Raw genomic sequence first — 71,316 nt, 5'->3', positions numbered from 1 at the left:
TTACAAGCTGGGAGGCCAGATTCTCCATCTTAATCTTCCATCACTGCGATTGACCGCTTGGATCTAAATTCTTTCAATATGGCCATCTGAAGCTACCACAAGACTGTTTGTACATTTGGAGAGAGTCAGAGCGACCTTCCACAAGAAAATCTTATGCTTCAAAATGAAAGCGATGTTAACAAAAGAGATTTTTTTTTCAGTGTGTATTTATTTATTCCAGATGACCTTCTTTTAACCAACATGTCCTTTGTCATTAAGCGTAAAATGTCCCACCTACTTCTTCAGGGCTGGTCTATCATGAAAATTCGTCTGGCAGACCTCTCAATTGTGTAAATCAGCAATGAAGGTCGGCAATTTCAAAAATTATAAAACATCAATGTCCCAAATCGGAATGCCACACTATCCTGTGAGATCCCGGGAGGTGTTTCCTCTTCATGTGGCTGTTACAGCGCTAAGATTTGTGTGCACGGTAGAAGAGGTATGATCTGCCCTTTGTTCCGGCCTCGGACAGCAAATTAGTTCCTGAAGCTGCGAGTACGCTGCCCTAACTCTGCCAGAGTGCTTGACACCTCATAAACACCTAGCTCTGTTATTCAGTTTAATTGTCATGTTGAAGTATTCTTACCATACCTGCTTCATCTAGGAAAGTCTAATTTACAATACATGTCTATGAAGGTACACCTCACTGCCATACTCACCTTCATGAAACCCCCTTCACAAACCTCATTTTTTAAAATTCCTGTAGTTAAGGGTTACTTAGAGGTTATTAACGAGGTTTTCCTTCCAGTTAGAACTCCCTCCATGGGAGTTTAACATTGTTTTATGTAAATTAATGGGGCCTCCTTTCGAACCTATTCACAAGACGTCTACACAATACCATACATGGAAAACAGATTTCTTAATCACAATTATTTCAGCGCGCAGAGGAAGCGAAGTCCAGGCTCTGTGAGCAAGCAAACCATATACTGATTTGAATCTTAACTCATCCTAGTTTTCTCCCTAAAGTAGTCTCTGATTTTCACATTTTTCAAACAATTTATTTGCCCAATTTCTTTCCAAATCCTTCAACTCAAGCAGCAAATTCTCTCCAATCTCTTGATGTATCAAGAATGTTGAAATTCTATTTGGACAAAACTAGAGGCACAAGAAAATTAGATAGGCTTTTCATAAATTATGGACCAATAAGAACTGGTTTACCTTCTACACAACAATCTTTATCAAGATGGGTAGTTTCTTGTATCGTTCTTGCATATTAATTGGCGAAGAAACCCTTACCTGGTAGGCCAAAAGCTAATTCTACGCGAGGTAAAGTGCCTACTACAGCCCTTCTTAGGAATGTCTCCATTGCAGATATTTGCACTTCTTCGACCTGGAAGTCGTTCCATACTTTCACTGGGCATTATTGTCTAGATTCAGTCTCCAGTGAAGTTACATAAGTAGGGAGGCATCATTGAGAACTCTTTTGGGGTAATTATTAGATTTGACTTTATATCTTGTCCGCTCTCTGGGGTATTGGTTTGCTATTCTATTCAGTGCTTATGACTATTGATAAGGATACCCTGGAAGAGAGTGAAGGAAAAGTTACTTTCCTGTAATCCTAGTTGTCTTCCAGGGGTATCCTCAACAAAGTCATAAGCACCCCTCCCTCCTCCCCTAACAAGAAATACTACAGTCTTCATAAAAATATTCCCAGGTTTCTATATTGTCCCGTAAAAATGACCTGACCTGTCACCCTTGGGCATGATGGGATACTGTCTTATTAATTGCAGGCTATTGGCTAATTCTGTTCTTCATTTATTTCCTTTTAAAGAAAGTTTGTGAAAGGATTGCTGTGTTCACCTATACTCTATAGTGACTTAGATGAAAGTAAATATTTTTTTCCCAAATGAAAATAAAATTTGGACTCCTTAGCCTGTTTATAGGATGCAATTGTGAGTGTAAATCATTTTTTAGATTGATGTATTTATACATACATGTATTTTATAAATGCTCCGCTGTCCCCACACGTTGACAGGACTATTCATTGCTTATGACTTTGATGAGGATAATTCTGGAAGACAACTAGGTTAACAGATAAGTAACTTTTCCTTGTTTATTTTGTCAGTTTCAAAGATGGAGCAGACGTGTTACTCAAAGCAGTTGGCACTGCTTTCTTTATTTTTTGAGGTGCATTTCTGAAGTGACCTCGCAGGCTGTTGCTTTCCCGGAAGGCTTCCCGGTTGATAATTGTTCCATCAAGACAGAGATTTTCTACATGTTATTTTGTTGTTTGTTATTTTACGTGAATGCGTTCGTGGGGAGGGGGGGCAGAATTTTGGTGTGCCTGTTTACTTGTTGCTTTGTTTTACCCTTGAAGGGTTTCAAGTGTGGCACAAAAGGGGGTGGTGATGGACGGAGCATCTGAACAAATCAAACACTCACACCCAGTCAACAGATCTGGGTTTAATCCATCACCGTTCTTTAGCCCAGTCTGCCACCCCAGTTCAGACCTGGCCATATGCAAATCAGTCTGACCCTGTGCCTCATGGGAACAGCCCAGCCCGAACTGTCAAGCCATGCCTTCCTGGACCGGAAACAAGCTTACTAGGACTGGTTTCTGGCATTTCAGCCGTCTTCAGCCAGGCTTGCTTGAATCCAGTGGCAAAGTGAGCAAGGGACTCACGTCTGAGCATACCCTGCCATCTTATGGCGAACGAAGTGGTACAAAAGGGGGTGGTGATGGACGGAGCATCCAAACCAATCAAACGCTCACACCCAGTCAACAGATCTGGATTTAATCCATCACCGTTCTTTAGCCCACTCTGCCACCCCAGTTCAGACATGGCCATATGCAAATCAGTCTGACCCTGTGCCTCATGGGAACAGTCCAGCCCAAACTGTCAAGCCTTCCCTGGACCGGAAACAAGCTTACTAGGACTGGTTTCTGGCATTTCAGCTGTCTTCAGCCAGGCTTGCTTGAATCCAGTGGCAAAGTGAGCAAGGGACTCACATCTGAGCATACCCTGCCATCTTATGGCGAACAAAGTGGTACAAAAGGGGGTGTGATAGACGGAGCATCCGAACCAATCAAACGCTCACACCCAGTCAACAGATCTGGGTTTAATCCATCACCGTTCTTTAGCCCAGTCTGCCACCCCAGTTCAGACATGGCCATATGCAAATCAGTCTGAACCTGTGCCTCATGGGAACAGTCCAGCCTGAACTGCCAAGTCATGCCTTCCCTGGACCAGAAACAAGCTTCCTAGGACCGGTTTCTGGCATTTCAGCCGTCTTCAGCCAGGCTTGCTTGAATCCAGTGGCAGAGTGAGCAAGGGACTCACGTCTGAGCATACCCTGCCATCTTATGGCGAACAAAGCGGTACAAAAGGAGGTGGTGATGGACGGAGCATCCAAACCAATCCAACAATCACACCCAGTCAACAGATCTGGGTTTAATCCTTCACAGTTCTTTAGCCCACTCTGACACCCCAGTTCAGACATGGCCATATGAAAATCAGTCTGACCCTGTGCCTCATGGGAACAGTGCAGCCCGAACTGTCAAGCCATGCCTTCCCTGGACCGGAAACAAGCTTACTAGGACTGGTTTCTGGCATTTCAGCTGTCTTCAGCCAGTCTTGCTTGAATCCAGTGGCAAAGTGAGCAAGGGACTCACATCTGAGCATACCCTGCCATCTTATGGCGAACAAAGTGGTACAAAAGGGGCTGGTGATGGACGGAGCATCCGAACCAATCAAACGCTCACACCCAGTCAACAGATGAAAACAAGTTACTTACCTGTAACTTTGGTTCCCCAGTATTGGTAACTTTCATAGATTCCCATGCTTTTGTATCATTCCCCGTCGTCGGAATGGGAGTCTCGGTAACAAAAAATAACATAGCAGTAGGCATAAAAGAGAAAGAAAAAGGCCTAGGCCTCATTCCCTTTTGTAGCCTATCACCCTCTTTTTGTAAAAGAGACCAAACTCTAGGCGTCAGCCAATCAGACGTGCCTCACCCCTTAGAACCCTCCAGAAGGAACCTCAGAGCCTCAGATTTTCGTAGCCGTTGTATATCCGACACCATATCTGCTAAAGGCTGAGCTTTCCTTGGGGAGGTGGGTGGGCGCATGGGAATCTATGAAAGTTACCAATACTGGGGAACCAAAGTTACAGGTAAGTAACTTGTTTTCTTGCCCCAGTATTGGAACTTTCATAGATTCCCATGCTTTTGTATCAGAATAGCAAGCAGTTAGACCCACAAATACATTTTGTATAATATTAATAATACATTGCCACAGTCAATACGATACAAGAAATACAACTGTGCAATCAACGGAAGGTGGGAAGAAGGGAAAGCTCACCAATCACTGGAAGAGGTTCCTTAGGACAGCCTGGCCCACAGCCGCATCGTCTTGCTGTAAAGACTCCAAGCAGTAATGCTTAGTAAAGGTGTGCACGCTGCTCCAGGTAGCAGCCCAGCAAATGTCTTTAATTTGCACCCCCGCAAAGAGGGCCGTTGAAGATGCCACTGATCTCGTCGAATGAGCACGAATCCTGCATGCCAGAGGTTTCCCTGCTGCAGCGTGGCAATGAAGAATGGCACCTGTAATCCATCTTGCAATTCCCTGTTTAGACAGTGGAAGACCCTTGCCTAGACCACCAAATGCAACCAACAACTTTGAAGATCTCCTAAACCCCTTGGTGCGATCCAAGTAAAATTTTAAGCACCGTTGCACATCCAGAGTGTGAAGTGTTTTCTCCGCCGGAGTAGCTGGGTTAGGAAAAAACGTTTTCAGAATCACCGGCTCGTTTAAGTGAAAGTCCGATGGTACTTTGGGAATGAATTTTGGGTTCATTCTCAAGATTACGGTGTTTCTCTTGAATTGTAAGAATGGCTCCTGGATGGTGAGGGCCTGTAACTCTCCAACTCTCCAACTCTCCTAGCTGATGTAAGGGCCAAGAGGAGAGCCAACTTCCAAGATAGGAATTTCAAGTCAGAACGATGAATCGGCTCAAATGGAGCTTTCATGAGCTGAGAAAGGACTAAATTTAAATGCCAAGTTGGTGGCGGAGTCCTCACTGGTGGGTAGATTCTGAACAAGCCTTTAAGAAATTGTTTGACTATCCTGGACGACCATAATGAAGGTCCAGATCCAGACCTCCTGTACCTCGAAATGGCTGCTAAATGAACTTTAATTGATGAATGAGCCAGATTTGATTTAGCCAGTGACAACAGATAAGGCAGAAGTTGATGAGGCTTTGAAGTAAAAGGATCTATCTTTTCATTCCTACACCAAACACAAAACCTTTTCCATTTCAATCTGTAAGTTTTGTTTGTAGAAGGGGCTCTTGCTTGGGAGAGAACGTCTTTGATCTCACTGGAAAGGGGAAGATTCATGAACTCTCGCTGCTCAGGAGCCATGCTGTCAGGTGTAACAACTGTGGATCTGGATGCCAAACTTGTCCTTCGGACATTGTGAGAAGATCCGGAATATCCTCCAGCGGCAAAGGAGGAACTAGCGACATTAGATGAAGTTCTGTGTACCAGAATTATCTCGGCCAAGCCGGGGCTACCAAGATCATTCTGCATGGCTCGATCTTCATCTTCCTGATGAGGCGCGGGATCAGAGGAATGGGAGGAAAAGCGTAAACAAATGTCCTCGACCAGGTTATCGAAAGGGCATTCCCTAACGACCCTTGGTGGTGACATCTGCTGGCGTAAGACCGGCATTTCTTGTTGGTCGGTGTGGCAAAGAGATCCACTTCCGGTCTGCCCCATTTGCGGAAGAGCTGTTCCAAAACCTGCTGGTTTAACTCCCACTCGTGGCTTACTGAAGATGACCTGCTCAGTTTGTCTGCGTGTTCGTTCAGCACTCCTGGTAAGTGCTCTGCTTTTAGTGAGATTTTGTGATGAATTGCCCATTCCCAGATCTGCTGCGCTTCCTGCGATAATAGAAGAGATCTGGTTCCTCCCTCCTTGTTCACATAATGCATGGCCGTGGTGTTGTCCGTCCTGACCAGCACTCGTGAACCTTGAAGTCGCGGAAGGAAGGCTTGTAGAGCTAGCCTGATTGCTCTCAACTCCAAAAGGTTGATATGGAGCTTCTGCTCGCGAGGAGACCAATGGCCGCTGACATGCAGATCTTGCATCACTGCTCCCCAACCCTCCAATGAGGCATCCGTCGTTACCATTTGAGGGGATGGAACGTCTGCGAAGGATAGACCTTGGGACAAGTTGCTTTGATGTGTCCACCATGATGCTGCTTCTCTCATCCTTGGAGTGACGGTCACTTTGTCCTCGAAGGATCCGTGAACTTGCTTCCATTGGAGGTCTAGCTGCTCCTGCAGAGGACGCATCCGGAGCCTGCAGTGAGGAATTAGGGGAATACAAGATGACATTACCCCCAGCAGAGATTTGTAGTGGCGTACTGAAAGACACCTTTTTCCTTGAAAGTTTCGAGCTAGTCTTTCCAGTTTCTCCCTCCTTTCCCGGGTCGGAAAAGCTTTTGAGAGCTTTGAATCCAAAACAGCCCCTAGGAACTGAGCCCTTTTTGAGGGAACCAGGGAGGACTTTTCTCCGTTCAGAGTGAGCCCCAGATTCAGAAACAAATTGGTGCAAGCCCGAACAGCGTCCTGCGCCGCTCCTCTGGACGGGGCCTTCAGTAACCAGTCGTCCAGGTAGGGGAAAACTTGGTAATGGTGTCTTCGCAGAAATGCTGCCACCGGTGCCAGCTCCTTTGTGAAAATTCTTGGCGCAGAGCGAAGACCAAAGGGTAGAACCCTGAATTGAAAATGGCTCTTGGCTACTGTGAATCGTAGAAACCTTCTGTGTGCTGGGTGGATTGGGACATGAAAGTACGCGTCCTCCAGATCGAGCGTGGCCATAAAATCCCCCGGGCTGATCATCCGTAATATGTCTTGGAGGGTTACCATCCGGAAGGACAGGGAGATGAGATAGGTGTTTAGCTCCCTGAGGTCTAAAATGGGTCGCCATGTTTCCTGCGTCTTCTTCACCAGGAAAAACCTGGAATAAAATCCTTGTCCCCTTTGATTGGTGGGGACCGGCTCTATTGCTCCCTTCCGGAGCATCTGTTGAACTTCGAGCCTCAGGAGACGCAGGTTTTTTGATGGAATGGCTGCCAGGGGCCTGGGTGGTGGGACTTCCGTAAACTCCTCGCTTTATGATGTTGATCACCCAACGGTCCGATGTAATTTTGGACCAATTTTGAAGGTATTTGGTTACCCTGCCTCCAACTGATGATTTCCTGGAGGAGGGAACAGTAGGCAGAGCTAGGAGGCCGCTATTGGCGTTTGGACATATCCCGTCCTCGTTGAGCCTGTTTGCCCCTGTTGTAGGGCCTAGAGTAATTTGAAGACTGGCCTTGTCTTTGTTGGTATGACTGGCGGTTCTGCTGATAACCAGATCCATTAGAGGAATAGCGTTGCTGCTGGTAAGAACCCCTGTAACTATTTCCTCTGCCTCTTGAGCCCCAAAATGGGAACTTGCGGTACTGGAGAGTGCCCAAGGACTTGGCTGTCTCCGTGTCCTTCTTAATCTCTTGGAGAGTGTCATCTATTAATTTGCCAAATAACGCCTCTCCATCGAAGGGAAGATCCAGGACCTTGTTCTGTATTTCTGGTCGAAACCAGGCAGCCTTCAAACACCCCTGGCGACGGAAGACTGCCGCTCCAGCCAAAGTACGAAAAGCCATTGTCGCGATGTCCATGGCGCAGTCTATTATCTCCATGGAAGTTGCCTCCCCTTCCTGCAAACTTTTCTTTGCCTCCACTGTGGATTCCGGAGGAAGCTGTTCCAGGAACGGGGCTAGATCACACCAGAGCTGGCGGTCGTATCTCCCCAATATTGCCAGAGCATTGGCAGCTCGCACTAAAAGGCTAGCCATTGACAAGAACCGTTTGCCAGCGTTATCCAGCCTCCGTCCTTCCTTATCCGGAGGAGCCGTCAATGGAGCAGAAGGATTTCGTGATTTCCTCTGCGCCGCCTGCGAAATGACCGAATCTGGCTTAGGGTGACCCGTTAAGGCAGCTGGTCCGTCATCCGGTGCCTTGTACTTTTTATCCAGACGCGGTAGCACAGGGACCACCGTCGCTGGATTCTTCATCACCTTAACGCCTTCCTCCCATAAATGGTCCACAATTGGTATAGACCTTGTCGTTTTTCGGTGTGTTTCTTTAAAATCATAAAGAAAACAATCTGTTGTCTGCGCAGGCATTGCCAACTTGAATCTTCCTGCTGCCCTCTCCATCAACTGATGAAAAACCCCTATGTCTGTAGGAGGGGAGTCCACCGGGTCCGCAACTGGAGATGCCGAGTCCGGGATGACGTAGTCATTATATTCATCAGTGTAATGGTCTGATTCTTGATCCTCATCCGAGGATTCGTCCACATCCTGGTTATCTGCCGGCCTTGCAGGAGCTTGTGGAACTGAAGGCTGCGGTTGAGGAGATGCCGGAACCGGTATCACCGGAATAGCCGTAGAAGTAGGAACCGTAGGTGTCGCTGGACATTGAACTGGCCCAGCTGCCTTGGATTTGTAGTCCTGCAACATCTTATGGAGGTCCTGCAGGAATGAAGTTGGTACTGAAACCATCTCCTGCTCTGTAAACCCCTGTTAGTGGGCCCCTTGACGATGTTCTTCTTCGCCTTGGTCATATGCCTCCTCTGAATCTGTGTCCTGACACTTGACCATAAGTTGAGATGGACTATTCGCATATTCAAAAAAGTCCTGGCCATCCTCATCTGACTCCCCCTGTTCAAACAGTAAAGTTGGAGGTAAAGAAGTCACTCTCCCTGGAGACGTAATCTCTGGCGTTATCCTAGTAAGTGAGACTGTCACTCTTCTCTCCGTAGCAATCACCGTCGACGGCTCCGTCGACGATGGTATTACTCTCATCGACGAGATTGGCGTAGTTGACGTCGTCGACGATGAAACCGTAGTCCAACCTGCCGTCGACGTCGTCAAAGTCGTCGTCGTCGACGCGCTCGTCGACGAGACTACCGTCTTCGAAATCGTCGACGTCGTCGTCGTCGTCACCATCGTCGACGGTGATGTCTTCGTCGTCGACGATGTCATTGTACCCGTCGACGAAGCCTTCGTCGAGGATGTCGTCGGCATACCTCCCGTCGACGTTGAAGAGTGTTCCGTCGACGCTTTCGTCTTCGACGACGATGTCTTCGTCGACGACTTTCCAGTCGAGGAGCCCGTCGACGGGACCAATTTCAATTCCGGCTTCATTTTCTTCGTCGTAGAGGATTTAGAACTCCTCTCTGAAGATTGTGAAGAGGGTTTTTTGAAGGCTGGGTCTGTCTTCTCACCCTTAAAAGCTGCAGCTTGTCCTGCCTTCTCCTGTACACCGAGGTGAGGAGATTTTTCTGGACTTAGGCTCTTAGACTCTCTGGGGGTCTTTTTAGAAGCCTTAGAGGGGTGTTCCACAGAGGAAGATGGAGAACCTCTACCCCTTTTCACTGACCTTTTTGAGGAAACAGCTCCTCACTGTCACTGGAAACTCCATGCTTCCTTTCCTTTTGCCTCTGCAGCCAGGTTAACAGCCTACCAGCACGATCTCGTAGTGTCTTGGTAGAAAGCGTGCGGCAAATCTTGCAGTCTTCTGCCTTATGATCTGGGTACAAACAGTAGATGCAGTCCTTGTGTTTGTCTTCAACAAGCAACCTTTTCCTGCCACAGGTCGAACAGGGTTTTAAAAGTGGCTTCTTCTCCTTGTCCTCCATCCTGAAGTCAAATTCAAGAGATCCTGAAGAAATTCTGAAGAAAAAAAACTGTAGAAATCCTTTTTAAAGAGTTGAATAGAGCAGAGCTCAATGGAGACTCCCTAGCACAACGTGCGGTAGAAAATCTTAGGCTCTGAGGTTCCTTCTGGAGGGTTCTAAGGGGTGAGGCACGTCTGATTGGCTGACGCCTAGAGTTTGGTCTCTTTTACAAAAAGAGGGTGATAGGCTACAAAAGGGAATGAGGACTAGGCCTTTTTCTTTCTCTTTTATGCCTAATGCTATGTTATTTTTTGTTACAGAGACTCCCATTCCGACGACGGGGAATGATACAAAAGCATGGGAATCTATGAAAGTTCCAATACTGGGGCAACTGGGTTTAATCCATCACCGTTCTTTAGCCCACTCTGCCACCCCAGTTCAGACATGGCCATATGCAAATCAGTCTGACCCTGTGCCTCATGGGAACAGTCCAGCCTGAACTGCCAAGTCATGCCTTCCCTGGACCGGAAACAAGCTTCCTAGGACCGGTTTCTGGCATTTCAGCCGTCTTCAGCCAGGCTTGCTTGAATCCAGTGGCAAAGTGAGCAAGGGACTCACGTCTGAGCATACCCTGCCAACTTATGGCGAACAAAGTGGTTTCAAGTGTGAGCAGCAATAAAAGAATAAATTTATTTTCATTTCAATGTACAAAGTGTTGCACGGTGCATGTTTAAATTGGTGAACGCATTAATGTTTTACTGAAAAACCTTCCTAATTATGGACAAGTAGATATGTCAGAAATTTCTTTTATTTGTTTACTTCTAATAACTTAGTATCTAAAGACTCACTGTTTGGGGATTTTATTAAAATTTAAATAAGAAAGCAAGAGAAAGAGCAGTTAATATACCACTGCTTTTGTTGGTGGAGTTCAATTCCAGAGGTTGTTTGACGTATTTCAAGATGAAGGATAATGGCAATCAAGCCTGCGCAGAAAGTATGGAGGAATCTGAGGAGACATGTTTAGGACTCGGCCTGCGTAGGCTGCGCTTGCGCAGTCTCGCTGGCGAGATTTTATGTTTTCCAGAGTGGGGCTTGAACCCGCTTCCTAAACGGAGGCCAGCCATTGGAGAAGAGGGGCGTCTGTCCATTTAAGCCCCGTCTTTTTGGGATTGAGGGGTGTGTTTTTTAGTTTCTTTCTCTCTTCTTCCCATTGGCTGGAATTTTACATTCCAGCCAATGGGAAGAGGAGAGAAAGAAAAACACGCCCCCCAGTCGGAAAATGACGGGGTGTTTCTCCGAGGCATTTCTGCTTGACCTCGGAGAAACATGGTGGTGTGCATGGTGTGGTCGAGGTTCATATGTGGAACAGACTGTTGCAGGGTTTATGGATAGGGGCGCCACCCCACTCCTTTAATTATTTAATTTGCGCAGGTGCCTACCCCGTGACATTTACCCAAGTTTTATTTAAATATTTAATTTACGCGGGTGCCTACCCTGCGACTTTTACCCGTGTTTTATTTAAATATTTAATTTGCGCGGGCGCCTACCCCGCGACTGCGGCCGTAGTTACAGCAGGTGCCCACCCCGTTGTTTATTATCGCCACTCACGAGGGAGCCTACCCCTTGTTTTTGGCCCCGAATAGATCACCGCCGGCCTGCGACTCCCCCGCGATGTCATCATCAGCGCCGCGCTGGGATTGGACCCAGCGCCGTGCTGCCATTGGAGAAGCCAGGGAAAACAGGAAGTAGACGGGAGTCCACCCCGTGCTCCTGTGACCGGGAGGAGGCTCGCCCGAGCACAAGGGGCCCATTTGCACCCGGGGCCCGAGAGCAAGGGAGAGCCCCGTGGTGCCCAGTTGAGCGAGACAAGGAGAAACTGTGGCCCGCCTCCCATAGGGGCTCCCATGTGAGGAAGGGGAGCCCCGCCCAGGCAAGACCGTCGGGAGCCTCGAGGGCTCCACCAAGAAGAAACCCGGAGCCCGGGGTGCAGCCCAACAGCTGCCCCCACCGCGAGACCGGAAGAGATCCCTGGGATGAGCGGAGTGCTCCCCGAGAAGGTCCAGTTGAGTGGTTGTGCTCGCTTTTCTTGCCTCTGTTCCCTGGTTGTGCTCGCTTTTCTTGACTCTGTTCCCTGATTGGGTGCACTTTTCTTGCCTCTGTTCCCTGGTTGTGCTCGCTTTTCTTGCCTCTGCCCCCTGGTTGTGCTCACTTTTCTTGCCTCTGTTCCCTGGCTGTGCTCGCTTTTCTTGCCTCTGCCCCCTGGTTGTGCTCACTTTTCTTGCCTCTGTTGCCTGGTTGTGCTTGTTTTTCTTGCCTCTGTTCCCTGGTTGTGCACGCTTTTCTTGTCTCTGCCCCCTGGTTGTGCTCGCTTTTCTTGCCTCTGTTCCCTGGTTGTGCTTGTTTTTCTTGCCTCTGTTCCCTGGTTGTGCACGCTTTTCTTGCCTCTGCCCCCTGGTTGTGCTCGCTTTTCTTGCCTCTGTTCCCTGGTTGTGCATGCTTTTCTTGCCTCTGTTCCCTGGTTGTGCTCCCTTTTCTTGAGTCAGTTCCCTGGTTGTGCACGCTTTTCTTGCCTCTGTTCCCTGGTTGTGCTCGCATTTCTTGCCTCTGTTCCCTGGTTGTGCATGCTTTTCTTGCCTCCGTTCCCTGGTTGTGCTCGCTTTTCTTGCCTCTGTTCCATGGTTGTGCACGCTTTTCTTGCCTCTGTTCCCTGGTTGTGCTCGCTTTTCTTGCCTCTGTTCCCTGGTTGTGTGCGCTTTTCTTGCCCCTGTTCGCTGGTTGTGCTCGCTTTTCTTGCCTCTGTTCTCTGGTTGTGCGTGCTTTTCTTGCCTCTGTTCCCTGGTTGTGCTCGCTTTTCTTGCCTCTGCCCCCTAGTTGTGCTCGCTTTTCTTGCCTCTGTTCCCTGGTTGTGCGTGCTTTTCTTGCCTCTGTTCCCTGGTTGTGCGCGCTTTTCTTGCCTCTGTTCCCTGGTTATGCTCGCTTTTCTTGCCTCTGTTCCCTTGTTGTGCTCGCTTTTCTTGCCTCTGCCCCCTGGTTGTGCTTGCTTTTCTTGCATCTGCCCCCTGGTTGTGCTCACTTTTCTTGCCTCTGTTCCCTGGTTGTGCTCGCTTTTCTTGCCTCTGTTCCCTGGTTGTGCTAATTTTTCTTGCCTCTGTTCCCTGGTTGTGCGCGCTTTTCTTGCCTCTGTTCCCTGGTTGTGCTCGCTTTTCTTGCCTCTGTTCCCTGGTTGTGCTCGCTTTTCTTGCCTCTATTCCCTGGTAGTGCTCATTTTTCTTGTTGTGCTCATTTGTCTTGCCTCTGTTCCCTGGTTGTGCTCGCTTTTCTTGCCTCTCCCCCCTGGTTGTGCTTGCTTTTCTTTCCTCTGTTCCCTGGTTGTGATCGTTTTTTCTTGCCTCTGTTCCCTGGTTGTGAACGTTTTTTCTTGCCTCTGTTCCCTGGTTGTGCTCGTTTTTTCTTGCCTCTATTCCATGGTTGTGCTCATTTTTTTTTCTTGCCTCTGTTCCCTGGTTGTGCTCGTTTTTCTTGCCTCTGTTCCCTGGTTGTGCTAGTATTTCTTGCCTCTGTTTCCTGGTTGTGCTTGCTTTTCTTGCCTCTGTTCACTAGTTGTGCTCGCTTTTCTTGCTTCTGTTCCCTGGTTGTGCTCGCTTTTCTTGCCTCTGTTCCCTGGTTGTGCTCGTTTTTCTTGCTCCTGTTCCCTGGCTGTGCTCGCTTTTCTTGCCTCTGTTCCCTGGTTGTGCTCGCTTTTCTTGCCTCTATTCCCTGGTAGTGCTCATTTTTCTTGTTGTGCTCATTTGTCTTGCCTCTGTTCCCTGGTTGTGCTCGCTTTTCTTGCCTCTCCCCCCTGGTTGTGCTTGCTTTTCTTTCCTCTGTTCCCTGGTTGTGATCGTTTTTTCTTGCCTCTGTTCCCTGGTTGTGAACGTTTTTTCTTGCCTCTGTTCCCTGGTTGTGCTCGTTTTTTCTTGCCTCTATTCCATGGTTGTGCTCATTTTTTTTTCTTGCCTCTGTTCCCTGGTTGTGCTCGTTTTTCTTGCCTCTGTTCCCTGGTTGTGCTAGTATTTCTTGCCTCTGTTTCCTGGTTGTGCTCGCTTTTCTTGCCTCTGTTCACTGGTTGTGCTCGCTTTTCTTGCTTCTGTTCCCTGGTTGTGCTCGCTTTTCTTGCCTCTGTTCCCTGGTTGTGCTCGTTTTTCTTGCCCCTGTTCCCTGGCTGTGCTCGCTTTTCTTGCCTCTGTTCCCTGGTTGTGCTCGCTTTTCTTGCCTCTGCCCCCTGGTTGTGCTCGTTTTTCTTGCCTCTGTTCCCTGGTTGTGCACGCTTTTCTTGCCTCTGCCCCCTGGTTGTGCTTGCTTTTCTTGCCTCTGTTCCCTGGTTGTGCATGCTTTTCTTGCCTCTGTTCCCTGGTTGTGCTCCCTTTTCTTGAGTCAGTTCCCTGGTTGTGCACGCTTTTCTTGCCTCTGTTCCCTGGTTGTGCTCCCTTTTCTTGAGTCAGTTCCCTGGTTGTGCACGCTTTTCTTGCCTCTGTTCCCTGGTTGTGCTCGCATTTCTTGCCTCTGTTCCCTGGTTGTGCATGCTTTTCTTGCCTCCGTTCCCTGGTTGTGCTCGCTTTTCTTGCCTCTGTTCCATGGTTGTGCACGCTTTTCTTGCCTCTGTTCCCTGGTTGTGCTCGCTTTTCTTGCCTCTGTTCCCTGGTTGTGTGCGCTTTTCTTGCCCCTGTTCGCTGGTTGTGCTCGCTTTTCTTGCCTCTGTTCTCTGGTTGTGCGTGCTTTTCTTGCCTCTGTTCCCTGGTTGTGCTCGCTTTTCTTGCCTCTGCCCCCTAGTTGTGCTCGTTTTTCTTGCCCCTGTTCCCTGGCTGTGCTCGCTTTTCTTGCCTCTGTTCCCTGGTTGTGCTCGCTTTTCTTGCCTCTGCCCCCTGGTTGTGCTCGTTTTTCTTGCCTCTGTTCCCTGGTTGTGCTCGCTTTTCTTGCCTCTGCCCCCTGGTTGTGCTCGTTTTTCTTGCCTCTGTTCCCAGGTTGTGCTCGTTTTTCTTGCCTCTGTTCCCTGGTTGTGCTCGTTTTTCTTGTTGTGCTCGTTTTTCTTGCCTCTGCTCCCTGGTTGTGCTTGATTTTCTTGCCACTGTTCCCTGGTTATGCTCGCTTTTCTTGCCTCTGTTCCCTGGTTGTGCTCGCTTTTCTTGCCTCTGTTCCCTGGTTGTGCTCTCTTTTCTTGCCTCTGCCCCCTGGTTGTGCTCGCTTTTCTTCCCTCTGCCCCCTGGTTGTGCTCGTTTTTCTTGCTTCTTTTCCCTGGTTGTGCTCGCTTTTCTTGCCTCTGTTCCCTCGTTGTGCTCGCTTTTCTTGCCTCTGCCCCCTGGTTGTGCTCATTTTTCTTGCCTCTGTTCCCTGGTTGTGATTGCTTTTCTTGCCTCTGTTCCCTGGTTGTGATCGTTTTTTTCTTGCCTCTGTTCCCTGGTTGTGATCGTATTTTCTTGCCTCTGTTCCCTGGTTGTGATTGTTTTTTCTTGCCTCTGTTCCCTGTTTGTGATCGTTTTTTCTTGCCTCTGTTCGCTGGGGCAGGGCTCGTTTTTCTTGCCACTGTTCCCTGGTTGTGCTCGTTTTTCTTGCCTCTGTTACCTGGTTGTGCTCGCTTTTCTTGCCTCTGCCCCCTGGTTGTGGTCGTTTTTCTTGCCTCTGTCCCCCGGTGGTGCTCGTTTTTCTTGCCTCTGTTCCCTGGTTGTGCTCGTTTTTCTTGTTGTGCTCGTTTTTCTTGCCTCTGTTCCCTGGTTGTGCTTGATTTTCTTGCCACTGTTCCCTGGTTGTGCTCGCTTTTCTTGCCTCTGTTCCCTGGTTGTGCTCGCTTTTCTTGCCTCTGTTCCCTGGTTGTGCTCGCTTTTCTTGCCTCTGACCCCTGGTTGTGCTCGCTTTTCTTGCCTCTGCCCCCTGGTTGTGCTAGTTTTTCTTGCTTCTGTTCCCTGGTTGTGCTCGCTTTTCTTGCCTCTGCCCCATGGTTGTGCTCGTTTTTCTTGCCTCTGTTCCCTGGTTGTGATCACTTTTCTTGCCTCTGTTCCCTGGTTGTGATCGTTTTTTCTTGCCTCTGTTCCCTGGTTGTGATTGTATTTTCTTGCCTCTGCCCCCTGGTTGTGATAGTTTTTTCTTGCCTCTGTTCCCTGGTTGTGATAGTTTTTTCTTGCCTCTGTTCCCTATTTGTGATCGTTTTTTCTTGCCTCTGTTCGCTGGGGTATTACTGGGCAGAGGTGGGCGTGTGGTGAGGGGCAGTGGGTGCCCAGGGCATGGACGCCAGCGCACCGGCTGACCTGGACGGAGGGAAGCAACGGGTGAACTCTGGGAGTTGGTGGTGGCCTTAAATAACCCATTTGTAAATAAGGAGAGTCCCCGGGGTGAGGGTGTGTGTGTGCCTCTGTGGCTCTGTGCGTGTGTGTGCCTCTGCGTGTGTGGCTCTGTGTGTGTGGTTATGTGTGTGTGTGGCTCTGTGTGTGTGTGTGACTCTGTGTGTGTGTGTGGCTCTGTGTGTGTGTGTGGCTCTGTGTGTGTGGCTCTCTGTGTGCGTGTGTGGCTCTGTGTGTGTGTGTGTGGCTCTCTGTTTGTGTGTGTGGCTCTGTGTGTGTGTGTGTGGCTCTGTGTGTGTGTGTGTGGCTGTGTGTGTGTGTGTGTGGCTCTGTGGGTGTGTGTGTGGCTCTGTGTGTGTGTGTGGCTCTGTGTGTGTATGTGTGGCTCTGTGTGTGTGTCTCTCTGTGTGTGTGTGTGTGTGGCTGTGTGTGTGTGTGGCTCTGTGTGTGTGTGTGGCTCTGTGTGTGTGGCTCTGTGTGTGTGGCTCTCTGTGTGTGTGGCTCTGTGTGTGTGCGTGTGGCTCTGTGTGTGTGTGTGTGTGTGTGTGGCTCTGTGTGTGTGTGTGTGTGTGGCTGTGTGTGTGTGTGTGTGTGTGTGTGTGGCTCTGTGTGTGTGTGTGTGTGGCTCTGTGTGTGTGTGGCTCTGTGTGGCTCTGTGTGTGTGTGTGTGTGTGTGTGTGTGTGTGTGTTGGGCTCTGTGTGTGTGTGTGTGTGTGTGTTCTGGGCTCTGTGTGTGTGGGGGCTCTGTGTCTGCTAATACCCTCTACTACTCTCTAATGCTCACCTATTGACATTGTAAATGACAATACCATTTATTTATGTTTTAAAAAATGAAAAAATGCCATTTGCAATGCCAATAGCTCTAACTTTAACAAAGACGAGACCATTGCATTGTAAACGCTTGTTTAAAGAAATTTAAGATATATATATCCTGGATGAATCTGTATCCACCTCCATAATTAAAGCAGTTTCATCTTCCTTTAAAAATGTTGCCTCTGACATTGGCATTTCAGTGGCCACCGCCATTAATAAATCTCCAGCAATTTGGTCGAGGGGTAAAAAAGTTTTTGAACGATGCGTGGCTCATTTTTGGGTTCTGAGAGTGGCCGCTTTATAAGACCTTATGATGACTTGGATGAGCTGTGCCTTGATCAAATGACACAGGGTATGATGATTCTGACAATGTTAATATGAATAAAATGAAAGGTAGATAAGCCTCAGGAGGTTATCCTTGACTCTGAAGTTAACCCTATGTTTTACCCTCCTCTTGTTGCAACATCCTCACTCTGCCGAATGGTTCTCTCCTTCGTTTGCGAAGGCATACTCCTATGTTTGACGATCCTCTTGTTGCAACATCCTCACTCTGCCGAATGGTTCTCTCCTTCGTTTGCAATGGCATATATTAAGTTAAATATTAGAAATCAAATAGACAGAACCAGCAGGACCAAAATGAGGGCTACTTTAGTCCAAAAATAGTAACCTTCATAAGCAAAGACCCAAGGAAAGGGGTTGACAAGGCATGAACCTCATGCCATGATAAGGTACTAGATATCTTAGGACCTTTGGCAAGAATTTTGTGTTCGGTTGAACAGGTCAAATCCTCAGGGGAGCATTTGAACTCTGAAATTGTGTGTAGATGGGCCCAGAGGGCATTGTGTTTTCTGGGGAATTCTAATATGGGTCTCTCTTTTGAGAGAAGGAAAGGTTTGCTCTTATGAATAGCTCTGAAATTGGGTGAGTTGGTCAGTTCTGAAACTGCCACAAATATGCAGGGTAGCTTGCTTGAGGATGAGTTTATCAGAGAAATAGTGTGATATGTACAGGCCTTTTCCTCCCTTGACAAGGCACATGTGACCCTAATGAAAGACTTCAGAGGGCTCTCTCCCCAGGCCAGTGGATAGAGGGGTCGGTTTACTGGCTGTCATTCATCTTACAGACCATACTACGGCTGTCAATTCAAGTATACAAGACCTGTGTTCTTCCTTCAGAGGAGACGAAGAAGCAGGTCAGCGCTTGGTTTGAGTCAGTGGTTTCCGGTGCTTGGCCTCAGCACTAATTGTCAGCACCAGCACTTATGACAGTCTGCTACATTATGGCACTATTTGGCTAATTACAAATTAGCACAAATGCAGTTGTTTATTAATACAATATACATTAAAAATGACTAACACCTGCATCCCAAGGAAATTCCTATAGCTAGGGGGACCTGGAATAGTCAGAATTGTCACACTTGTACAAGTGACATGGTTAGTAATTGTGTTGGGACTGTCATGGGCAGCGATGTAAGGGGCAATGGGTGGTGCAAGCAGCAGTGGCCTCCTAATGGGGACCCTGTCAATTATTTTCTAACAAATTAAGCACTGGAGTATGTTTGGCTTCGGATACACTGGAGCCCAGTTAAGGGGAGAGGGAATGCAAGGCAAGCATGTGCTCTCTTCCTTTTGCAAAGATATGTGGGGGATTCGACTTTCTTTGTAAAGGAATGGTAAAATATTTCCAAAGATCCATAGGTCCTGCAGATTGTCCAGGGGTTTTCGCATAGAGTTTGTGGGATCTCCATTTCAGCGAGATATCCGAATCCAAAGTTTTTCTCCTGGAAGGGGAGAATTGCGGTCTTCTTGGAAATCAAGAGGTTTGTTCTAAAGGGGGAGATGGAGCATTGTTCTTTGCATCCAAAAGGGTTTGTCAGCAACATTGTTCTGGTTCAAAAGAAAAACAAAAAGTTCAGACCTCTAATAAACCTGAAGGAGTTGAACTAATTTGTATTCTATTGCCATTTTAAGATGGAAACAGTACTCTGCTTGAGGAACAATACAGACAGGCAATTGGATGGTACACTTCGATCTGAAAGATGCATATTTGACAGTTCCCCTTTTTCCCGGCCACAGACAAGGTCTTCAGTTTCTTTCGCAGGGAATCCTACACAGATCCTAATCCTTCCTTTCAGGCTGACTTTGGCTCTTTGGTGCTTCACCAGTTTTCTAAAGCCAGCCTCATCCGTTCAGCCATGGAAACCTTCCTATATGTTCGCTTGTGCCAAGGGCATAAAGACTGCACTCCTTCATACCCTCATGAACCCCCAACGGTCCCCCCTTTGCATCTCACACTGTGCCCAAGCACCGCCTCTCATTTAGTTTCTATACTCTACCATAATCTATACAACAATGCTGAATCTCTCATATGCGCTGCTCGGGATAATTGGTCAGCAGAGCTTGGGATGGCCACCACAGATCAGTAGTGGAAGTACTCTTGCAAGCAGACAGAGCAGACTTCTTCTAGTATTTGGCTCCACCTCATACATTATAAATTTCTGCACCGCACCTATTATACCAAAGTTAAATTACACACATTTGGGCTGAGACAATAACAGATGTGACAGATGCAGGGCAGAAGGGGCTGATTTTCTACACTTGGCCAGGGAGTGTTGCTCAGTTAATACTTATTGGCAACAGGTGTTTACTGCACTGGGTCTGATGACCACCACGTCAGTACAGTCATCCCCATTACTGGCGTTACTTGGGTATACTGAACAACTGCCCGTAGCCTACTGTAAATTTGCATCATTCAACCTACTACTGATCGTGATGCCTGATCTTTCCCCCAAGCCCTTTGGGAGGGATATGTGATTTGTCTGGTGCCCAGTCCTATACAATGACATGTGTGGAATGGTCCCTGTCACTCCCCCCCCCCCCCGATTATTCTCATTTACTAATTCAAGCCTCTCATCTCGTAAAGTTGTTATATTTCTTGTATCACCGATGTGGAGTACTGTATATTGCGTTTTTTTGCCTATTTTTGAAGTGATAATCCTTTGCCGGTATACAATTGATTTGCTAGAGCTGTGCTGCATGTAACTCTACTTGAAGCTTCGTTGTAATGTAGATTGTCTCTCATGACTGATGTGACTCACTTTGTGCATAAAATCAATAAACAAAGTAAAAAAAAAAACAAGTATCATCCTTTCTCAAATCACAAGGGCTGTGTATGATTGTGTACCTGCATGACATATTATTCTTAAATCAGGAGAAGGGTCTCTTGGTGGATTTGCTGCAGAAGCCAAAGGACCTTATGCAGAACCTAGGGTACATAGTGAATGTGGAGGAGTCAGATATCTCTCCTTCCCGAAGAATGGACATTTTGGGTTACCTAGTAGACTCGAAGAAAGGCATATTGATGACACAGAGGCAAAATTAAAGGGGATCAGGATGGAGTTAAGATCGATTATGGTTTACTCCCATATGTCACTGAGACACTTGGCCATGATAAAAGGTCTTATTGGCCTCCTCCATACAGACTTTCTCAAGATACAGGGACCTCCGAAGGTTAAAAATAAGACATTTGCAGAAAGGGCTAGGATACTCATTGATTATTCCTTTAGACAGAGGGCGAAGAAGAAGTGTCTTGGTGGCACATATGGATGACTGAAATGGGCAGACAATTTTTCCATCATGCCCAGATTTTGCATTAGAATCCGATGCAAGTCTATGGGGATAGGGTGCAAGGTTTGGCACCTTTGGACTCATGGAAGATGGTCCAGGAAGGAGTCATCAGAATACATGATCTGTTTAGAGCTTCTTGCATGCACCTTTGTAGTTCAAAGACTGTTAAAGGCAAAGTAAAGTGTGCAGTGTTCCTCCAGGTGAACAGCGTGACTGAAGTCCATTATTTCAACAGGTTTGGGGGGAAGAAATCGAAACCATTAACAGACCTAGCAAAAACACTTTGGGAAATCTGCCTCAAGCAGGGTATATCTTTGGAGTTCATGCAGGGTTCAGTAAATGGAACTGCAGATTGTTATTCAAGGAATTTGTTGGACAGTACCGATTGGAGTTTGGACTACCAGGAGGACCAATGGGGACCTTTTTCTATAAATGTCGCTGCATCCAGGCTGATGACTCAGTTGGACAGATATTTCAGGTGGAGATGGGATCCAAATGCCCTGGCAATGGATATTTTTCACAAGGAAGTGGTCAGGGGGGCTCACTACGCTTTCCCTTCATTTGTCATGATAGCTAGAAGCCAGGCACAAAGTTTCAGGTAATCAGCAAGGGTGGTGATGGTAACAACCCTATGGAGGACTCTGCCGTGGTAACCAACTCTGTTGTAACTGTCAGAGGAGTGCCCTGCTCTGCTGCCAGTCTTCCAATGGATGTTGAAGAATCATTAAGGGCAGGTACATCTGATGGTTTCCCAGAACAGTTTTTGTGGCACATAAGCTTTCAGGCTGTTTGCAGATTTGCCAGGACTTTTGAATGAGCCTTCAAATTACATTGAGGCATAACCTGTCTGGAAGCATCCCTTGGTATGTAGACCCCTTGAAGGTATTAGATATATGAACCCCCGTAAACCTTCGTACTCAGTCATGTGGGATGTTAATCTGTTGTTACATTTGTTTGAATACTGGGAGGATAATGAGATTTCACCAATTAAATGGTTATCGACAAAGTTGGTGGCTCTATTATGTTTACCTTCTTTTAAAAGAATCTCTGATGTTTGAGCATTAGACATGAATTCTTTGCAGTTCACACCAGCTTGGGTACACTTCCACATTACGAGGAGAACTAAGAATTCTTCCAAGCTTGGAGGTGCATCCTAAGCTTTGTCTGGTATGTTACCTTCAGCAATACATGCATTTGACTAAAGGGGTGTGGATAGCTGCTCCTCAGTTATTGATAGCCTTAGGAAAAACCTGTTTCCGGTGTCTTTTACTACTTTGAGTAGATGGGTCAAGGGCATTATGGTTAAGGCCGGTGTAGAGATGGGTTCTTTTGGTGCCCATTCAGTTAGAGGGGCCATGGTTTTGAAGGCTCTCTGTGAAGGGGCTCGATTGGATGACCTCTTGAAGGCTGCATATTGGTCCATGCTGTCCACATTTAGAACGTCCGACGGTAAACCAGTTGGTCATTCTGTTATGTTTATTAATGCACTTTGAACATGCATAATGTGAAACCTCTTTTGTATGTGATAAATTTGCAGTTTCTCATACCCAGTAGGGAAGGAGAGTCCTAATGTTATTAAGGCAATGGAGGGGAGTATTATCCCACTCCTGCTGCTTTTCTTCACATAGAATGTCTGATTAATAGTCACGCTAATTTTGGTTGTTTTCTGTAGTCCCTGGAATGCTTAATCTACCATCAATCTGAAAACCTGGTCTTGTGTGTGTGGGGGGGGTCTTCTTCCCAGAGGACTAAATGCACTTTATTTCCTGAAGGCTGGATGGAATATGCAGCAGCCAGGGGGGCCTGATGTGGCTGTTGCTGGGTTGCTGTTTTTGATTTTTCGTTTTACTCATGGACTGAAAACTTTCCTTTGGGGACGTTTCGATAAAAGAATCTATGATCTGTAGAGTTCCATTTATGCCATGTGGGGCTGATTGTATTTTTTGTAATTTCCTGTTTTCTTATAGAAAGGGTACTAGTAGCACACTCAGCAGGCTCATGCATCCATCACAAGGGACTCCTGCAGGTATTCTTGCGGACAGGTCATGAGGATATGTTACTAAGATATGTTACTTTTTTTTTTTTAAGACATTTAAAGGGTTGGTTGACGCGTGGGAGCTTTGTCCCAACTCAATACACTTTTATGTGCCTTATTTTCTGCTCGGTTTTTTTGTTTTCTCATCCAGGGAGCATAACTGATTCAAATAACAACCAACTGATTTGTAGGTAGCATTTCAGTTGGGATCGCCTTATCATAACTCCCCCCCCAACAAAAGTATTTGATGTGCAGATGACATACAGAGAGAAGCGAAAAACAGTCAGAGACAATAATGTTGTACAAATAGGTTTATTGTTACAGAGGTAAACAAAAAATTACAGGGCAGTTTTCATTCACATTTTGCAAATTTCGGAGTCCTCCCTGGAGCGTACTCTTGTTCATTCCTCACTTTCGGTTTTCTAGAGAAAGAAATAGGTTGTTTTTAATTCAGAGAGAAGGATAACATTTCATCCCACAACACCCCAGCGAACAGACACCTGGCTATGCGATCTAACAGTGCCTAGGTCGCCACCCATACTGCGTTTACATGCAGACACTAGCTGGCGTGCAAAGTGTACATCCCTAGATTGTGAGCAGGATTCATCGATTTGACCCGCCCGCCTTCTGGGAACATCTCCAGGCTTTTTACACAAGTGGTTCCAACTTATAAAACAGGAACCATTGTTGGAGTTGCCACCTCTATACCTAGTGAAACATTTGTGTGGCACTCATTATCACTCAGTTATTTGGTGCCACTCGTTTTATTGTGGAAATCTTGATCTGGATTAAATGTTAATGAGGAGAAGAGACAAATATGTGGACATGGATGGAAACCACGACCATTTCTAACGGATTTATCTCACCTTGCCTCCAACGTCACGGCTCTTGGTCCTGAGTTTATTCACTTGGGATTCAGCAATGTCGGCCCTTTCTTCGGCTTCCTCGAGCTCGTGCTGCACCTTTCTGAATCGAGTCAGATGCGCGTTTACTTGCTCCTCCTAAAGTTAGTGGGAAAACGTATTAGGAGATTTGAATGAACTGAAATAGCGACTTTTTTTGTTTACATTTTTTATACGTAAAACTTTGAAATGTGAACTGGATATTATTCAGTTTATTACTATTCTAGCATTGGGGCGAATTAAAACAAACTGAGACATCTCCACCCACTGTCCAATAAAGGGTTTAGGAAAGCATGCAGAAAACCCTCCAGACTATTTTTTACTTATTGTTTCAAGTTTGCCATTCAATGCAGCACTTGAAAATGCCAAAGAGAGTCACACTTTCACTGTCCACTTGTGCTGTCTTAAATATATCACTTTGGTCCACAATCTTTGGACGCCATCCAAGGTGAAGTACAGAGGTATAAACATGGCCTGGGTCAGACACTGCGTGTGAAATAACAACCATGGCACTTGAATTAAGGATTCTTTCCGATCAAATCAAATAAATGTAAAGAAGAGGTAAGAGGTCAGACACTGACCTGTGATCACTTGGTAGTCAACATCTGCACCATTACTAGCATCCATCCTCTCCCTCCCCCGGTTTGACATTTGCTGACAATCTCTGGGATCTGGGTTCCCTTTCCCCACTGCATTTACCTCGTCGTGCTACAGGTCTCCTTACTCATCGCCGTGGTGTGGTGATCACTCACGAGGGGCTATCATTGGATTTCTTAATGAATGGAAAACCCTCCAAACTTAAAAGCAAATGAGTTGAATAGTTCTTCCATTTAACGTTTAGGGACTGACGTCTGCATAGGCCAGGGATTTGACTGATTGTGTATCTAAAGTCCTACAGACCATGTGTTTAGCAAAATGACAGCAATAGCTGTGGGCAAACACATGAGCAAATTCTCAGGTAGGTGGTTGGAGGCAGAGAGGGCTTCAAATGCAAACGTCCCTCACAGGAGAGATCATTACAATTTAAATGTGGTGTTGTTTTACGCATGCGTGGTTAGCAATTAGTGACAGGATCTTCTCTTCGAAGTAGATTGATGCCATACACAAGACCGATTGATCTATTACTAATGCCAATAATTTACAACCGAGAATCACCAACCCTTCAGTCAATTGTTGAATGACCAATACCAGAGAACTGTTGTTTTAACTATAACTCAAAATGTGGATAGCGGTGGGTCTTACTCTCCATGCTGTAGCACTCTCTCTGTATCACACTTTTGAGCAAATACACAGACAACACTATGATACTGCTCATTGTGTAAAGCACCCCACCTACAGTTTTTGGTATAATTAAGTAAAGAGAGGATTAACTCTGTCTAGGTCTTATTCTGTTGCGCAATTTTAGAAAATAACTTCCCCAACCTACACAAACGACAATGCAGGCCAACTTACTTGTGAATGCCCTATTTTCTATTTCAATACATCTGTGTAGAAATGTGCTTAGTAATGTTTTGCCTAGGGTGCCTTTTGCAAAGGATGTCCTTGATTCTCTATCCAGTGATGACATTAAGCAGAAACTTCTCTATTTGAAAGATTCTCAGAGGCAGACCTCATGAGTTTCCGCCTGCAGGTACTACATTTTAGGACAGCTGCCAGCTTTGTAAAACACGAGATTCCATTCCCCTGTGTTTCAGACATTAAAGGACCTGTGTTCAATTTGGCTAATTTAAGAGGTTGGAGCCAGGCCATTTCCTGTCAGATTCCAGAGTACTTCAAGATTCACACCTGTGCCCCTTGAATTTTGTTGTATGCCGCCCTTCCTGAAGACATCAAATATTTGCCTATCCTTTAAAGAATAGTAGATGAGCCATGAGCTTTGAGGTCCTGGAGGCTCCAAAACATAAATACTGTAACTCAGCTCTAAAACCACTTGGATGTATTTTGTTTAAAGTCGCTTACATCGAAGGTATAACAGGGTTTTTCTAATTGAATGTCTCTTAAAATTAAAAGAAAGGGTGCAGTAGTTTGGACAGTGTGTCACAAGATGTCCGTCTCATTCCGTTCATTCAAACCTGGGCATAAATTATACAGAATGTTCTCAATATAAAGATACATGTTTAAGGGAAGTATTATGTGCTACTCACAGACTCTTCTGCCTGCCTCTTGTAGGCTTTAACCTTCAATTGCAGTTTGTCAGCCAGATCCTGAAGTCTCAGAACATTTTTCTTATCTTCTTCGGACTAAAAGTAAAAACACAGAAATATGAGAAAATACATTTAAGATGCTATTGACATATTTACAAGCAAGTGTATACAAAATTGAAAAGTATGGAAATATTTAATTTAGTCCACTGTATAACTTACACACACACACTCACACACCTCATTGTTTGCCCCTGTATGCTCCTGGTAATAGCTCAATAATCCATGCATACTATTGAAATTAAACACATACCTGGTATGTTAGTTCCTTAACTCGCCTCTCGTACTTGCGGACGCCCTTAATGGCTTCTACCCCGCGTTTCTGTTCAGCTTCCAGCTCGTTCTCCAGTTCATGGACCTGAGAGTGGGATTGATATAGTTATTTTATTCCCTCACTGACCCCTACCTCCAAACCCTAACAATGTGAGCTCTGCTGTGTAACTCACTCTGCTCTCCAGTTTCTGGAGCTGCTTCTTCCCTCCCTTCATCGCGAGCTGCTCGGCCTCATCCAGGCGATGCTGCAGGTCCTTCACGGTCTGCTCCAGGTTCTTCTTCATTCTCTCAAGATGGGCGCTTGTGTCTTGCTCCTTCTTGAGCTCCTCAGCCATCAGAGCAGCCTACAGGAAAGCATGCATTTTAAAGAATTGTTATCTCAAACGTCATACGCTTACATTAAGTTTTAAAATGGAATAGAAGTTTATACTTAATTTTTATGGATGTCTCTTTTACATTTAATTAAGGGTACTGAAAATGCACTAAATATTTAGACTTCTGCAATTTTAACAAGAGCCTTACATCGGTGATGGCCTTCTTGGCCTTTTCCTCAGCATTCCTGGCTTCCTGGATGGCTTCCTCTACTTCACTCTGAATTTGGGTGTTATCACTCTCAAGCTTCTTCTTGGTGTTGATTAGGCTTGTGTTCTTAAGTAGAGATAGAAACAGATTCTAGAATGTAACAAGTGCATTATCTTGTATTCATATATAATGAATGAATTCCCAACAGATAATAGTACCTGAGAATGCAGAAGCTGCAAACGTTCGCTGGCATCAAGGAGTTCCTGTTCAGCAACTTTGCGAGATCTTTCTGTCTGTTCCAGTGCAGCCCTCATCTCTTCAATTTCCGCCTGCTGTAGGTTGTTTCTACGTTCAGTGACAGCCACCTGTTCTTTCAAGTCGTCCTGTCCTCTAGTAGCATCATCAAGATGAAGCTGGGCATCCTATTGGGCACATAGCATTTTTTGTGATACAATGTAAATGTTTTGTATAAAGAGACATAGAAGTGCAGTGGGGCTTTGGTTAAATATAATACCTTAAGTTGAGCTTGAACATTCCTGAGTTGCTTCTGTGCTTCTGCAGCTTGGCGGTTGGCGTGGCTGAGCTGAATCTCTATTTCATTCAGATCTCCTTCCATTTTCTTCTTCAGCCTCAGAGCATCATTCCTGCTTCTAATCTCAGAGTCTAATGTACCCTGCAGAGAATCTACAGATCTCTGGTTGTTCCTCTTCAGCTGTTCAATCTCCTCATCTTTCTCTGCAATCTTCCTGTCCACCTCACCCTTGACCTGGTTGAGCTCAAGCTGGATGCGCAGGATCTTGGCCTCTTCATGTTCCAGAGATCCCTATTATAGCAGAAGGGTAACATCATAAACATTGTATTAAAACTAACCAAACGTAGTACCTCAGTGGAACATATTTTACATTGGCTTTTTTACATACTTCAGCTTCCTCCAAGGCAGCATGGAATTCACTCTTTTCTTGCTCAACCTGTTTCTTAGCTTTTTCCAACTCATGGACGGCCTTTCCGGTTTCCCCAATCTGTTCAGTAAGATCTGAGATCTCCTCTGTTAGAGATATATAAATGATGGAATCAAGTTTCTAAAATCTAACACTAGATTGTGGCAATCATTCTATGTATCTATTATGCTACATTAATATGGATACTCTTTGCATGAACTACCTTGGACAGATACTTACGTTGCAGGTTCTTGTTTTCACGTTTTAAGGTTTCAAGATGATCCAGAGATTCTTCATAAGCGTTCTTCATCTTGAAGATTTCGGTGCTCATGGAGCGGGCATCCTTTTGAGATGCTTCTAATTCTGCCTGAGCTTCCTCAAACTTCTGTTTCCAGTCTGCCAGGACCTGTCAAAGAGAGTTATATTTTCAACACAAAACATGATTCCAGGAAACACAGGTAGTTTGGTAAGAAGATTTGTGTCAATTTACCTTATCAAAGTTCCTCTGTTTCTTGTCAAGGGATGCAGCAGCACCATTGGCTCTCTCCACATCAACCATGAGGTCCTCCACTTCAGACTGCAGTCTCTGCTTGGTCTTTTCCAGAGATGCACACTTGGAATTCACAGCTTCAACCTGTTCTTCGGCATCCTGCAGTCTCTGAGCCAGCTTCTTCCTGTAATTGGGTAAGAAAGCAGGAGTATTATTAATGAGAAAAATCCATCAATTTCACAACCCCACATACCTCTTGTCTAACACAACATACTTGGCCTCTTCCAGTTCTTCTGTGCGCTGGATGGCATCTGTTTCATACTTGGTCCTCCATTGGGCAACTTCCCCGTTGGCTTTGGACATTGCCCGCTGGAGCTCAGCCTTCGCTTCCTGTTCCTCCTCATATTGTTCACGGAGCAGGTCACAGTCATGTCGAGCAGATTGCAAGGCATGTGCCAGGGCATTCTTGGCCTGTAAACAGATTACTTTTGTCAGTGCCTCATCATTATTTATTTTGTGTTTTATCAATAACTTCACTGAATAGGTACTCTGTAGTCAGACTGTGATTAGGTTAGTTTGTTACCATCCTTTAATGTTCAGTTAGATCAAGAGCCCCATGTGTGTTGTTGAATAAACATGAATGAAACAGTACTATGTTTAATATCCTGTATAACCAATGAGGTAGTTGCTACATAGAAAAGAAAGTGTAAGGCCTGTACTGGGAGTGTATTGAGTTTATTTTTTACAAAATGCTATAAAGAGGGTCGAATAGAAATGTTTTACAAATTTACAAATGAGGAAAAAAATGAGTGGTGTAATAGGTACACGAGTTGGCAAGTTGGGCACTTTAGAATAATTCTTGTTCGGTGTCTCGTTCACCGGTATAGTTTCACAGCAATTGGAAATTTAATTGTACCCTTTCAGTGAAGTAATAATCCGGAGGAAGTGACACAATGTCAAGGACTTTAAGAAAGCTTGAGACAAGTATTAAAGATGTGATAATTAAGATTCAATTAATCCACAAAGTCTTGCATTTGTAGCTCCGAATTTGTGAGGGAAAGCATAGGGTGAAAGAGAGGTGTTTACTGTGACCAAGTGGAAAATAATTCTTTTGATCACTGATTTGTTGAAGAGTGTGACAAATTGACGTATATGTGTATGTAGGATGGACAGAGCTAGACTGAAGAGCAGATACTTTGTTGTAATGTATTCTACTGATCGATGTTGATCAATAAATTGCTTGGTATCTCTGATTTGACTTTGCTCAAGCTCCTGCATAATCGTCTTTCTTTGCAATATTGTCGAGTTACAAGTTAGAATTTTTATGGAACTGAACAATGTGCTGTGGTATAACCTATTTGCATAACAGCTCATCTTGTAGCTGGTCAAGCAGCTTTGGGGAACATATTATGTACTTTGCTTTCAGTCTTTATCTGTTGATAATTCCAGAATGTGGGATGCTACAGACACCGTTGGTGTTCTGATACCACTCTCAGCCTTAGAACGTGATGATTCACTCAGCAAAGTGCAGAGAACATTTCCATGTGAAAACGCAAGATACCTTGGTTTCTTCTTCCAGCTGTCTCTTCAGTTCCTCAGTCTGTTGGGTGAAGGCTTGTTTTCCTCTTGTCAGTTGAGAAATCAAAGACTCTTTTTCTTCCAGCTGACGAGAGAGTTCACCTGATCGGAAACAAAGTGCAATGTTCTGTAACTTTCCTTATTGTTCGTGAACGTAGAATAATAGTGAGCCAAGGCTGTGAAATTATGAAGAATGTGAAGTGCATGTTGACACTGAAAGTGAAAATGCCTTTGAAAGCGATGCATTTATTGTTTCCTTTTTTTAAAACAATAGTGTTAGTATTAGGTTAGTCTTGGTTTAACAGCTATTTGCTATTTATTGTCTGAGCGACAACACCCAATTATGTGAGTTTGATTGAGTTTGGGAAACGCAGGTAGAAGGCTGGCTGAATGGGTCTGGCAGTCTGCAGTGAATTTCTGTATTTCATTGTTAAACAGCTTATTATGCTGTGGCTTTGACTGAAATGTGTATGATATTAAGGTGGACTTTCTGAATATTTTTAAAATGTTGTCATAAATGTAGCTCATCACCATTTCATTGAATTTTCTCAGCATGACAAGAGCATGTTTATTATCTACAATTCTTCATTAAGGGCCATATGTACTAACATTAGTAAAAGCGATGCCAAACAGCAATTTCTTTGCAAATCACTATAACTAAAGTGCTAAAGTTATATCTGGCCCTTATCTCCCAAGTATTGATTCAGAGTGGGTCGCAAATAGACCTACCTCAGGAATATTAATGAGGTAGATCGCAATTAGTGACTCGCTAGGGTTTGCCCCCATCACAGGAATGGTGGCCTGCTTGAGTCAGCAGACCACCATGTATGTGCTTGCTTTTAAATAAAGCAATTTTTTTTATGCAGCCCATTTTCGTTAATGGAAAACAGGATGTGTTTAAAAAAAATGAAACGTTTTAACATTCTCAAAGGGGAAGTACTCACAAGGGGATCCCTTCCCATTTGCGAATCGGTCACCACCAACCAATTAGATTCCCTGTTTGGAAGGGTTGCCCTGAACACGCCCCTTCCAGACAGTGATTCTGTTTCTGGTTGCAAACCCAAACTGCGATTAGCTAGTTTCACAGTTTGGCGTTTGTACATTTGAAGAACCAATTTTTCTGGCGTATACAGCCCTCTTCTGCAAATCAGGCCGTTTGCGACCAAACAAATGCTTTGTACATGTGGCACTTCATCCCTTAATTACTATTTAAAAGTCAATAAAACCATTTTTACCATTTTAAAGGAGTTAAACATGCACTGTGAGTAATTTATGATTACATCATGTGTATTGTCCAGATATTTCGGGTCTCTTTTATTTTCTGATTAATTAACAGTATTGAATGGATAATAAAATTGGATCAATACTTGTGTGAAAGTCTCATTTAAATTAAAAGAGACTTTTAGATTCGAAATATAGGTGTTCATGAAAGTAACATTGTATTATGTAGAATTCTCATTCACATACTGTCTTTCTGTCTTTTTTGAGTGTAAATGTTTCCAGAAATTGCAGCTTCCTCTTTCAAACTTTTCAAATGAAATTCATACCATTTTCTGTCTGGAAGCGTGCCTTCTGGGTAGTGAGGTCATTAATTATGCGCTGATGTTCATCATCTTTTGTTTTAACTTCGCTGAGTTGGTCTTCCAATAGGCGGCTCAACTTTTCAAGGTTGGCCTGTGGACAAAAGATGCAATTAGTGGTAGTGTAGGTAATCAACTTGTTGCACAACATGTTGCTTCTTACTGACTAAAATAGGTTACCTTGGACTTGGAAACATTCTCCATGTTGCTGGCAAGGTCATCGATTTCCATCTTGTATTCACTCTTTTCTTTCTCCAGCTTTTGCTTGACCCGCTGCAGATTGTCGATCTGTTCCCCAAGTTCTGCAACGCTGTCTGCGTGCTTCTTGCGAAGGGCAGCAGCAGTAGCTTCATGCTGAAGAGTGGACTCTTCCAGGTCTCTCCTCACTTTCTGGAACTCTGCTTCGCGCTTCTTGTTCATTTCAATCTGGGCTGAGGTGGCTCCACCAGCTTCTTCCAGTCTTTCACTGATTTCTTCAAGTTCCCTGGAGAGATCGGACCTCTGTTTCTCAACCTTTGCCCGAGCTGCACGCTCTGCTTCAATTTCCTCCTCAAGTTCTTCAATACGTGCCTACAAGTTCATATAGTTTCATTTGTTATTTGACATATTTAAACACAACTGGTCGCTGCAACAGCAAGTCAAATGCTACTTTCAGCAAAGGTGTGTACCTGAAGCTCTTTGATTTTTTTCTGCAGCTGGGCACCCAAAGATTGTTCATCCTCAATCTTACCCAGCAGTTGGCTCAAATCGAAGTCTTTCCTATTGTTTTATAAAAATATGTTTAGTAGAATTTTTAGTGGGGTAATTCCTCTACCAGGTTAACATTAACAGCACATTTGTTGTTCCTTCAGATGTGAATATGCTATATTAACAAAACTAGGCACAGAAACAAATCAGTTGATACACTATCTAAACTGTAGTTTTTTCTTGTAAACTTTTTTACATACACTTAAATATAACTTCTAAAGTATGTTATGGTAACATGGTGAAGACACTATGCCTCTTTCTTTACACCATATTTCGTCAAATAGGTCTCATAAATTCCAACTTCTTTAGTTTTTCTTTGCTTTGCTGTTTTATAAACACGTTTATTAGGATTTCAAGAAGTGCAATTCTCCTCTCATGTTCACACTCATAGCACATGTGATTAGCCTTCAGAGCTGAATATGATCTTTTAACAGAACAGAGCAGAGAAACGAGTGAGCTTATACATTATTTACAGCTGTTTCTTTCCCCTTTAACATTTTCAAATGTACCTAAATATTACTCATAAAAAATATTATAGCTACATGGAGCATACACCATGCCTCCTTCTCTATACATATTTCAGTAAATTGGTCTCCTAAATACCTACTTCTTCAGTTTTTCATCGCTTTGTTGTTTATCATTCTCAAGATCCATCACCGTTTCCTGGGACAGCTTCAGATCACCTTCAAGCTTCCTCTTGGCCCTCTCAAGGTCCATGCGAAGTTTCTTCTCTTGTTCCAAAGATCCTTCAAGCTGAGGATTTTAAAACAAAGGATATATCATACAATTTTGACGCACACTGACTAGTAAAATGTTCTTCAGATTGCACAATCCACAGCAATAAAAAAAATTTGAGTGAGGTTGTTTTACAGGAACCCTTATTCAAATGCATATTTTTAACACTGCCTGTTTGCTGAGTGGATTCCACTTGAAATATGCATTTGTAATAGAAAGTCAGTGTTTTGCCTACGGCTTTGTGAAGCTGTGCCGTTTTAACATAAATCCGTGTCTGTTTCATGTAGCTTAGTCACAGCACACTAAAACTTAAGCTTGATCAGATTCTAACAATTCAGTGTTTTGTAGGATTCCAAGAATTCGGCTTGACCATACTTTTAGTTGCTAAACTAAGTCCATATAGGTGTTTCTATATGACTATTTAAATTGTTTGTGGAAAGCCAATATTTTAACCTTCCAGCGTTAAAAGGTAGAACCTACTCTATGGTTTTGTGAATGAGGTCTCTGTTGTACACTTTCTTTCTTAGTAATTTCACCAGAACCATTCATATAGTTTGGCGTTATGTAGCCAAGGACGGGTTACAATTTCCTCACAGACAAGCTCAATAATGTTTGTTAACACTTACATCATCCACTTGCTGTTCCAGCTTTGTTTTGGATTTGGTCAGTGAGCTGACTTTGTCTTCTTCTGCCTGTAGGTCATCCAGGGTCTGCTGATGGGCCTCCTGGAGCGCTTTCTTCTCCTTGGAAACCTTTGAGATGTTTTCATCAAGAGCTGCCATTTCCTCTGTGAGGTTTTTAACCTGGAAACAAATAGATAAATGGTTGTTATCAATACGAACCTAAAATATTCTTCTGGATCCAGGCACTTGTAACATATATATTTCTTTGAATTGTTACAACGTTACCTTATTCTCTGTGGCATGCTTTTCCTTCTCTACTTTGGCTAGCGTCAGCTCAAGGTCATCAATATCTTTCTTCAGCTCAGAGCATTCATCCTCCAGTTTTCTCTTCTTGGCGGTCAGCTCAGCATTGCTTTCCTCCTCATCTTCAAGTCTTTCTGTCAGCTCTTTCACTTTAGCTTCCAGTTGGATTTTATTTTTAATCAGACCTTCACATCTTTCCTCTGCATCTGCCATGTTTTCGCTTTCCTGAATATTTATGGAAAAGATTTAGTTTCATATATTGTGTTGAAATGTAAGAATTTGTAAGTATTGGATTTTACATACCGACTGAACTTGTAATGCCAGATCGTTCTTCTCCTGCAGAAGGGAAACCATTTTCTCCTCCAGTTCTTTCTTTCTTGCTTCAGATTTGACCAGAGCTTCTTTAGTCTTTTCAAACTCTTCTTTCATGTTTGCCATCTCCTTTTCAGTCTCAGCGCTCTGCAGAAGTGGCTTAATCTTAAAGTACAGCTTCATCCATGGCCAGGTTTTGACATTCATGAATGATCTGACGTTGTATTGGATAATTATTATGGCTTCCCTGTTATAGGCAAATAAATGATATTGTAAGGCACAGTGTATCTCATGAACCTGTCTTTTATTTATTCACAAAGACTATTAATACCTTCTTTCCATCATTTTCTTGAACTCAACTCTCATGAGGTACCCTCTGCAAGCCGCCTGTGTTCGGGTGATGAGGTCGGCCAGCTTTTCATCTCTCATTTCCTCTAGGGTACCCAGGAGGCCGGCTTTGAAGAACACCTTAAAGTAACAAGTATTATTTACAACTGACCAATGGGAGAAAATGTTGTGATTTCTTTTCCCGCTGACTTGTTTAATGGAGATATCTAATCACCTATTGTACGATTTGGAAAGAACCCTTAAAGTTACATGATTATAATAGGAGTAATGACAACCCTGGCAGGTGGTATTTTTTCAGTCATAAATCCCTCACAGAAGGCACATTCCATAAAATAAGAATGTCTTTCCTGTACAGATTCAAATTCTGGTCTTTCCCTCACCTGCAACTTGGGTGCCAGAAGAAATAGTCTCTCCTTGAGAAATGAGACTCTCAATGTACACAACTGAAAAGCAGACCTTCAAAATGCTGTGATAAGTCTGTGTTTTGGGCTCAATCCACCACTAGCTTGATAATACCAAGTTAGTTTGTCTCTTGAAGCTGGAACATTTTGGCTGTTGCCCCACCCAAATACAAAAAGTTCCAGCCAATCTGATGGAGCCAATTTTCATATCTGATAGGTTTTCAGCTGAATAAGATTACTCTTTTCCCCTGAGCACTGAAATGGCTGATGTCTACTGCGTTGTGCTAGTCATGCCTTCTCTCTGACAGCAGCCACCACCTATGTAATAAATATTAGCTCTTAAAGTATTTTGGAGTACGTTTTGCATTTTTATTTAATGAATACATCATTGTGTACCTTAGTGTGTCCAAATCTGTACTGTGTATGGTCAATATCGATGGAACCCAACAGATTCTCACATCCCTTCTTGCTGTCAATAAATGCACCATCGGGAATAGCACTTGCATTGAGGACTTTGTACCTTAGAAAGAAAACAGTGAAGCTCAAGTATTTTGTAGAGCATGCAATACTTCAAAGTAGCATTGAGAAAATAAATACCAATATTGTCTTGAGTAATCATTGGTCAGAATGAGATTCAAAATTCCTTTAGCTAGCCTTGCAGGTTTACATTGCTTGCACTTTCCAATTAGATAAAACCGCAGTTTGTGTACTTATATTTCATGGATGTGTTAACACTTATTGTAACATTCTAATTACCTCTGTTTGAAATCACCATAGAGGATTCTGCTTGGAAATCCCTTTCGGCAAATCCTAATACCTTCCAAGACACCATTACATCTCAGCTGGTGGATTAGGAGATGGTTGTCCATAACACCTAGAGGGAAAGAATAAATACATTAGTTGATCACGTTCTCACTAGATCAACAGATGTTCCTGAGTTCAATAATAATGTTGGAGCTTTGTACCTGGAGTTTTTGTTTCATTTGGAATGAGGCAACGCACAAAGTGTGGGTGAGTGCTTCTTAGGTTGGTCATCAGCTTGCCTAAGTTCTCCTATCGTAGCAAAAATATAAATATCTTTTAAATCATAGTTTACATAGGATTGAATACCTGAAAAAATGGCGAATAACAATAGTGATGATATGGGTTAATATAACATGAACACAATATGTTTATATTTAAGTAGATGCATTATGTTCACTTACTCTGAACAAAGCAGACACTGTCTGGAAAGACCCTCCCTTCTTCTTCTTTCCACCTTTTCCACTAGCAGCAGCAGCTGCCGCTTCTAGGATTTGAAAAAAACCAAAAAGAATCCATGAATCAGAGACACCTTAAGTTTTGTGGCATTGTTTACTATTTGCGTGCATTGAAGCAGGATATTTACCAGCTTCTGCTGCAGTAGCGCTGTAAAGCATGGACAGCACTTTAAGGGCGGACTTCTGGTAAAGCTGGATAACAGATTCATTCAATGGATCCTTGTTCTTCTCCAGCCAGCCAGAGATGTTGTAATCCACAGTACCAGCATAATGCACCAGGGAGAAGTGAGCTTCAGCCTTTCCTTTGCCTGGCTTTGGTTTCTCGAAGTTCTTGCACTTGCCCAGATGCTGGTCATAGAGCTTGTTCTTGAAGGAGGTGTCTGTAGACTTGGGGAACATGCACTCCTCTTCAAGGATGGAGAAGATTCCCATGGGCTGAAAGAAACATATCTATGTGAGACTTGGGAATATGTGTACGTTATTTTAATACAACCATATGCAGTTTGAACAGTCACGCACCTTCTCAATAAGTTCAATGCAGGTAGCCAAATCCATGCCGAAGTCAATGAACTCCCAGTCAATGCCTTCCTTCTTGTATTCCTCTTGTTCCAAGACGAACATGTGGTGGTTGAAGAACTGTTGCAGTTTCTCGTTGGTGAAGTTGATACACAGCTGTTCCAAGGTGTTGAACTAAAAGATAACACATGTGGTTCTTGATTAGATTCTTATAATGAACTCAGTAGCGGGAGGCTTCTCTATATCTGCACTAAAAGATCTGGAACTTACATCAAAAATCTCAAAGCCTGCAATATCCAGGACACCGATGTAGTATTGCCTGGCTTGCTTGGTGTCCAGCTGTTGGTTGATGCGGATCACCATCCATAAGAAGAGCTTCTCATAGACAGACTTGCAGAGTGCACCGATGGAGTTGTACACCTGTTGGATACATAGTTACATTTTTAAACTGAATGCAGCGTGTTTATTTTGTATTCTTTTTTCAATCAGCTGTAGTTTTCTTGAGAAAAGTATGACTAGTGACAACGTAGATTTACCTGGTTAACAGTCTGCCCCTTGGTGACAAATTCATTGCCGACCTTGACTCTTGGGTAGCACAGCGCCTTCAGCAAGTCTGCTGAGTTCAGACCCATCAGGTATGCAATCTTGTCAGCAACTATAAGTAGAAAAGCCGTTTAGGATTGTGCCAACTATACATTTGTAATCTGATTATCAGTGACGGTGTAGTAGACTCAGCTTGTTTTATGTTTTGATAGACATAAAACCTAAAAGATGATATATCTTTATTGCGTATATGTGCATGTATTACTTCTATATCGCTAACCTAGCCAAAAGGCAGTAGAGTGCAGTAGCGTTATCCTCATTTATCCACAGAGATGATAATAGATGGACTAGCGATATGGTGCCGTTCTCTTCTTATTGCCCGTTTATTGTCTGTGTGGGTTATATTTGAATAGCTGATTTCGGTGTCACACACATGGAGCAGTTTGATCAGTATTAACAAAGCCTCTTTAATTCCCTTTGGCAAAGTGTTCTGTCCTACGTTTCTGTTGTTCAGTTGCTATGTATAAGCTGCAACAGATTTTGAAAATGTACTCAACATCTTGTCGTATCATGCCCACATATTTCTCCTATCGCTCGCAGAATTATACCCTGAATCCCACGAGGGTGGTGTGTAATTGCTAGTCTTCCGATGAAAATGTATTGATCATCACTGAATTAGATCTAACAGCTGAATAACACTAACACAGAAGTATCAAACATTTGGTATGTAAAGGCTGAAAACCATGAGTTTGAAAGGGAAATCTTTGGAAGTAAAACCAGCATGTTGGGAAAACTTTGAAAATGTTTACAGTGTGTTTAATTTATTCGGAAAAAGGATAAGCTTTGCGTTAGTGTGTATTTCAGGGATAGGGATAGGATTAGGGTAAGGTTACCTTTAGAATTGAGGCAAATATGAACTTTAGGATAACAAAGGGTAGGAAGATAGTATGCGGTAATAAGGTTTAGGGCTTGTATTAGGGCATGAGAAAAGGTGATGTTTAGGGTTAGAGCTTGTGGTATGTTAGACTTATGGCTAGAGAGTAGTGATGGTGTAAAGGGTGATAAGCTCTGGGGTTGGAACTGCACTGCATAAATGATCGTTAGTTTTAGTGTTAGGTGATGGTGGCGGGGGCCATGGGACTTTATGGGATCAGTACGTATCTTTAACAACCAAACTGTCAATCAATTTGCGACACTTTCAACCTTTTGGCCTTCAGACTAATTGATCCTCTCATAGACTACGTTTATTGGTCATTGCTCTCATCTTTGTACAGTCATGGCAATCCTTCTCTGTCTACAAATTCTCTCCCTTTGAAATCCTATGTTTTGGATTTTGAAGTGAGCTTTTCAGGGACTGCAGTGCACATCAGTCCTTACCATCTGTGCCATCGGGCTCGGCCTGCTCCTCACGCTGTTTCTGCTTGAACTTCATGTTTCCGTGGTGCATGACTGCTCCGGTCAGCTTGTAGATGGCCATCTTCTCATCTTGGTTGAACCCCAGGATATCAATGGCACTCTGTCAAGAGAGGGGAAACGTATTTACATTTAAGCCAAAATGAAAGGTGTTTTTAAAGTAAAGTGTATTCTGACTTTTTCAGGAGAGTTATTGAAGAAAGACTCACATCAGTGGCCAGCAGCTCCTCCACGTCATCAATGCTCTTCACCACAATCTCACCCTGGCTGATGGACGGGAAGTCGTAGGGGTTGGTGGTAATCAGGAGCATTTCTTCGAAACAAAACAGTTCCAGGTTAGAGGGGTCTCAGAGTGTGATTGTAGGAATATGCTGCTGAGATTGGCAGGCAAAGTAGTTTCTATTCATAAAAGGATAAACGACGCGCGCATTCATAATACTTTGTTTTGGGGTGTTTTCCATCGATCTGTTCCATTTCAACATCAAATGGCTAAAATCCTTTGCACTGGCTCTGGACATGAGAGACAGGGCTCAGGCGTTCGTTCTGTAAGAGTTCTGTAATTATAACTATTGATGCATTCCCCCAACTGATCATTTCAGGTCCTTTAATAAAACGGGCCCCTGGACAGCCTTCCTGTCGTGGGCAATGTATGCTCCTTAAGCTCTCCTGCTGCAGTCCTATTAATGTGTGGAAGCCAAGGCAAGTCTCTCGACGGAAGCAGTGCCGTAAGAGAACGGGACAACAAAATGAGTCCCCCTCAGAAGTCTGCAGTGAATTCTGAGATTACATTTATTTGAAGAGTTCTCGGTGTAGTACTCATTTTATTGATAGGTTATGGCAACACTTTCGATCACAACACAATGTTTCTCCAGCCTGCACCCTGATGTCAACAAACAAGGCGCTACAAAGAATAAGCTGCATTAAAGAGAGAATCGAGTTGCTACATTTCAGGTTAATGTACTTGAAGCTAAGGGCCTTATTTATCAAAAGTTGGCGTTGGGCAGCAATGCAAGTCTTTTTGCCATGCTGAGGTGTGCCAATTTGAAAGGGCAGGAATGCACCGTATTTCTGAGATATGGTGCAATCCTGTCCTTTCATCCTGCGCGGCGCACAATTTTGTGCCCAGCATCAACACAGGCACCCTTGCACCATGGTGTAAGGGCGTGCGTTGTTGATGGGATTGTTTTTGTGCAATAAGTGGCACCTTCCTGCACAAAAACAATCAATGGAGGCGTATACTCATTCTATGTGTGCTACATTTTACACACTGAAGGTGGAAAAAACAAGGAGAAATTAAAACATTTCTTCTTCTTACTCTTGCTCTGGGAAGGCATAAGGTTTTTGCCACTGCCGCAGGTTTATGTGATTTTCTAAATCTGGGGCAGCATCAAAGTCCATGGGTGTTGCGTCGGGACACCAACCGCAACGCCCATGAAACGCCTCCTTGATGCAGAGTAAGGCAATGCAGAGCTTTGCGCTGTCTTGCCTTACTCCATATATATGAGGCCACGCATAGCCACGAAGGGTGGCTTTGCGGCGTCTTATAGATATGATTGAGAAGCCTGCACCACCGGAGCATCAAAAGAAGTGTTGCTCCATGGCTCAGGCCTCTTGTAAATAAGCCCCTAAGTATATTGAGATTCTTTCTCAGGCTGGTGCACTCCACTGGAGAATATTCTTCCTCGTTGCAAAGCCCTACAAAACCTGTTTATTTACTCAATCCTCTCTTATGAATTCCTCACTTACAGAATCCAAGTAACAAACATATGATGTCTTCACAGCGACTAGCATAGAGTATGTGACATTCCAAAAGAATGAGAATGTCGGTGAGCTATGGAGTGCCCCAACCTGTACGAAGCCCGCCATTATGGCTCTCTGAGGACTTTTGAAAATCTCACTCACTGAATACCAGTTCCAATAATTATTGCTGTTTTACCTCACTTCCTTCTGCATCTCATGTGCTTAAATCCTTACTCCATACTGTGATGGATGCACATCGACAACCAACAAGCAAATCCTGATCATGTGTAAGGACAATTGAAGTTTCTAGGATCCTAATCACGGCATTCCCACGACTCCTAGCATAAAGTTCCATTCTCATCTCACATCTGGGTCCAGTTTTAAACCAGTTCTGCTCTTCTGAGCAGAGAACTGCAAATTAATAATCAAAACTTACCGACAAGCTCTGGTTTCTTGTTGGTCATGATCTGGTAGAAGATGTGGTAACTCCTCTCAGCTGAGAGCTGGAATGTTACTCTGGACTTTTCCAGCAGGTCTGTAAAAGATACAGAACAAAAATTAGCTTATATGTACAATGTATTGATGTAATTAGATTATTTAGGGCCATATTCATGAATAAGGTAATACATCTAAGAAAGAGTAAATGTGAGCCAGTCTCTCCAAAGCACACCAACATATTCAAAGGGTTTAAAGGCTGGTCTTACATGTTTCAATATCTGCAGACGCCAGTTTTCCTGTAGTTCCGAAATGGATTCTGATAAATTTACCCTAAACAATAAAAAGACAGTTTAGATACTTCAGGCTTTCCCAAGGAAGCAATGGACAAGTGAACTGGAAAAAAGAAACAAACTGTGCTTACAAAGCGAGAGGAGTTGTCATTCCTCACGGTCTTGGCATTACCGAAGGCTTCCAGCAGCGGGTTAGCCTGGATGATTTGATCTTCCAGAGTTCCCTGTAAAAATCAAGGTTTCAATTGGAATAAGCTCCTCTGACACATAATATATGTCACTAACTGCACCTTGCACAGGGTATGCAAAAAATAATTGAATCTACAAACCTGCATTTTATTGGCCATGCCAGGGGCGTCTTTTTTCTTGTCACCACCAGCAACAGCAATTGTCGCAAAGTACTGGATGACACGCTTGGTGTTCACGGTCTTTCCTGCACCAGATTCTCCACTATTGAGGAAATTAGAATGATTATTGTAAGTGTACATCGATCACGCGGAACGTGTTATTTACTTCATGCATAATGATATTCTAGGGATGAGTTTTTACTTACGTAATCAGGACAGACTGGTTTTCACGATCTGTTGGTCGAATGTTTGAAGGAAATAGATAAATAAACATCATTGTACAGCAAAAGAAGATACATCCATGAGCAAGAATAAAAGAATCAAACTTTACCTGTCAACATGAACTGATAGGCGTTATCAGAGATGGAGAAGATGTGGGGTGGGGCTTCCTGGCGCTTCTTGCCTCTGTAGGCATCTACAACCTCAGGGTTGTACACTGGCAGCCACTTGTAGGGGTTCACAGTGGCACAGAAGAGACCAGAGTAGGTCTGAAAGGAAAGGGCATGATTAGCAGACAAACTACCTTGTGTTTAACATTTCCATCATGTGTTGCTCTCTATTGAGTTTTCTTGGGCTTTGTATCCCTGTTTTGTGTTGTTCTAAGGTAAGCACATAATTCTGTGACTATTAATAATGTGCTGTGGAATTGGTCACAGTTTCTTGCACCAGCTTAAAAACTGTAGTCTGCCTTGGAAATGATTTTACTAGTGATCGTACTTGGGGCCTGATTCACAAAGGTAAACTTACACCTTTGTCTTTCCGTTTGTTGTGGAATTCACAAAAACGTATTTTAATTCTAAGTTTATGAGTGCGGAGACACCACTGTGGGGTGGAGAACTCTGCACATAAAAAGATAAAATATGCCAATCTTCTTATGTGCGGAGTTTTCTGCTGCGACTGCGGAGTGTCCGTACTTGTGAACTTGGTATTAAAATGCATTTTTGTAATTTCTAAAACAAACGTAAACATGATGTAAGTTTACCTCTGTGAAACAGACTCTTAGTTTCCATTGATACCTTTTACTAAAATCCAATAAAAGCGACAGAGTTCAAGCTCCAATGTGATCAGTGTCCAAGATGGTAAATTCAAAATTCACTAAAATATGTAGCTATTTACCATTGGAAACAAGTGGCAGATTCCACTTATAATTCCATCACAAGCTTTTCAGATCTCTTGGGGTCCTCTGAAGATATAATTCATAGTGGCAGCGCGGTTATTGTCCTAAGTGACCCTGAACTGAATAATGTCCTTCTGTGAGCCCCAGCACTGAAAAACGTCTTTCTACTATAAAGAAAGTATAATATGTTTTCTGCTCACATGAGTCATGAAACCTTGCATGTTAAGAGCTTGTCTTAAGAGCTGCTGTTCTTAGCTGGTCAGACAACTAATTGCGTAGCATCCATCCAGCCTCAGAGTAGAGCACGTGGACAAAAGCTATGGGCCCCATTTATGGGATTTTGGCGTAGGGCAGCGGAGCAAGGCACCTTGCTGAGCTGCTGTACGCCAAAGTGAAAGGGCAGGAATGCACCGTATTTAAGCAATCTGATGCATTCCTGCCCCTTCTCCCTGCGCTGGCGCCGTTTCGGCAGTCTAGCACAAATGTAGGCACCCTTGCACCATTCTCCAAAGATGCCTCCGTTGAAGGCGAGGTTGTTTTTGTGCAGGAAGGGGCACCTTCCCTCAGAAACAATCCATTGATGCCTTTTACTCTTTCTAGGTGTGCTGTAGACTGCAGCAGACATGGAAACAGGAAAAACGAAGATAAACATATTTCTCCTTGTGTCCCTCACCTCAGGAGGTGTACGGATTTGGTGTTTCTCCAGGTTTACATGACTTTGTAAATCTTGGGCAACGTCAAATTCCATGGGTGTTGCGTAGGAAAACCCACTGCTACGCCCATGGAACCCCTCCCGGGCGCGGAGTATGGTGACGCAGCAACTTGCGCTGCGTGGCATTATGATTTATGAGGGCACTCAAAGCCAAGCCGGGTGGCTTTGCGGGCTTCAAAAATCGGAAGTAGAGGCCTGCATCACTCATGTACCACTTTACATGGTGCAAAAGTGCCACAGGCCTCTCAGAAATGAGCCTCCTTGAGTTCATACGTGATTGCCGTGTGGGAGCCGTGGTAGAATCCAAAAAGATAAGTATCTTCAAAAGGGAGAGTACGTGTCTAATATTAAGTTCAACAATATATGGGGGTTTATTTTCAGGATTTCTGGTAGCCTGGCGCTCTGTGTGTCTGCTAAATTGTTGGCACCAAGCCATATCCACAATTCTCAGGATTCCCTGGTGTGCCTCCCACCCACGTGCCACCCACTAGCCACTTATAATATTCTTTTGACTCTCCAACCTGGTACGCTGAGGAACGTTTGAGGATGCTCTAATAATAAATCGCTTAGAGGACTTTAAGGTTAAATTATAAGATTAGGTGGACCTGCGTAGCTAAAGTGCGCGGAGGAGAAAGGGGTGGAGGTGTGTGTGTGTGTGTGTGCGTGTGGTAGTAGTGTCAAAGAGTTTGCTGTATGAACGAATCTCTATAAAAACATTGGAAACAAAGTGGATGCCTTTTGTGATATTAGCAGAGAGTGTAGCTGCAGAGATGGGTGTGTCTTTAAGAGCTGTGGTCTAGCATGAATCTTGAGAGTGAAAGAAAGCCTCTGTCCTTCGTATCCACTGTGGCCACTAGTGGCATTAGCAGTACATGCCTCAGTACCGTTAGTGATTGCAGAATGGGTGTCCCCAGGCTTGTGAGAGAGGATGCTTATCCCCCAGGGAGGCGGGCCTCCCACATGACTTTAAACAGAGTGCGAGGGAAGGGTATTGTTTCCCTGCTACCAGCTGGTTATGTTCAGGCGTTTGTCAGTTGCATACAGTCCTAGGGTGAACCCTGGGCTCTGACACCCCCGTGTCATGGGGTCTCCTTTCTATGGTACTTACGTAGATCATCCAGGCTGCATACCGCTCGGCGAGGTTATACAGCACGGAGGCTTCGTTCAGATGGGTCATTATGACCATGTCTTCAATCTTGTCGTACTTGGGAGGATTCTGGGGGTAGACTTGAGTGTCTTTGACAGTCACAGTCTGCAGCAAGAGAGAAGGAGGAAGAGTTAATGCAAGAGACTGGCAGAATATGTGTGGTTGTAATCTATTACACTTATTTTTCTTACCCTTCCGTCGTCAGTCTTGACAGTGACTTTGCCATTCTCTCGGGCGGTGATAGTACCTTTGACGTAGAGCTCTTTTTCGTCATCTACAAAGCAGGTGTTCTTGGCATCGAATGGCTTGTTTTGGGCTGCAAGTCTTTCCTTTTCAGACTTCCGCAGGTATTGTGCGGCCTCCCCAAACACGGCCATTTCTGCATCCGAAGCCATGGCTGCAGATGGTTACTAGAAAGATAATGTTCGTAACATTAGGAATATGGCAGAGCGTGATTAAATGCGCGCTGTTATTTATTGATGTGAATTAAATCTATTTCAGCATGTGGCCCTCGCAGGGGTAAGGAATGGCTGCCTTTCCTCGGCCACCTTTCATTGTCTTCCCAACAGAAGCATCCTTGGGGCTCCTGCAGCAGCTGAAACCTTCTGGTGCACAGTAAACACATGGGAGGGAGCAGGGGCTCGAGTGTCATTCGGGGACTGCACTGCTCGGTGCCTCTAAAGTCTGGATCACCGTGGAGGAGAAATCTTCTTTAAAAGTATGGGGTCCCCTGGCTTACCCTGTCCATGCCCTGTGCCACTCACTGCTACAACATCCAAAGGGGAGAAGGAACTCCCTCACTGTGCGCATGCTCCATTCACCGGAGCCAAGACACATCTGCAGGTTCCACATGGTCAGTCCCCAACATCTGTATGACAGCTGCAGAACCAGAGGGGTAACAGACCTGTAGCGCGCCCTCCACTCAGCCAGGACCGGGATCTGTCAACCCTCTATTCGCAAAGTGCAGCTGCACACACTGGGCTCCATGAACCAAAAGACTTTCATTTAAAGCAACAGATTACAGAGCAAAACCTCCTATGTCAGGTGTGCAGAATGAGACGCCGGGTGGATATTAATTGGGCCGCCACTGTTAGTGGCCCTCTGCGCCTGGCTACAGAGAGGCGGATGGTCGCCTCCAGGGAACAGTTAACCAACCTCCTTCCTGTATTTGCTCCCCCAAATTGGATTTCGTTTTTTAAAGCGTTTGTGTTCTTTAAAAAACACAATGGTGCTTTTGTAAACAGTTTTTCTCTTAGGAATACGTCGTGGGGAGCCGGTAGTCGTCCACTTTACCACTACCTGCTGCTACCGCCAGAGGTACACATTTCCCCCTTTGCAAACTATTGACCTCCTCTTTTGAGGAATCTGTAAGTAATCATGCATTTGCAACGCAGTATCCCTGCCTAGCAATGAGGAGGGCATCCCCCATTCGTGCCCCCTCCATATTTGCAATCTGCAATTAATCAGAAAATCTGTTTGTGAGTCAGAAGGGCGTTCCATCTTGCAAAATGCTTTTAGTACATTGTACATAACACTTTTGCGTTTGCAAACCTTGGGATTTTGGGAATCGCAGGCTTGCGAGCGCCAACATGTTTCGGACATAGGCCCATGTCCTTAACGAGGGCACAATTGTTGCTTATACGCGTTGAAAATGTTCCCAGCTGGGCCTGCAGGAGTCCCGCCTAATGCCGCCGGAAGGCGACAGCAGAATGGAGGTACCTGCTGTGTTAGGATAGCGACCTGTGTGTGGTTTCATACCTGCTCCAAGCCGGTAAACATGCTAAGGTTTTAAAACGTCAGCAGTCTAATGTGCTTACGAATGTACAGACTGCGCGTGCATTTTTAAATAAATCCTCTCCGTAGAACGCCCCCCTCCCTCTGTAAAGGGGTATTTAACTCCTACACTGTGTTGACTCATAAAAGTGGGCTCATCCTAACAATTGCAGCTTCCGCCCGCCACTTCAGAACCAACACTGGAGCAGACGCGTCAGTTCTCCAGTCAAAGGACTCTTTAACTGGCTAGTTTTGGACAATGTGACTGGCTACTCTACTCATTCATAGTTTGCTTTGCACTCGCTCCAGACGCCCCCTCTGCCCCCAATCATCATGCTGCAGCCATCACCGGCTCACAACAGGTCAGTCTTGTTAATATGCTCGCCGTCTGGGTTACTACAGGCCCTGTCCTTGTTCTTCTGTCTGTAGCCTCAGGGCCTGGTCGAGTTTTCTTCTGTCCCATGACTGATAAAGAGCCCAATGGCTTGGAGTCCTGGAGTTACTGCGCTGCATGTAATCCGGCCAGGAGTCCCAGGGGTTTGTGCTCCTGGAAACCTGCTGCTGGTTCAGATTTGTAGGAAACCCTGAATGCCAGACATACGTAGCGGACCCACACAGGAGTACATGGCTCTCTTTGTGCCCTTTACTCTTCTGATTCGAGAACATATTAAATAACTTTACCACTTACAGTACCCTGACTGACAAGGGCGCCTGGAGTTCCGATGAGCAAAGCCAGGGAATTTAAGCCCTGGGCAATCTGAAAAGATCTAACACATCTTTATGGAGGATTTATCAGGGCAGGGCTTTAAGCGGGCCGGGTCTCACCGGATCTGAGCACCGGCAGTTTTTTGAAGGGGGCCTCGAAACTGGTCTCTATCGGGCTCCGTTTTGTGCCCTGGCACTTGCGGACTGCAGTGACAGCAGGCACATCGATGTGCCCATGGTGAGCGTTGTAGGGGGAATGGAAATCCTTTAACCGCATGCGCGCTAGCGGTTTTCCCGCTGCGCTCTGCGATACGCAAAAACCCGCGTTACATGACTCGTCATCAGCGAGGGCAGGTTACGCTCATGACGAGCTGAGCGTCATGAGCGCCGAAGGGGTTAAAGAGAGTCATTTTCTCTCTGGATTCCCTTCTCTTTTTGAATCTCAGGAGCAGCAACATTGTCGTGGGCTTTACGTGGAAGTGTTTTCAATATTATATACAAGCCATAGTTGCTGCTTTTTTTTATCTTATACAACTAGCAACCATTGACAAAGCCAATAGTCCTGACTTGTAGGTATGATGTGACTTGTATCATATATCTGGACGCAATGACAGGAACAGCAAAATACAAGTCGGGCGGCACTGTGCTCAACACAGAGTTTTAGTTTATGTGTTTTAAGCCACGCCCTTAATTAGATTGACCACGCCCCTTTTAGAGAACACCCCCCCCAGTGTTTCACCCCACTTAAAGCCCTATATAATCAGGGAATGGGTGACCTGGAGGGTCTGATAGACCTGACAGAAGCTGTATTATATAAATACAAACCTTTTTTCCTCTTCTATCCTTCTGCTATCCTTCCAATCCAAATAACTGACTAACCTATCCTCCTCTTAAAATGTACTCGCATGTTTCACTATACTAATCCAACACTAATCCTCTATGGGTCCCGGAGTAGCGTGCTACTCGCCGAAAAAAGCGCTTTGACGCCTCGCCAGGGGTAGTAAGCGCTATATAAATGCAATTACAATACAATACAGTACTAGGAGAAAGGGCGCTTAATTTCAGAAACATTAGTTGCAGCCAGAGAGCGTCTTGAAGCGTTTGGCTTCAGGGTTTGCCAATATTCCAAAAATAGCTCCACAAATGTCCTTGCTGAGGAAACGTCTTGAATGTGTCCTGCTAGCCTGCCTCAGAGACACCGCCATTTGAATCTGGAAATGGTGTGTGTGTATGAACGAGTCATTTTGACTGCGTCCCTGTGCAGTCTGGTGCCTGCTGTCGCTGCACTCTTCATTGCGGACAGACAGACAGACAGATGCTTCGGTGCGTCACCGGTGATGGCCAGCACCGCAAGGCTGCCACGGTCCTCCCGGAGAGCCGCGGCCAGTCGCCCTCGGATGTCTGCGGGGTTTCTTAGGGTCCCTTATGTTTCTAACCCCTTGAAGCGCCCCCCCCCCCCGGCTGCCCCCTTGCATCGGCATGGATCTCACTCTGTCTGGCTGTGTGAGACTTTAATCCGGAACTGCTTGAAAACTTGGGCTGGGGAGGAGGGAATTTTCAGATCAAACCCTCACTTCCCGTTAACATTTTACTCCCCCCGTCTTCGACTTTCCCCTCCCCAACTCCTGTCGCCTGAATCTATAACCATCTGCTGTTCTTTTTGTATTTAAATACATGGTGTTGTAAGGTACATTGTGCTATCAGCCCCGTATCAGTTCAACGATTACATTAAAAAGGAAGCCTCTGTACTTGAGTTTTCTTCAAGTAGGATTAACGCAGCTAACCAGCTGAGTTTGCAATACTTAAAATATGTAATTATAGATCACCCTAGCTCCTTCTTTCTGACTGCTTCCTAAAGCAGCCAGGCCAGGTCAGGCGCCATGACCTCCTTTCTGCTCTTGGGTGCACTCTCATCTCCCCACTGCATAGGACGGCAGCGCCTCGAGTCAGCACTTCGAGGCGGCCTTCACCTGTTGGGCAGACTGTAGCCTATAGCGGGCAGGCTGTCTCAGGGCCGACCAGCTGGAGCCGTGTTGCCCCCTTCAGTTGTCAGGAATGAAGGTTGTTAATCACGCCTGGGCTCTGCCTTGCTGCGGCCGAGGGGTCGCATCGAGCACTCTAAACGGAGCCCAGGGCCTCTCTCTCCCGGACTCGCGTTCCTCTAAGCCTCTGTCTTTCCAGCACTCCCACACTCTCTTTCAAACTGCTGAGACTGTCAATGAACTGCGCCTCGCGCCTCACTGGCCCGGACAGCCCTCTCTCAAGCGCCTAGAAGGTCGGGATGTATCCACTACTGGGCATTGCATTCATGGGTGTTAAGTTAGCAACACCTCTTTATCCAATCACAAACAAATCTACCAGTGCGTTTCAAAGTAGTGAGTGCCGCCCCCTCCCCCCTCTAACTCCAGAACTTGCTTGGGCTTACAGACAGCTCGCCTAGCGTTGTACCCCACAGCAGGGACCCCCAACCTGTGGTCCGGGGACCCCTGGGGTCATCAAGCCTGCTCAGGGGGTCTGCGGCTACTTAGAAAATTAAATAATATTTAAGATTAATAAAGTGAATATAAAGAAGTTGTGGGACAGATCTACAAGGTAGTGCTGCAGTGTGGCACCGCAAGCCCTTTGGCTCCGCCAGGCTGCGGCATTTCCAAAGCACAGGGATGCAACGTACTTACAAGAATGTCACATTTCTGTGCTTCCCCCTGCGCTAGCGCACAAACTGCAGCCAGGCGCAGGCACCCTGGCATCATGGTGCAAGGATGCCTGCGTCATGGGTAGATTGTTTTTGTGCAGGAAGGGGAACCTTCCTGCGCAAAAGCAATCACTACAGGCATTTTCCTCTTTCAATGCGTGCTGTAGAATGCAGTACGCATTGAAAGAGGAATAAATGAAGATGCATTTTCCTCATTGCGCCTCACTACGCCACCTCTAGGGTGACGTATCATTCAGACGCATCTCCAGATTTACAATTTCTCGAGATGTGTCTTGTTCAATGGGTGTTGTGTGGGAACACCCACAGCAACACCCATGGAACGCCCCTTCAACGAAAAGTGCTGCGTGTGAAGGGGCCGTATTTACAAGGAGAGAAAAAAAGTCACGCTGGGTGGCTTTTCCTCTCCTTGTAAATATGGAGGAGCCCCCTGCGCCACCAGTACGTCACGAAAAGTGACTTATTGGTGGTGCAGGGTGCTTGTAAATCTGCCCTTAAATGTACATCTGAAACATACTGTAAATGTGAAGGAATTTGAAATTGGAGGTTAACAATGACATTAGTGTCCTCAGATTGATTAGTGGGAGCAGTGCAGGTTCCAGTAATCATTAAGTGGGGGGTCCCCAGAAGGTAAAAGGTTGGGAACCACTGCCCCACAACATCTTTACTCATAATTTTTATGTCGAGCATTCGTGGCCTCTTGTATATACTTTAGTATATACTTCTATGTGTATCTACTTTGTGGGTTCTGGAGATCAGCCCTAGGACTTCTCTCCTTCCGCTTAGGGACTTTCTTTCTTTCGGTTCAACAGTCTCTATTTAACTGTCTTGATAAAAAACGACTAGTAGAGGTCAGTAAAATACCAAAATTGTTTTCTGCTTGTTCAACTGCCTCTATTTAACTGTCTTGATAGAAAACGACTAGTAGAGATCAGTAAAATACCAGAATTGCTTTCTGCTGAGGGATTTTTTTAAAAGTTTTCCTGGTAACTGCCTCTATTTAACTTTCTTGATAGAAAACGACCAGCAGAGGTGAGTAAAATACAAGATTCACTTTAGCATTCTCTATATTCCAATCCATTGAAATTGTCTTCCATGAGCACCCGTAGACAATGATATTTTTTTCATATCTTGTCTTTTCAGTAATATGACCACTGGAGGCCCGGATTTTATATTAAATACAGAGCTTTGAACTATACCCTTTCCTGCTGAAAGGCAGTGTTTCTCCCCATGTGTCACCCACTTTGGTGCTTACTTTCCCTCAACGTTAAAGAACAGTAGATGTTTCAGCACCCAGGCTAATGTGCTGCATAGCTGAATTCATATAAGGTCCCGAAGGCGAGACCGATTGCATTGCAAATGCTTGTTTTTGTTGGGTTTCAAACATAGAGGTCAGTGTTGGGGTGTCAGGGGGCTGGGCTGAAGCCTAGCACTGGCACTTAGGAGTTTAGGAATACAAGGGCGGAGACATCATGATTACAACAGGCAGAGCTGGATTTCGGGGACGTACTTAGGGCAGACCAGACTTTGTGGTAGATGCGAGGACCGGAAGAACAGGCCTTGAGAGCGGTAGAGTCGGTGAGAGCAGTGACCATCCAAGAAGGCCTCAGCTGCATGTATAGCATCCGTGCAGGGTGAGAGGTCACGTGCTCTGTGCATTGAAGGCAGAGCTCTAGGCAGACTAGACATGCCTCTGGGGCCCAGGCTTGCTATCCCAGCCTCGTGACTGTGCCTTTAGGCAGCGCCATCCCCTCCCGCACCCGGTCATAGCTCAGGCTAGTGCTGCTGGCAGTGGAAGTCTCACCCGCCCAATTCGTCTCAGTTTACAATGCACATTAGCCGAGCATTTCAAAGCTAATTATTACATAGAACGCACACGCAGATATCTTCCAGATGGAGTAAAAGAAACAATACTAGTATTGCCAGCCAATGCCTTTTTTATGCCAGTTACTATGTTCATTCCTTCCTCCTTGTTTTGATCCTTCTGTTTAAGACAGCAAAAAGAAAGAGCCAGTCCTTACCTTTCGATGTTTATGAAGAATATACGGCAGTCCCCTTGGCCGCTGGAAAGAGAAGAACATGATTTAGATAACTTTACCTTTGTAAGGTTGCTATTAAGACTTGACCTTCCATGCGGCTAATTCTAAGACCCATGCATACCCCGTGCTCTAACAGGAAGAGTCTCAAAATAAAATAACGAGGGTTTCTCGCGTTTAGGAGGAGGCCACATTTTTACATTTAAATAAACAATTATTAATTTTCTACCAAGTGCAAATCTTAAGTCTTTTTAGTGTTATGTGTCCGCTGATGATAAAAAAAACAGAGGACATTTCTTCTACAAGTCATACATGCACATAATGCTCTTAAGACGAGCAACAGAAAGCACCCAACAGATTCCACGTACCACAAACTTGACTGACATCCATGGAACACAAATTCCTGCTTATATACCGAACTCCCTGCTCATTCAGCATTCTCGCCACTCCTCTTATGGTTGGCGGAACAACTACAGAGGACGAGTAGTTGAAACTCAATCCTCCTGTGTGTGTGTGCAGATAACACTAAAAATAACTGACATAGAAAGAGCGAGGCTTGCTTTTCAAACAAGTGCACAAAGTTATATGTACGAAGTTTTAAATGATAGAACACACAGAACGTGAACATTGAACACAGTACTGACATACCTCACTAAATAAAACAGTTAAAAGTAATAGTTAAGTAGACAATTGAAATTCAGATTATCTGTTCACAATTTTGAAAACTCGACAGGCCTGATTCATAGTCACCCAAATCCTCTGACGAATAAATAGTAGCACACATTGAAGCATGTAATACTATTGTGGATATTTCATCCCCACAGAGTGATATATGAGTAATTGTGGAGTATGGACCTTGTAATGCTTTGCATGCTTAAAAGTAGGTGCATAGAATGCTCCGCTTACTCACCGGTAATTTTCATTACTAAGGGTCCTAATCTTCCTTGCTACAATGTATGTCAGCTCCTGAGTTGGAGTCAGACACGATTTTCAGATATCAGTGAATCAGCTAAATATGGTAAAATTCTAATCCTCATACCATGCATAACACCAATCAGGGGAGCCAACACCTTGGTAAACACCCTAGGTGAAGAACACAGACCAAAAGGTAATATCTGGAACTTATAATGGGACCCAGAACACAAAACCATGTAAGCCCCTGTGACGTTGGATGGACAGGCACATGCAGGTATGAATCCTGTAAGTCCCCCTGATTGATGAATGGCAGAATCAGTTGAAGAGATATCATCTTGAACTTGACATTTGAGCTGAACTGGTTCAGACACTTTAGTCTAGTGGAAAAGCACCTGAGTGCTTTTCCACTAGAAAAAGAATAGAATAAACGCTTTGCCCTTCCTGTACCAAAGGCACTGGAATGATGGCTCCCTTTGTCAGGAGGCTCTCAACTCCCTCTATGAGCATGCCCTCCAGCAGACAAGGAGTGACTCAAAACACTTCTGGTGGGTTCTCCATGAAACCAATCCTGAACTCCTAAGTAACCACCTGAAGCACCCAGTGGTCTGTCACAGTCTGTTCATCACCACCCCCTTTTCTGAATCGTTTTTGGCCACTATAGGTGTGGCAGGGTATACTCAGACATGAGTCCCTTGCTCACTGCTCCATCAGGATTCAAGCAAGCCGGGCCGACGAGGCTGAAATGCCAGAAACCGGTCCCCGGTAGCTTGTCTCCTTTCTGGTGAAGAATTGGCTTGGTAGTTTGTTCTGCCCTGTTCCCATGATGCACTGGGCCAGGGACAGACTAATTTGCATATAGCCAGTTTCTGAGCTGGGATGGGGCAGTGAGCTAAATAACGGTGATGGATCAAGCCCTGATCTTTGGACTGGGTAAGAGTGGTCTGCTTAATTCAGACACTCTGTTCATCACCACCCCCTTTTCTGAACAGTCTTTTCTCAGACTTAGGAAAATAGAGACACTTGACCCACCCCCACCTGATCTAGCACCACTGCCATATAGTAATGGCTTAGGCGTGGCTGGTGAGGAGGAAGTAGGTTTCTGGAACCGGGATTTGTAATGGGAAGGGGCACCCCGGCCACGCCCCCCTACCACGAAAGGGCTGATTCGATTTCCCCTGTCGACCCTGACCTGTCACCCTTTTTTCCCGAAGAATTTAGGACAAGCAGGCCTATCAGGAGCCATCAGCTTAGGATCCTCCACAGATTTTTTTATCATGTCTTTCAAAGGAGAACCAAATAGTTTCACCCCAGATAAAGGAATTTTCATCAGCCATTCTTTTTTAAGTGGTTAATGGGGGTATGCGAGGAGCACTCCACTAATCTATCTTTATACACTTGAATCTATCGGTGCTGCGGCTAATTAGGATAGTCAGTCCTAGTGAGAAAATATGTACGTTATGACGGGTTGTGAACCCATCTAGCCGTGCACTGTTCACTCGGTGTGTTGCACCTTATTAGTCTTGAAAGGCTATTATGCAAATCAATACTCCAAAGAACTTTTCTTTATTTTAACGCTCAATTCTCATTTCTATGATTGATCATACACACTTACTTCAGTGCGAATGATTTCATCATGTCAACATATAATACTCCTAATACATTTTCTTGTCTAACTTTACATGTACAATTTGCTTTGTCTTGTCATTTCACAACACTGTTTCTTTATCGTGCCCAATGCATTTCGGTACTGAGGGTACCTTCATCAGGGGCCATCTGTCATAAAAATAAAAAACGAACATATGTAAATGTCATGTGTAATTTATGGACGCCCATGTGTGTGCTTTTGGTAATGATGCGAATCATACCTGTGTCAAGAAATCACCATTCCTCGATGTAGCTGAAAACGATAATAATATATATGTATCATCTGTCTGTTTAGAACTAACTCACTATTTGCTCTTCAAAAATTGTGATCTTAATAAAGTGAGATGCTTACCGCATTCCATGTATTAACATCGGTAGACCACCTGAATGAAAACACCAATAAGCGGACGAGACAAACCACAAAGGTACGAGCACATATAATTTTCAACATCGAGCATTTAAGATTTTGGCTCGCAATCCACGATAACAATCGGCATATATATATATCTTTTCAGGGCAGAGATTTACATCGACGACACAACAGGTATGTCTGGTTTATTCAACAGACGTAATGAGTCAGGAAGAATTTGGTATATTCAGCATCATTATAACAATGAATGCGCTTATTGGTTTTTTCATTCAGGTGGTTTACCGATGTTAATACATGGAATGCGGTAAGCATCTCACTTTATTAAGATCACAATTTTTAAAGAGCAAATAGTGAGTTAGTTCTAAACAGACAGATAAAACATATATATTATTATCGTTTTCAGCTACATCGAGGAATGGTGATTTCTTGACACAGATATGATTCGCATCATTACCAAAAGCACACACATGGGCGTCCATAAATTACACATGACATTTACATATGTTCGTTTTTTATTTTTATGACAGATGGCCCCTGATGAAGGTACCCTCAGTACCGAAATGCATTGGGCACGATAAAGAAACAGTGTTGTGAAATGACAAGACAAAGCAAATTGTACATGTAAAGTTAGACAAGAAAATGTATTAGGAGTATTATATGTTGACATGATGAAATCATTCGCACTGAAGTAAGAGTGTATGATCAATCATAGAAATGAGAATTGAGCGTTAAAATAAAGAAAAGTTCTTTGGAGTATTGATTTGCATAATAGCCTTTCAAGACTAGTAAGGTGCAACACACCGAGTGAACAGTGCACGGCTAGATGGGTTCACAACCCGTCATAACGTACACATTCTTTTTTAAGTGGCATCAGCCTTCCAGGCCCTCAACCATATCTGACGCCTTGCAGCTATGGAAGATCCCACTGTAGATACCGCTGCACCTAAAGAGTCAAAAGAACTCTCCGACTAAAGTCTGACCCATTGCACAATAATAGCCAGAGTGGATGATATGTCTTCCCCCGATCCATAAGCTCCGCCAGGGATTGGAAGTCTTTGAGGAGAGTCTGAATCATATATGACGAATACGCCACAGCCCTAATCGCAAAATTAGATGCGGCAAAAGTGCATTTTGAGGTATTGGGTTTTTCAGAACCGGTACCGAACCGGTAACCCAGTGGTGTCAGGGTACACCCAAAGACCTTGGGTACTTTCCTGTTTAGACCACAGAAACTCAGAGTCTTCTAGGTGAAGTCAAAGGTCGAATTTATTCGCTGCAACCAAGTAACAGGCGTCCTAGAAGTACAACAACACGGGATGTATATTCTCAGGAGACTGCTCAATCTTACAAAGCCAGGCTTCTCTTTTTATACAAAATATTGTGCTTCAGGCAAACATTCTCCACATTTTAGTATACTATTCACATGTTTCCACTACAAAGAAAAAGCAGAGTCATGATGCCAAGCCCACATTACAGTACGTCCAGCCCATAACAAATTACCCGGCAAGGCCCAACATTTTCATCAGATATCGGTGGACCCCCAATAAAAACGGGCACCTCCTCATCATAAAGCAAGTGAGAGAAAAGAGCAGGGACAGGTGTGAGCAAGATTAGGCAGGGTGTGTGTGCGATGAAAAGGGTTTATGGCATGTTGTGCCTTGATGCTATCTCGTTCGGCCACTGGGAGAGGAACTGACCAAACAGGTTTGGCCTGGGGCAATGGTTTCAGCTTGCCCATGTCAGAGAAAAGTCAATTAAGGTGTATGTGTCCTTTGGAATCGAATTTAGCTGTATTATAAGCCTATGTGAGGGCAACCCACAAAATGGCTGCCGTACACAAAATGGAAGCCAAGGGTTCAGGACGAAAAGAACGATTTCGAGGTGAAATCGTTACTGGAATATGACGAAAATGCTTGTACATAGTGTACTAGCCATTCTCGGTCTTTTGATATAAAAATCGTCATGCTATGACGAAGTTTTATTCACAAGTCCAGAATTTTCAGAACTACAATTTTACTGGCACATCCACCCTCTTATCAACAGAGTCTGCTGATAAAGTGTCTTCAGAGATAATAGTACCTTGTGACGCCAACCCAGCCATCAAGGAATCTACCTTTCTGGATGCTGGAACATTGCCTGCAAAGTCCTTCAACGGGTAACATTTTGCCAGAAAACGTGGATAACCATGTTTATCGACATCCTTCCATTCATTCTCCAACACTTTTTTACAGATGAATGTAGTGGCAAGGACTCAGGTTCCTAGCTCTGATACCGAGAGAAGAAATCCTTACTCTCCTCAGGCAAGACTGTATCTGTAAAAACTATATTCTGGCAAATGTGCTGAAGGACCTCCTTCAACTCAGTACCCTGCACATATCGCCCCTTCAACTCAGCATCTTCGTCTGAGTCAGAATCTCCTGCTGCCACAGCCTCAAAACTGGACTTTTTTAGCTTGAGGACCAGCCTCAATCAATCAATCAATCATTTGTAAAGCGCACTACCTACCCGTAAGGGTCTCAAGGCGCTGGGTGGGGGCGTTATTGATTGAACAGCCAGGTCTTTAGTATCCTCCTGAAGGTAAGCAGGTCTTGGGTCTGTCGTAGGCTCGGTGGGAGGATGTTCCATGTCTTGGTGGAGAGGTGGAAGCAGGATCTCCCAACGGTAGTTGCTCTTCGGATGTGCGGGACGGTGGCGAGTGAGAGGTCGGCGGAGCATAGCTGACGGTTGGCGATGTAGAAGGAGAGCCGTCTGTTGAGGTAGGCTAGGCCGGTCTTGTGGAGTGCCTTGTGTGCGTGGGTGAGGAGCTTGAAGGATACCCTCTTGTTGACAGGGAGCCAGTACAGGTTTCTCAGGTGGGGGGGTGATGTGGCCGTGGCGTGGTACGTAGAGGATCAGTCGTGCCGCGGTGTTTTGGATACTTTATAGTCGTTTGATGAGCTTGGTCGGGGCTCCCGCTTAGAGGGTGTTTCCGTAGTCAAGTCTGCTGCTGACGAGGGCCTGGGTGACTGTCTTTCTTGTATCTGTCAGGATCCATCTGTAGATCTTGCGGAGCATACAGAGGGTGTTAAAGCAGGAGGAGGAGACGGTGTTGACTTGCTTGGTCATTGAGAGCTTTGAGTCGAGGATGATTCCCAGGTTGCGTGCGTGGTCGGTGGGTGTCGGGGCTGCCGCCAGTGCCGTCAGCCACCATTTTGCAAAATTGTTCTTTTGACATGAAACGTTGTTTGCCTGTATGAATCATGGATTTTTCCCCACAAGAGTTTGCCTTTCATAAAAAAAGTCATATGAGATACTGGCTGGAGACACAGATGAAGAAAACACAAAATTGCATAATGTGAAGTTTCAGAAATGTTACAAATTTGGCATGCATAATTAAAATTTACAGAATCACAAATCCCTCAATTAGGCCCTCATTTCGAGTTTGGCGGAGTGGAAGCCCCATCATAAATTGGTGGGACTTCTGACTCCCCAGTCCTGTGTAACCTCATATAGTTAGGTCTCAGAGAAGGCATAAAATCTGCTGGTTCTCCATTTGGAAACCTAGGAACTGGTAGCCCATCTACCACTGGGCTGTCTGGTCATGGCACCAGAAGATTAACCATATTTAGGGATGGCCAGCTGATGCATATTTTTCATGCCCAGCAGGGCGATTCACAGATATTTAATTCTGAAGTTAAAAAAAAAACAACTGACACTTTTTGCAAAAGTTCTCCTGCTGGTCATCAGTATTTTCACCAAAATGTTCAGGTCACCTTGCCCAAGCCAAAGGGGCTATCTAGGTACGGCAGTCCATCTCCTCAAGCCATATTAAGTTGGGCACTCTTGGCTCAGCGCTCTAGTCGCGAGTATTTAAACGGCCCTTGGAGAGCAGGCGCGAGATTGCTGCTCATACATCTCCTGAGGCGGAAGCCGGGAGGCATTGTTTCAGATAGCGCTTTTTAAAACTTTTACCTTGTTCTTGCTTGTTGATCCTTTGTGTCCGTTCCCCCGCCCCTGTCACCTAGCGCTTACGGATTTTATCGTGGCGCTCTCCTTATTTCTAAACATACTTTGCTGTGTCACGGACTACTTAGTATTTTGCACACTGCTCTGCTGGTAGTAATTTAATCTCCATACTCACGCACCCTGGGCGGTTCTCGTCCGATCTAAGGGCTGAGGCTCCCGGGCTGCGCAAATCGGCAGCGGCCATATTAAGTTGGGCATTCTTGGCTCGGCGCTCTAGTCGCCAGTATTTAAACAACTAGTTATGGCTCCGTGCAGCAGACGCGATCAGCGGTCACGCCGCAATCGCGCCGAGTCGAACCAGAGTCCAGCCCGTCTGCGCCTGTCAGCGACAAGGAGGCGCCAGGGGCCAGGCATGCTGCTTCCCCGCCCTCCTTTGCCTCAGGTGAACCCCTATATTCCTTTTCTACCCTGCGAGCACTGAAACCCTCTAAGCTGTCCTGCCATTACTCCTTCACTCCTGAAACAATTGCAAACGCTTTTGTTTGCGGATGTAATGACACAGCTACCCTGCATAAAGCCCCGGATACGGCTAATTGTTGCCCTCCCCCACTAAGGCACTTCCGTCGCCTACCGCTGTCCACGCGGGTTTCCTCATTAATTCCCGCTCACTGGTTAAAAATAACATCTCCTTTAGGGATTTCATCTCACAGAGAAAGCCCTCATTGGCTTTTATTACCGAAACATGGACCACGGACTCGTCCGAACCGGACCTGTTAAATGCTATCCCCGAAGGGTACTCGCTGGCTAGAATGGATAGAGTGGGTCAAATGGGAGGAGGCTTGGGGATATTGTACCAGAGCTCTATAAAATGTCGGACTGTCCATCTGTCCTCCCCGCTCGAACGCCTTCAGGCAATGCATCTCACTCTTAATCCCTCTCCCACGATGTCCTTCACCGGAATACTGATCTACAGACCCCCTGGTCTTAGGTCCGTGTTTAGCTTAGAACTCCTCAAGATCATAGAGCCCTATATTGATAGACCTAGTTTAACCATCCTAGGGGACTTTAATTTCCATTTGGAAAATTACAATTCCCCTGACACGGCCCATCTGTTGGACTCCTTATCCTCCTGTGGCTTGCCGCAGTTAGTGACTGGTCCCACCCATTTAGCTGGGCACACCTTGGATGGGGTATTTAGCAACGATTCCCGCCTCCAAACTGGTACCCCCTTTCCCTTGTCGTGGTCGGACCATTTTGCTGTTCCCCTTGATTTCTCCTTCTCTCCCCCTACCAGCCCTCTGTCTGATCACACCAAGTGGGTATTGAGGAGGAACTTTGGGGAGATTAACAACGACTCCCTTACTCCATTTCTGGCCACACTTAAACCCGATCCACCGGGGATGTTAACACTGCGGCTCTTGACCTCTCTAATACCCTGACGGAGGCTGTCGACTCGCTTGCTCCAGCCCGGCAACACTATTCTGCCAGGAAACGACCTTCGGCCCCCTGGTTCTCTGAATCCCTTAGGACTCTCAGACAAGGAGGCAGGAAAGGCTTTGGAGGACACACTTGGACCCCATAGAGAAGGATAAACATAAAACCCTTCTCAAAGGCTATAAAGCTGTGGTGCTGACAGAAAAACAGGCCCACTACTCCAAATTAACGTCCTCGCTCAAATCTCCTAAGGATTTGTTTAAGATAGTTGACAACCTTTCCCTCATTCAGACACCTGACCCCATAACAGCCTCCCAGGTTCTGTGTGACCAGACCTCCACATTCTTCCATGTGAAGATCTTGGATATTTACACAGACCTGGAAATCCTTAATTCCAGTTCCCTACTCTCCAACCCTCCGACCCTTATTTCGGAAATCCAAGCTCCTGTCCCTTCCCACTCCCTCTCCCAGTTTCCCCCCATTACTTTTATACATCTCAGTACGCTGCTGGACAAGCTAAAGTCCGGGTCACCGCTAGACCCCTGCCCCTTAAAGGTCCTTAAAGATTGCAGACAGACTATTCTGCCCCCTTTGATGGAGGTTATGAATCTGGCCATCTCAGAGGGGGTTTATCCCCTCTCCTGGAAATTGGCCAATGTCAAGCCTCTATTGAAAAAATCTACTTTGGACCCTGGGATATTAAAAAACTTTCGTCCCATTTCCCTTCTCCCTGCCCCTGCTAAACTCTTGGAGGCTCATCTTAACCTTCATCTGAGTACCTTCCTTGACAGTACCAACTCCCTGGATCCTTCACAGCACGGCTTCCTAGGACTCACAGCACTGAGTCGGCGCTCACAGTGGTTGTTGATAGCATCCGGTCCAAGGTCGACACCGGCCAGACCACCTTACTGGTGTTACTTGACCTTACGGCGGCTTTCGACACCCTGTCCCCTACCATTCTGGTCAGCCGACTTAGCAAGCTGGGAGTCAAGGGTCCTGCACTCAGCCTCCTAACATCCTTCCTCGACCAACGGAAGCAAAGGGTTAAGCTAGGCGAGTATATGTCACCCATCAAGCCTGTGAAGTGTGGGGTCCCTCAGGGTTCCTCGTTGAGCCCAACGATTTTTAACGTCTACGTTGCCCCACTCGCCAGGCTCATAAGATCCTTTGGGCTAGAAGTTCTTTCCTACGCCGACGACACGCAGATTATGGCCTCCATATCTCAATCTGTGAGCATAACTGCTCTTAATTTTAAAAACTGCATGGAGGCGGTCGCCGGATGGATGGTTAGGAACTTCCTCCAGTTGAATGGGGAGAAAACGGAGGTCCTCCTTTTTGGGGGCAAAAGTGAGATCTGGTCGAAGGACTGGTGGCCTTCTGTCCTTGGCGCCTGCCCCTTGCCGTCCCTTTTCGCCCGCAATCTTGGGGTCATTCTGGACACTACTCTCTCGCTAGACAAGCAGGTCAGCAGCACTGTGTCCACCTGTTGCAATGCTCTGAGGATTTTAAGAAAAAATATTCATTATCTTTCCCCTGATGCACGCAAACAGGTAGTAATGGCGCTCATTGCTTCCAGACTGGACTATTGCAATGCACTATATTTGGGCATTAGCAATGGTCTGGTCCAGCGCCTCCAGACTGCGCAGAATGCGGCTGCCCGGTTTGTTGTGGGTGCCCCAAACGCTCCTCGGGCACGGCCATCAGAAAAAACCTGCACTGGCTCCCCATGCAGGCGAGGATTAATTTTAAGGCTTTTTGCCATATACATCGTGCCCTTAATGAGACCGGGCCTGAAGCCATTCGCGCTCTGGTGGCCTACTATACCCCTGGCAGAGCACTTCACCTGCTGGCTGTTCCTCGAATATCCAAGGCCAGATGGGGTGGAAGGGCCTTTCGCTTCCTTGCACCCAGACTCTGGAATACGCTCCCCAACGACCTGAAGGGGATCTCTTCCCACACTCTGTTCCGTAAAGCACTCAAGACCTGGTTATTTCAAAAAGCCTATCTCTAATTCTTCCCTTGGTGATTTTTGAGCTTTCCGTTTACCATCTTCCAGCGCCTTGACGCCTACTGGTATAGTTGCGCTTTACAAATCTCTATTAATAATAATAATAATAAGGCCACCTATTCAACTTGCGAAACTGCCTTCTCTTTGCCTAGAGAGAGGTTCCACAGAAGGGGGTTGGTTACAGCCCATTTGAACTTCTGTTTGGGCGTCCAGTTAGGGGTCCATTTTGTCTGGTTAAGGAGTGCTAGGAGCAACCTCTGAAACCTCTAAACAGGATATTGTGGACTATGTCCTTGCCTGCGTTCACGTATGGCTGAGTACCTATAGGGCAGTAAAAAGCTTGAGGCCAGCCAGGAGCTTCAGAAAGCTTAGCAGGACAAAAAGGCTGTGCTGACTGCTTACCAGCCAGGACAGACAGTGTGGGTGTTGGAGCCTGTGGCCCAGGCTCTCCAGGACTAATGGAGTGGCCCCTACACCATTCTTGAGAAAAAAGGTGAGGTCACCTACTTGGTTGACCTAGGTACTCATAGATGTCCCCACAGTGTACTTCATGTGTACCGCCTAAAGTTTCTTAGTTGACAGGGCTGACAAGAGCTTGCTCATGGTCACTGATGAGGGACAGGAGGTAGAGAGTGATCCTTTCCCTGATCTCCTTTCTCAGGACCCTGTTGATTGGTCAGCTGATGGAGTAGCCTTGGAAGGCAGCCTCACTGACCAGCAGCAAGCTGATTGTAGGGAAGACCTCATTCAGTTCGGACACATGTTTTCTCGGACTCCTAGTCAAGCCAACTGGTGTACCCATGCAGTGGACACAGGTGACAGCCTGCCTGTGAAGAATAATATTTACAGACAACCTGATTATGCCAGAGACTGCATAGTGAATGAGGTCCAAAATATGCTGGAGTTTGGGGTCATTGAGCTTTTGGATAGCCCCTGAACTAGTCTAGTAGGCCTTGTGCCAAAACCTCACACCAAAGATGGCAAGAGAGAGACGAGGTTTTGTGTGGATCATAGGGGCCTCAATGCAGTCACTAGGACTGATGCCAATCCAATTACAAGGGCAGATTAGCTTATTGATACTTTGGCCTCAAACAAGTATCTGAGTACATTTGACCTGACTGCTGGCTACTGGCAAATCAGCCCCTCTGAGGATGCCAAGTCAAAAACAAAATTTTCAACCCCTAGTGGGCATTATCAATTTATTGTCATGCGCTATAGTCTGAAAAATGCAGCTGCCACATTTCAGAGGCTGGGGAACAAAGTCCTAACAGGTCCTATAGTGCAGCATATCTAGATGAAATTGCTGTCTTTAGTTCCACCTGGGAGGATCACCTTGTCCACCTCAGAAATGTTCTGGAGGCCCTGCAGAAGGCAGGCCTCACTATCAAGGCACAATGTGCCACATAGTGCAGAGTAAGGTTGTGTACTTGGATCACCTGATAGGTGGGGGCCAAGTTCAACCATTGGAGAGAAAAATCCAGACCCTAAATGATTGGGTTGCTCCCACCACCCAGACTCAAGTCAGAGATTTCCTGGGCCTGACTGGGTACCCCAGGAGGTTTGTAAAGGGATGTGGGTCCACTGTGACTCCTCTTAATGATCTCACCTCCATGAAAGTGTCCAAGAAAGTTCAGTGGACAGTTAGCTGTCAAAAGGCATTTGATGACCTGAAGCAGGCCATGTGCACTGCTCCCATTCTGATTACTCCAAACCTTTCATTGTCCAGACAGATGCTTCTGAGAGAGGGGTAGGAGCTGTGTTATCACAACTTAATGCAGAGGGCCAGGACCAACAAGTAGCTTTTATAAGCAGAAGGTTGACCCCCAGGGAGAAACGTTGGTCAGCTATTGAGAGGGAAGCCTTTGCTGTGGTCTGGGCCTTGAAGAAATTGAGGCCACATCTGTTTGGTACTCACTCACTTCATTGTTCAGACAGACCATAAGCCCCTCTTATGGCTTAAACAGATGAAGGGGGAAAATCCCAAACTTTTGAGGTGGTCCATTTCCCTAAAGGGAATGGACTTTTCAGTAGAACATAGACCTGGAAGTAACCCTGCCAACCCTGCAGGTGGACTCTCCAGATATTTCCACTTAGAAAATGAAGACTCAACTAGACAAGGTTAGTCTCATCTCCTTTCCTTTGCGGGGGGGGGGGGTGTAGGAATATAGGATCTGGTTTCATGGTTACCCCCACTTTTTGCTCGTGTCATTCTGTTTACTGACTAGTCTGACTGGGATCCTGCTAATAATGACCCAGTCACTGTGCTCTCTCCCTAAATTGGACTATGGTAAGTACTTTGGTACCATCCTAATTGGCTACTGGTGTTCCCTTCTAAGTCCCTAGTATATAGTACTGTGGTACCCAGGGAAAAGGTACACCAAGAGCCACCAGGGCCCCCCATGGGCTGCAGCATGTATTATGTCACCCATGAGAGACCACTCAAACTGTGACTACAGGCCTGCCATTGCAGCTTGTTGGAGCTGGTGCTAGGACCACTCACCACAGATACAAGTATATCTGAAGTCACTGCACTTAAAACCTATAAGTCACCCCTCGGGTAGGCCTGTCAATCCAGAAGGCAGTGTGCTTGGTTGTAACTGTGAGGGTGCCCAATGTGAGCAAGAACCCTCTTACAAACCCATGAGTCGATTCTACAGGTTTTGTAAGTGCGGTCAGCCATTTTTTACATATAATGGATATCAAGTCAATTATGAGATGTCTAACTATATATTGGCTCCACTGAAACCAGTCATGTTTGGTATCAAACATGTTGGAATCCAGCCCCCTGTATTCCCGGTACCATCCTTTCAGGGTCTAACAGCAAGTTAGTGCTGCTGCTGACCACAGACACAATTCTGACCTCCTGCTGCTGAGCCTGCTCGAGCAGGGGAAGGTAGGACAATAGGTTTCCTGTTACAGGGAGACAGTACTTAGTGTATCATGCTGGGTGCACTTGCCAGTGCCACCAGACTGCTTAGAAGGGTACATTTGGTGCACTCTTTGCATACTCCAATTGAAACCAGTTCAGGGAGCTGTTGGCTCCTACTCTGGACCAAAACTGGACAAAGAACGTGGGAGTATCCTGCCCTATGTCCAAGCCCTCCTCTGGCAGGGACCCCTGAATCGTCCTAACCCTTTCCTTAGGGCACTTAAGGTCTTTCCTGTGGGTGACTCTTCAGATTCGTCGTGGGACAAGATTCATATCCGAAGCCAGTTCATCTTGAACCGCTCTTTGGACTTTGCTGGACTTCGCTTTGGGAACCGAGACTGCATCTGAAAGACTCCTGCTGTTCCTGGTCTCGTCGTCCTGCCAGTCTTCTGCGTCATCTGTGTCTGTGTTACACCCAGGTTCTTCTCCTGGCCTGTGGGCATCAAAGACACCCAAAGTAATCTCCCTTGGAGTGAATTAGTCACTCCCCTGCATCTGCAGGCACCTCAACAAAGCTGACTGCTATGCTGCTCCTGAGCTCCCACAGACTCTGAAATGTTCAGCAACACAAGTCTTGGTTCTACAACTCCCTTGAGGACTGCACTGTCTTCACATCAAGTTTAAAGCCAGTATCCATACCAGAATCTCTGGAGCAGAACCCCAGTGCACTGCGTCGACTTGCCACTGCCAAGGCTTGTTGGTTCTATTCTCCAGAGATCTTCGGGCTCCAAGAAACTCCTGCCTCCAGCATCTCCTGGTACCAAGATCTTCATCCTCACCACATCCGCTGCACCGTGGGCCTGCATTCTTGGTGAGCTGCTCAAGGTACTCTTGTGACTCCTGTGCCTTCGGCCCGTTGGTCCTCCTGAGGGTCTTCTTTAGTTGCATTGGGCTCCCCTGCTTGCTCGGGGCCTGCGCTGACTCTCCTGCACTTGGTTAGTCCCTTGGAGGATGGATAAGGCCGTACAAGGCTGGATCCCAGGTCAGGATCAGTGGGGGGACCTCGCTGTGGTGTTGGGCTGGTATGACTCGGGCTGTGGGCATCAGGTGCAGAGTGGGGCAGACACGCGGTCCCATCTGGATCCGGTATCTGAGTGGCAGTTGGCTATTGGACAGATCAGGTGTCCATAAGAGAGAAGAGTCTTTCCTTGAAGGCTGGGCAGGTTCCCGGGGTTCTTGGAGATAACTGGATGCAGGGCAATCTGGTTACAGCTTACAGGCGTTCCGAATCAGGAGACAGGCTGGTAGGGCTGGAACCAAAGCAGTAGTTGTTGTCCTCTTCTCTGCAGCAAGGCTCTTCAGTCCTTCTTCGTCTTGGCGAATCTAAGGAGCAAGGTTCAGGGGTGGCCCTAAATACTTGATTTAGGGGTGTTACAGAGGCTTGCAGATTAGGACCAATTGGTCCCTTCCCTGGGGAGTCTTCACCCCCTCTGATGCCACCCTCCAGAGGGAGGGGGGAATATACCTTGTCCTGATTGGGAGCCCATCCATGTTCAAGATGGAGGGGACTGAGATGTGTCCTTCACTTTGCTTCCCCCACCTGAGGAGTGGGGTTGGCAAAGGTGGGCACACCTCCCTGTCTCATTAAGTTTTCCTGCCGATTCCCCCACCCGAAGTGGGGGTCAGAACTGGAGGGAGCCAACACCAGTGGAGGAACTCTGGTGTTGACAAGATGTGCTCTTGTCATGCGAGGCTGCACTTTAGTTGAGTAGTATGATTCTCAGCTCTTTTGTAGTTTATTAAGATGAGGATTAGGGAGTTCTTTGTAAATTTCATTGCAGTGGTCCAAGTGACACATGACCATGGTGAAGAATTATGATATTTCCACAAACGTTGGAGGAGGGGAAAGATATCTGAAGGAAAATGTAGGTGGTGGAAGGTTGTTTTACTAGCATTGTTTATTGGGGTGAGAATGAGAGCCACTGTTGAACCACACTCCTCAATGTATGGCTGTATCTACAGGCAGTGATTTAGGTCTAGTCACGGGGAAGGGAGGAGAAGAAAACAAGTTACTTACCTGTAACTACAGTTATCCAGTATTGGTATCTTTCATAGATTCACATGCCTGAATCATTCCCCGTCGTCGAGCGACGGGGAATGCAGTGCCTAAAAATCCTTTGTAGTAGGCTGGAAAAGACTAAAAGGCCTAACTAGGCCCAAAACTTAGTAGCCTATCTACCTCATTATGTAAAAAGACCTGAAAATAGCCTCAGCCAATCAGCTGTCCTCACCCTCTAGAACCTTCCCAGCCCAGGCAGTTCTCCTCAGATTTTCCAGCACAAGTGAGAAGTAAGTATCCATAAAAAGAACTGCCCTGTCGGGGAGGAGGGTGGGTGCATGTGAATCTATGAAAGATACCAATACTGGATAACTGTAGTTACAGGTAAGTAACTTGTTTTCTTATCCAGTATTGGGGTATCTTTCATAGATTCACATGCCTGAATCAGAGTAGCAAGCAGTGACATCATGCCTGTCGTTAGAGGAAGGTGGGAGACAAAATAAAACTTAACTATCCCCACACAACCTGGAAGGTTATAGAGCACAAACATGTTCAAATAACATATGCATTAAAAAATCTTCATATAGTACATTATTGACAAAGACAGCATTTGAAAATATTATAACAGTGCAATGAAATACATATTCAAGAAATCTAACCTTAGAGAAGGAGATGCCGCAGTACCGCCTCTCCAACCGCTGTGTCATCATGAGTTGCTGACTGCAAACAGTAGTGCTTCGTAAAAGTGTGCACACTTTTCCACGTAGCAGCGCGGCAAATGTTCTCCAGCGTCACTCCAGCGAAAAGAGCCGTCGACGCTGACATCGTTCTGGTGGAATGCGCTTTAACCTTTCTTGTCAAAGGTTTGTTAGCTTTTTCGTGACAGAAGAGAATTGTAGATGACAACCATCTAGCTATAGTCGCTTTAGTTACAGCTTGACCCATAGTGGCTTGGCCATAAGCAACAAAAAGCTGGCTAGATTTGCGTATGTCCTTTGTTTTTTGAAGATAAAACTTAAGGCAGCGTGTCACATCTAAGGAATGTAATACCTTTTCTGCCGGAGTTTTCGGATCCCGGAAAAAAGTTCTGAGCTTGACCGGCTGATTGATGTGGAATTGGGTCGGTACCTTAGGGATGAACTTTGGATTAGTTGTAAGCGTCACAAAGTCCTTAGAAAATTGTAAGAAAGGATGTGTAATCGTGAAGGCTTGCATCTCACTGACTCTGCGGGCGGAAGTAAGAGCTAGTAAAATAGCCACTTTCCAAGTTAAGAACTTCAGCTCCGCCCTGTGAATGGGTTCAAAAAGCCTCTTTAACAGTTGAGATAGAACAATATTAAGGTCCCACTCCGGAGGGGGGGCCGAACTGGTGGAAAAGCTCTGAATAATCCTCTAAGGAATTGTTTGAATTTTGAATTTGAATTTAAAAACATTTGTACAGCGCACTTTCACCCAGCGGTTTCATGGCGCTATTTAAGTTGCAGTAGACGGCAGCAGTTGGATGGGATTAGACAGAGTAAGCTTGCGCAAATAAGAGGGTTTTGAGTTCCCTCCGGAACTGAGTGTAAGAGGGCGTTGTGCGGAGGGCAACAGGGAGAGAATTCCAGAATGCTGGGGCCAGGACAGCGAACCTCGCTCCACCAGCCTTCTGTTTTTTAAAACGGGGGGTGACTAAGAGGGCCGTGAGAGGAGCGTAGTTCTCTGCCTGGGAGGTAAGGCACGATGGCAGAACATATAAATTTAGGGGCGGTGCCTGACCTAGCCTGAAAAGCGAAGCAGCCAAGTTTAAAAAGGGCACGCTCTCGCACCGGCAGCCAGTGTAGAGCTTTAAGTAGTGGACTGGCCCGATGATATTTAGGGAGGCCATGAATCAGGCGGGCAGCCTGATTCTGCACCAGCTGCAGACGGTGGATCGCGTAGGCTGGGGCCCCATTGTATATAGCATTACCATAATCAATACGGGACAGTACCATGGCCATGACAATGATTTTCAGAGCCGGGAGGGAAAAGAAGCGAGAGACTTTTCTAATTATTCTTAAGGAGAAGAAACAAGAAGAAATGACTGAACCAATATGTGAATGGATAGAAAGTTGTGAATCTAAGAGAATCCCAAGGGTTTTAACTTTAGAGACAGGGAGTGGAGGGGCACCAAGTGAGGGGGGCCAGAAGGAAGGGGACCATGGACTGCAACCACCTCCGGTCAAGACCAACTCGGTCTTGTCTGGATTGAGTTTGAGGTGGTTGCAGTTCATCCAATCCTGGATGAACGTCATGACTGACTGGACGTTCTGGGCAGATGAAGGGGAGTGGGAAAGGTTGAAGATTAGCTGGAGGTCATCGGCATAGTTAAACACCGTGACCTCCAGCTGCTGTAACATAAAAATGAGGGGGTAGATGTATAGATTAAATAAAAGGGGGGAGAGTGACGATCCCTGAGGAACCCCGCACTCCACCTTGCGGGAGGCCGCGGCGAAGCCGGCCAGATGGACCGCTTGAGTTCTCCCCGCCAAGAAGGACTCAAGCCACGAGAGGGCCAAGCCCTCTATGCCCGCCGCCCTGACACGGCTGAGGAGGATGGAATGGTCCACCGTGTCAAAAGCGGCGGACAGATCTAAAAGTATCAGGGCTTGTGGTACGTTGGTATCAATACCCTCCCGAAGCCTGTCCATCACCGAGATTACCACCTTCTCCGTGGAGTGCAGGGGCCTGAACCCAGCTTGGCAAGGGGAGAGGCAATGATTTGCCTCTACGTGGGCACTCAGGGTAGTCGTGACGTGAGTCTCAAGGACTTTAGCTAGATAGGGCAGAAGGGAAATAGGACGATAGTTGGAGGGGGAAGATGAATCAACACCGGGTTTTTTTAAGATTGGGACGACAACCGCTGATTTATGTAGACTGGGAACGGTGCTGTATATGAGTGAATTATTAAGGAGGGTCAGGGGCGGGGTAGGACAGTTTAGATAAATTTCCCTGAGGATATGGGCCGGGGCGAAATCCAGAGGAGATCCTGATTTGACTCGATCCAACAGCGGAGAGAGAGTATCGGTGGTCAACAAAGGAAAAGAAGACAGTTTGGAAACCGTGAGGGGAGGGGAAGGGTTTATAAATGTAGGGGAAGGAAGGGGAATGTTAAGTTTAATTGTTGCGACTTTGTCGATAAAAAACTCATTGAGTGAGTTGCAGAGGGACTGGGAGGGAGGAATAGAGGCTGTGGCTCTGCCAGATGATGCGAGTTCATGGACAGTCGAGAATATTTCTTTAGAATGAGACTCTGCTGCTATCACTCTACTCGTATAGAACTCTGTTTTAGCATCAAGGATACCCTTTTTATAAGTTTGTAGGGTAGACAGGTAGACTGCCTTTAGCTCGGGACTATAAGTTCTGCGCCAAGCTCGCTCGGCCCTCCGTGCAGCTAGTTTCTTTCCTTTTAGATCCAAGGTGAACCAACGGTTGGCTGCATGGGCTCGCCTGACTGTGAGTCGCCTTAAAGGGGCAAACTCGTCGCCTGCCAAAGTCAACCAGCTGTCGATGGCGGACAGCTGGGAATTGGCTGTAAGGCCAGATAGCTCGGGGCTGGTTTTGGCCAGAGTAGAGCAAAGGGAAGGCATGTCAGTTTTTCCCCATTTCCTGACCCAGGTGTTCTTGGGAAGTAGGGGTTTGGTCAAGGGGGCTAAGGCAAGGGAGAAAGTGATAGTGGAGTGATCCGACCAGGAACAAGGGGCTATTATGGGGGGTGTGGACGGAATGTTTAGTGCCCATATTTGGTCTAGCACATGGCCATGCAAGTGAGTCGGACTGTGAACAAGAGGTGAAAAGTTTAAACTGGTCATGAGGTTGGTAAACTCCCTAGATTGAGGGCTCTCAGCAGGATCATTGGGCCAGAAGTTGAAATCCCCCAGGACTAATACTGATGAGTAATTAATCACCAGGGTAGCCAAAAGAGTCTGAATACTGGGAAGGAAGGAAGGGGTGAGCTGGGGGGGACGGTAAATTAAAACGAAAGTGAAGGGGGCCTGATGTGAGGTCGAGCGGGCTAAAAGATAATCTATGTCCGGAATAGGAGGGGAAGGGAGAATCTGAAAATTAAAATTAGTACGAGCGATTAAAGCCACTCCTCCGCCCCGCCTGCCGTCAGAGCGATCCGCTCGGATGACCGAGTGGGTGGATGGTAAGGCGGCTAACACATTAGGTAGGGAGTCATCCTTGAACCAGGTTTCGGTTAAAAATAAAAGGTCTGGATCATGAGAATCGATATAATCGAAAAGTTCATACTGGTGAGTGACCGCAGATCTAGTGTTTAGAAGCGTAGCAGAGGTACTGAATACCGGGTCAGGGGGAACCAAAAGTGATGAGGGAACAGGGAAGGTCGTGTTAGGGGTAAGGTTGGAGGGGCTACTATCTCAGGGGCTAGTCGAGAGGAGGAAGAGAACACACCTAGATGCTTCAGACGGGCTGCTGTAAGGGGGTCGATGTCTCCAGGAACCCAGTAGGAGCAGAGCTGGGAGGGGGAATACGTGATTAAACGGACAGCGTCCAGTGCCCCTAGCCCCGGGCGGCCGCGGACGGGCGCAGACGGGCTTAACTCTGGCGCGACTCCGGCGCGCAGCCGGCGCGCCCGCTGCGCTCGTCCGCTGCGCTGACGAATGAGGAGCGTTTAAGTAGGCGGATGACGAGGGGGGTGGGCGGAGTCAGCAGGGCGGGTTGGGAGGCGAATTAAAATCAAAACAAGCCAGCCGCTCGTGATCAGCGGGACGAGGGACTGCTAGTATTCAGCAGAGAAAAGAAGGTAATTTTAAAATAAACGCGCCAGCAGCCTCGCGCTAGCCCTCTGCCACCGGGCTCCACGCAACACTGAGGCAAAGGGAGGAGACGCCTAAGTA

At 45.6% G+C, this 71,316-nt stretch overlaps 1 protein-coding gene across 1 annotated transcript; it reads right to left on the bottom strand.

Moving 5' to 3' along the window:
• Positions 1–22,789: 22,789 nt before the first annotated feature.
• Positions 22,790–51,225, bottom strand: LOC144785841 (myosin-4-like). The gene is made up of 40 exons (XM_078664688.1): positions 51,178–51,225; positions 44,160–44,378; positions 43,930–44,073; positions 41,324–41,480; positions 41,199–41,226; positions 40,975–41,095; positions 40,777–40,869; positions 40,622–40,685; positions 40,354–40,452; positions 38,387–38,490; positions 38,142–38,280; positions 36,758–36,876; positions 36,492–36,641; positions 36,225–36,395; positions 35,834–36,140; positions 35,652–35,734; positions 35,412–35,499; positions 35,203–35,320; positions 34,843–34,966; positions 34,029–34,165; positions 33,689–33,944; positions 33,368–33,610; positions 33,086–33,262; positions 32,332–32,477; positions 31,646–31,736; positions 31,158–31,547; positions 30,945–31,071; positions 29,381–29,499; positions 28,094–28,290; positions 27,820–28,003; positions 27,570–27,735; positions 27,312–27,436; positions 26,906–27,214; positions 26,610–26,813; positions 26,392–26,517; positions 26,043–26,213; positions 25,850–25,954; positions 25,540–25,635; positions 23,360–23,494; positions 22,790–22,915 (listed from the first exon to the last, which is right to left on the bottom strand). Exons 2-40 carry the CDS (start codon positions 44,361–44,363, stop codon positions 22,895–22,897), a joined length of 5,838 nt encoding a protein of 1,945 aa, XP_078520814.1. The 5' UTR covers positions 44,364–44,378; positions 51,178–51,225; the 3' UTR covers positions 22,790–22,894.
• Positions 51,226–71,316: the final 20,091 nt, after the last annotated feature.

This window comes from Lissotriton helveticus, chromosome 10 (genome assembly GCF_964261635.1).
Source record: "Lissotriton helveticus chromosome 10, aLisHel1.1, whole genome shotgun sequence".
Lineage (NCBI taxonomy): Eukaryota > Metazoa > Chordata > Amphibia > Caudata > Salamandridae > Lissotriton > Lissotriton helveticus.
The sequence above is the reverse complement of the archived record's forward strand: the minus strand, read 5'-3'. Positions and strand labels throughout refer to the sequence as shown.

Excerpts from the sequence above, each read along its gene's own strand:
- LOC144785841 (XM_078664688.1), bottom strand. The coding sequence starts at position 44,363 with ATGGCTTCGGATGCAGAAATGGCCGTGTTTGGGGAGGCCGCACAATAC. Across the intron at positions 29,500-30,944 it reads ACGCTTCCAGACAGAAAATG|GTGAACTCTCTCGTCAGCTG; the intron begins GTATGAATTTCA and ends GTTTCCGATCAG. Across the intron at positions 27,736-27,819 it reads AACAGAGGAACTTTGATAAG|GTCCTGGCAGACTGGAAACA; the intron begins GTAAATTGACAC and ends TCTCTTTGACAG.